Source organism: Prunus avium, chromosome 6, assembly GCF_965620075.1.
Source record: "Prunus avium chromosome 6, drPruAviu1.hap1.1, whole genome shotgun sequence".
NCBI lineage: Eukaryota > Viridiplantae > Streptophyta > Magnoliopsida > Rosales > Rosaceae > Prunus > Prunus avium.
Window position 1 is genome coordinate 22,746,718 of NC_142289.1, and position 72,089 is coordinate 22,818,806.

Genomic DNA, 72,089 nt, shown 5'->3' on the forward strand with positions numbered 1-72,089 from the left:
AAAAGGTGAATAATGAAGTATTTATATGGAGGGTAACTTGGTACTTTCAGGTTAGAAAGTGAGTATTTGTGGTTAAGTTTTATAAAGTGATTATTTTGTATTAAGGTTTATCTTTAGTGACTATGTAAGTCAATTTCCCAAAGATTGATGCAGACAAAGGTATTGAAAAATGGTTAAACCGTTGTTGCACACAGAGGTATTCGAAACCCTTCCATTCCCCATTGTCTTGCCCGACCTTATCCAACACGCTACTCATGCATTTGAGACTAGAAACTACAATGTTACTATTTATATTTTCTCTTAAACTTTCTACATGCTTTTGACAAAAGCAAGGAAACTACAGTGAACTGATAAATAGTGATAAAATAGTAGGTAATTGACTAAATAAACATCCTCTAAAGTTTCAATAAAAATTTCCAAGTTTTTCTCACAATTTCCATGATTTTTATTAAGGGTGGATGCAGTTCGGTAACCGCGACCTTTCGGGAAAACCGTAAACCGCCCGGGTATTTGTGGTATGGCCTATTTTGAGACCGCAAACTGGCCAAGTTTTCACAATTAACCCTGTATATGGAAACTGCAACTCGGTTGGTGTCCGGGAAAAATGCGGTTGTCTCCGATTTGGCTGTTTTGGGCCTAAATTTCAACATTTTAGGTCTTTTAAATTGGGTCTTTTTGGGTAAAAAAAAAGCTAATATTTTCCATAATTTTGTAGACCTAGTTTTGAAGCATTTTAAGTCCAAATATTTTAACTTTACAAATTTAAGCAAATAAAGTTAAAATTTAGTTACAACCCAAAAGAAAAATGCAATGCAAATTTAATTAAAGTTACAAAACATAGAGAACTCAAGTGTTGGTTGTGAGTGGATTTGAAGGACTCGATTGTGTATGGCCACCATCTACAAATAAGACAACCCAAGTTTAGTGAAAAAAAACATTATAAGAAGCATAAAGAACATGAAAATAATAAACTAATTACTCACAAGTTGTAACATGTTCCATTTCCTTGTAGAATTCAATCTCATCATCCTTGGGTTCCTTGTAAAATGAAAATTTGTCCGCCCTAAGACACTCACAAGGTCACACTAATGCCTCTACCATTTTAGTATGCAATGAGCTTCTAAAAGGATCCACAATCCTCTTGCCTAGGCTAAAAGCATTTTCACCATGAATCGTAGAACTTGGAATTGCAAAGATATCCTTGGCAACTTGTGAAAGTATTGGATATCTTGTTTGGTTCCCTTTCCACCAATTCAAGAGATTGAATTGTTTGCTCAAAGGGCTCTCAAAAGGATCTGCCAAGTACTTATCCAATTCATTGGATATCTCAACGGATTGGTCATCCTTCCTTTTTTGCACAAGTTGTTGCATTTGTTGAAATGTAGCATCCACATCCTCACCAATTTGTGTAGCCTCATCCTCGACCTCATCCTCATCAATTTGGCTAACAACATCACCTCCAACCCCTTTATATTCATTATACAAATCATTCAAACACTTTACAACATCATTAACAATCTTATCTTACTTTTTAGCATCCACCCCAAGATTGCCAGAGCTTATTTAGAGCATTTGAAGCTTCATCCTTAGGTCTAGCACATTGCCCAAAAACATAAACTTATTCACAACCTCAAAGCTCCTCCAATATTTGTCAAATTTCAACTTCATTGAATATGCTACCCGTTGCATATTAGGATTTCTAGGATCCTTCATTTTCGTTTCTATTAGAACTTGTAACTCAACCAATTCTAGGACAATTATTGTGGATGTACAAGTTTTGGTTGCACTAAGATTCAATGTAACATCATAAAACGTTTTGAGAAAATACAAAAAAGCTAATGTCTTCTCCCAATCGTCATCATTTAGAGGTCCCACTCTCTTAACCATCACTTTCTTAACCTTCTCTTCCTCTATAAAGTAAGCTTGAAACACTTCACAACCATAAGACATCCTCTTAAAGACTTGCATTTACCATCTTGTCCATCTTACATGCAATGGCAAACTCTCTAAACTTGTCCAACCTCGTCAGAGAACGGTGAATAAACTTCACACAATTTCTTATACCCTCAATTGAGGCACTAAGCTTCTTTAACCCATCCTTAACAATTAAGTTAAGAATATGACAAGCACACCTCAAGTGCAAGTACTTCCTATCCAACATTAAGGTATTCATTGCATTTAGGCTTTGTGCCATGTACTCAACCACCCCATCATTGGCAAAAGCATTATCAACAGAAATTGTGAACACCTTGTGTATACCCCAATTTGTCAAACATTCATCTAGGGTTTTCCCTATGTCAATACTCTTGTGACTAGTGATTTTTGTGAAGCTAATTATTCTTTTGTGCAAGTTTCAATCACTATCCATAAAGTGAACTGTCACAACCATGTAATTTATGTTTTGGATTGATGTCCAAGTATCAGTTGTAATACTAACTCTTGGCTCACTAATCACACTTATTATCTTTGCCTTTTCAAGCATGTATAACTCTCACACCCCCTCGGCAACTTTCTTCCCACTTGGTACCTTCAATCGAGGTTGCACCTCATGCATCATTTCCTTAAAACCCGAGTCCTCAACAACTCTAAAAGGATGCTCATCCTTAATGAATGAACCTCACAATCTTTAACTCACTCTTTTTTTGATTAAATGTGTGAGGGACCAATCCACTACGCATTGTATCCAAAGGCAAGGTAGGTTGATTTGCATCACCTTGTTGATTGAGAGGAGAGAGAGTTTGCATCTCCTCTCTATGTGAGTTTTTAAACTCGTTGTCCCATTTTTTCTAAGGTCCGTCGACATCTCCAATTTGCAATAATTGCAAACCTCCTATCTCCCACAATAATCCCCTCGTGTGTGGGATGTTGTGTTTGAGTTGGAGGTTGTGTTTCGGGTGTTTCGGTTTGTGTTTGGGGATTAGAGGCATTAGGTGTATTAGAGTGACTAGACTCCATCTATTAAACACAACACAACAGGAAGAACAACATAGAAGCATATTAATATATTAAAACACGAAACTAAAAACCAGAAACCAAATTAATTGAAAATCATAATTCCCAATTCCCAATTCTACTCCCAATTCGAAGCCCTAATTGAAACCCTCAAAATCCGTCTAAACAATGTAAACACAATCAAATTAAAGGTCCAAAACAAAATCAATTCAATTGAACTATTTAATTACCCTAAACAGCCTAAACTCCGTCAAATTAAACTCAAAAATAGCCCAACATAATCAAATTATACTTTAAATTCAGAATCTATTCAATTCACATTTTAAAACATATCCAATCAATTCACAGTAACCCTAGACCCTCAACACCAATCAATTCACAATTTAAATAACCCTAAAACATATCCTAAACATAATTAACAAATTATTTATAAACATAATTAACAAATTATTTATAAACATAATGAACAAAACATAATTGCTAAATTAAACCCCAATTCAAAGTTCAAAGTTTCAAAGTTCAATTTTAGAAATTGGGTAAAAAATTTACCTGAAAAGTAGGAAATAACAATGCAAAGAGGATGATGAGCGACTGAGAGAGGCGGTGAGGTTGATGAGTGTCTCGCCAGAAGGAAGAGACGACACAGAGAGAGACTGAGATGAGAGACCAGAGAGAGAGACAATGAGGTCTGTGGTGTTTTCATGAAGGGTTTGAGAAAGAGAAGTGAGATCGATGAGTTGAGAGAGAGAGAGAGAGAGAGAGAGAGAGAGAGAGATGAAATGCGTGAATGATTGATTTGATGACTAGGATTGATCGAAACTAAGAAATCCTAGCCCTTAGATTCATCTAATGGCTGTTAGTGAATATAAAATATTTAATTAAATTATTAATTGAATTATTTGCGGTATTGCGGTATACCACAAAATTGAGATTTTCATAACCGCAACCGCACAATGCGGTGGGTTCAAAAAACCACAAATTGTGGTTGGTTTTGTGGCGATGACGGTTTGGTTGAGGTGAATAGTCGGTCAGTAACTGTGGTTTTGGGGTATATCGGTCCAAAATGCCAGCCCTAGTTTTTATTCAATTTGTACTGATATGGATATTTTCTCGATATTTCCATCGATACATCCATGTTTTTGGACCACCGATATTTTCAAAACCCTTGATATTTTATACCTTGCCCTACACAAAAGAAAATAAAGGAAAAATCAGAGAAGTAAAGACATGCCAAGCCAAAACTAAAAAAATAAGTAAAAACACAGACATGTGGGCTAAGCTAGCCCAACACTAAATTAACCCAAACAAACTTCAAAAGCCACCCTAGCAAACAAACTTCAAAAGCCACCCTAACATAGGAAGAACACCCAAAAAAAAAAAAAAACAAACAATAACTGCTACAAAATTTAACTTATCTCTTATTTGAAAAATTAAACCAATTGTTGGACCAATGGGGTAAGATGAATTTCACAAACTGCTCTAACTGCTTCCATGAATCTTGAAAATGAAAACAACCACTAGAACTACTAATAACTGCTTGTGAGAGAGAGAGAGAGAGAGAGAGAGAGAGAGAGAGAGAGAGAGAGAGAGACCAACAAAGAACACAGCCGGTGAAACGGCAACCCAAAGAGCAGAAACAACATAAAAATGAATATTGGTTTAGTTTTTTAGTCTTATTTTTGTTCTATTGTTAAGATAAAAAGACTTCGTGGTCCCCTGCTATCCTTTTTAATTCCATTGGTGTGTTAAATGTGGTTCTTTTATTTGAATATTGATTGTTGTAGATCATGAAACTTTGTTCACATGGATGGTTTGTCATGGGGGTAAGTTGGTCGAAGTAAAGACTGGTTGGTGTTACATGGGTGGAACAATTAGTTGGGATGACTGGTGCCAAGGTGACTTGACTGGTGCCTTTATATCATAAGCAGACAGTAAGACCAAGAGAGAGTAGGAAGAAAGTAGCCGATGAACCAAAGAAAAACCACAATCCTCACAAGCTTCCTAGATACCACACAACCCTTCACTGCAGTAACTGTGATGCAGAAGGTCATAACATATTGAAATGCAAGGGAGCTTAATTTTTTTTTTTTTTTTGGTGAGTTTGATCCATATATATATTTGTGTTGTACTTAATGTACTTTTTCTTCATATTATAGGAGCCTCTAAGAACTACCTCAACTGCAAAAACCAAAAAGAAGCAAAGACCACCTAAACTTTATTTGAGTTTTCCAAAATCTTATCTGTTTTTAGTTCTAAGAACATATGTATTCCCATATTGAACTGCATGTCATTTTGAAAAAGTGAGGAAACTAAGACCCAGAGGTGGACCAAATCGAGTGCAGTTAGAAGCTGGAACAAGTCAAGTGCACTTACAACCTGTTCCAAGTCAAGTGCACTAAAAACCAATTCCAAGTGAAGTGCATTCACAAGCTGGCTCAAGTGAAGTGCACTCACAACCTACTTCACAAGTTTTTCAATCTCAACCATCTCCACCTATTAAAAGGGAGATTCAAGTATACAGACAAAAATAAGCCCATAATTATTGGTATTTTGTGTTTGGATGGTATTTTGTGTTTGGATGGTATTTTGTGCTTGGATGGTATTTTGTGCTTTGATGGTATTTTGTAGCTAGTTTGGATGAAAACTGATTTGGAGTAACTAGTTTGGATGGTATTTTGTTGCAAACAACTGTTATTTTGTTACAAACAGTTGGTAACTAGTTTGGAATGTAATTTTGGAGACTATTGCATAAAGTTTGTGCTTGGAATGTAAGTTGCTGAAAGAAAATTTGCCAAACTGCTTGTAATTTGGAGATTTATCAATGCAAGGTTGTAATTTCCTTTCACTGCTTGTTATGTGTTAAGTTTAGTGCTTGTTATGTATTAAGTTGCTTAAAGAAAAAAAGCCCAAACTGCTAATCTTACAACTCATTTAAAAAAAACACACAAAACAAGAAATCAAATTCAAACCCATAACAAATTCAAGCCTTAAAAAACATAAAGATCATAAAATCATTCCAAAACACTAGTTGCACCCATCCAAAACTTGCATCAAAACAAAGAAACCAAACCATTATTAGCAAATCATTATTAAAATACGATACAAGTAGATAAATAAAAAACCTACCAACATATCCTCATCATACTAGGGTGGGAAAGTCTTATTCAAACTTGCATTGGACATTTTACTCCCCACCATTTCTACAAAAAAGAAAAAAAGAAAAATCATATTCAAATATACTTATAAAAATGAAAATATTACCCGTTTGAATAGATTCATAGAACTCCATCTCCTCAATGTTTGGCACATATTGTAATGAAGATATATCATCCGACCTTATCAATTTTGAGAGTAAATCAAAGCCTCAACCATCTTAAGAGACAATGAGCTTTGAAACGAGTCAATTACTCTCCCACCGGTGCTAAAACATGACTCCAAAGCTACTGTGGATGTAGGGATTTCAAGTACATCCCTTGCAATTAATGCCAAACCTGGATACTTGAGCCCATTTATGCTCCACTTCCCTATTATATCAAACACACCATCAATTATTTCAAGTGGATCCAACAAGTACCTATCCATTTCATGTGTTAGGACCACATTATCACTCTTTTGTTGAATTTTTTTCCACTTTTCCATCATTTTTTTCCGTTTATGACCTCCAAAGATCAAAGAAGACTCGGTTTCATTGTTAGTACTAGTACTATCACTCTCATTGGTAGTACTACTAGCACCCACGTTGTTACTACTAGGCTTATACACTTCATACATATTCAAAAGAATTTGTTTCACCTCATTTGTATTTTGAGCCACCAATCTTTCACAAATAGTATCATGTTAAAATATTTCCTCAAAGATGTGCTTCAATTTCTGAAGCTTGAAACGAGGGTCAATCACAACTCCTATCATCAAGAATGGGTTTACTTTATGAAGTTCACCCCAATATTTATCATATTTCTTTTTCATTGATGTTGCCATATCATTTAAAAGTATGTCCATGATTGTTAGTGCTTCAATAGGAGTTGTACCATCATATCTATACGAGTCCCGAATCTCCCCATCTATGGCAATCAAGTCATGAAAGGTTGTGTGTGACGTTGGATGCAAAGAAGATGAAATTTTCAAGGTAACATCATAGAAGGTCTTCAAAAACATCACAAATGTCACAGCATTGTCCCAATCTTCATCACTACGTGGCCCCACCCTTTTATTAGTCTTAAACTTTCCCTTCTTTTTTCCACTTCCTTCAACACCTTCATTTCCCTCTTCATCTGCTTCCTCTTCCTTGGAATACATTAAGTATAAAGAATCGAGATCATCTCCCATCCTCTCAAAAGCTTTTCGAACTTTCAATGCCGCATCAAGCATTAAATAAGTTGAGTTCCACCTAGTTGGAACATCCATCACCACCAACCCCTCACACTCTATTTTGTCCATCTCCACACACATTTTGAAATGACTCAACCGAGAAGGGGAGGACTGACAGGACTTGCCCTGGATTCTTCCTCGAAATCTATGACAAACCCTGCTTTCCGTCTGACAACTCACCTATGACGAATCCACTTACTAAAATAGTCCCCTTCTCCGAAACTAAGGAAAAAGGGGGCTGAGACTCCTACCGAAACTTCGGCAGAGTCTCCCCTGAAAAAATGGACTTTACCAAAATTTCCACCTGTAAAAACCAACAAAATAACAACCAACTGCCAACGCACATAATGCAGTAGCACACAAATTACAAAATGGGCCTCTAGCCTCACAAACAATCCTTTAATACAGAGTACTAGAACAAATCAAACAAAACTCAAACAGATTAATTTGCGGTTGCACCTAGGTTAACCCAAGTTGCTTACATACCCTTAAAGAGGGATCAAGCCACACGTAGTTCTTCCGACTAAAAAGGATCACAATTCAGAAAATATATAGATATTGTCCATACATCATAACAATGATCACACCTATGCAGAGCCCTCACCATGCCCATTCTCAAGAAACCCCAACCAGGAAACAAATCCACATATTTTCCCACATATATAAATATATATAAATACCCCACACCATCATCATGTACCAGGGGAAAACAATCCAACTAGGGGATTGTTTGACTAGACCACATGGAAGAATCCTCAATTGACCATGTGGCTAGGGAACAAGTCATCCAACCAGGGGACTACCGCTCTACAGCACACACGCCGAAAAATCCAACTCCACATGTGGCCAATCTAAGTCATATGCACATAGATTGCCCGTCAAGGCCTACGGCCCACCCGACCAAAGGTGTCCATATCTTTACCACACACCGGAAAATCCAACGCCACGTGTGGCCAATCTAAGTCCTATGCGCATAGACTGCCCGTCAAGGCCTACGGCACACCCCACCAAAGGTGCCCGAATCTTTATCACACGCTAGAAAATCCAACCCCACGTGTGGATATAGTAACCAGGAAAGGTACATATGATGGTGAGATATATATATATAAGATAAAAATAATATACCCTCCAATGTACCAAATATTTATTCAAAGTATAGAAAATAAACTCTCAAAAGCATAAATTCCATAAAGACCCAAAATATTCATAGTCTCAATAATCAAAATAATCAAAATTATATAAATATGCAAGACAATCCATAAAACACTTTCATAATCAAACCCCATATCACCCAATCCATATATTTTAATAATAACCATAATAACAATCATGACTCGTTTATAAGTTCATTCTAGTACTTTTCAAAGGGTAAAACTACCTTGGAAGACTGACGGTCAACCGAGGGGTCAAACTTCCCATATTGGTCAATTGGGCCCATGGGGCCCACGATCTCCGATTTCCGATCCAAGATAATTTTTATGCATTCAATGACGTCCACTAAATAAGTCCTGTAAGTTTGGTCTCGATCGAGCAGTCGGATGTGAGCCAATCGCATGATCGAACGGTGATCGCTTTGCCTAATCCTTGCATCCTTGGTTCAAAGTATCCGAGACTCCGATTCTCGATTCGTGAGTTCCAACAGGATCCTAGAGGTACAAAGAACAATACAATTGAAATTGAGATTGATCGAATGGTCTGAACCTACCGAACCCGGATATCGCATAATAGGCGTAGTATTTGTTTGATAGTCAAACAACAACCAATTCCAAATCCGAGCATACCGTCATGCTCGGGATGACTTGGGGAATATTTTGGAACCTTAAGAGCCTCCACAAAGGGTCCCAATGTGCCGCTGGTGCATCCGGCAGCGCGTGGGTGTCTTCGGTAATTTTCAGCGATCAGAAAACTCCAAATCGCTAGCCAATACCTATACCTATAGAAACACCACAACTAGGGGAGTCACTTTTGGTCTTGGACCCCAGCCAAAAAGTGGCCGGAGTGGCCAAAAAATCAACCCAATCGTCGGAGATTTTCTACATTTTAGGTTGAGTTTCAAAACCCCAAAATCGATCTTAATAACCTACATAAACAGCAAGAACACGAGGAGAGGATGAGATTTCAAACATGGATCAACAAAAATTGTCGCTGGAGCCACCGAAAATGGCGTCGAAAAAACTAGGAACCGTCAGGCCTTTTAGAGCTCTCACCGGTGCTGAGGGGTCTGGGTTCGTCGGATCAGGTGGGGGATGGGAAGAGGAGGTTGGCCCTATTATTTTGGGTCCGGTCTCATAGCCTGAGCTGGTCGGAGCAAGCAAATGCTAGCCAAACATGGCCGGCTGTTACACAAGGGGAGAGAGCGTTGAGGGAGGAGAGGGAAAGGTTGGGTGTAACGCTCGACCCAAATTAATTGCCTATTCAATTTTACCCTTGGGGTAAGGTCACTTTAGTCACTTTTCGATCCATAAGGATTTTTAGAACTTGAGTGGCATAATTGCATAGAGCTCGTCGATACGAGATCATAAACATGTAATGGGCCCAAATCGGAGTTTTAACGAAGAAGTTGTAGTGAATGGAAGTGCAGTGGCACAATTGTAATTTTATCGAAGTTGACTTTTAAAAACCGATCTGTTCTCTCTCCCCCATGCATTTCTCTCTCTCCTTTCTCTCTCCTCCTCCGATCTCTCTCTCCATCGCCCCAGTGGGAATTTCAGGCGTGGTTTTTGGCACTGTCTAGCCACTGTTCCAGAGGAAACAACTTCCAAAATTATCCTCTACATGACCCATCGAATTCCTCCGGTAAAAAACCAGCTTATTGCCGTCAATTTTGAGGAGAAAATCCGGCCAAAACTGCCTTTGACACCGGTGACTTTTCTAGCCACCTCAGGTCAAACCAACACTTGGTTCAGGTACTCAAGCCCCGTGAGCTCAACAGGTGGGACCCTCTCAGGGTCAAGCAGCTTGGGATTATCTGTGAGTGGACTTTGTTTTAAATGAGCATTATTTTCAAGGATTAGATTACCATGCATATAAATTGGATTATTTTGACTATGGAGTTTATATATTGTTTTAATTATGGAATTAGCGGTTATTTTTTATATTGAAGTTTATGATTATTTTGGGTATGGTCTATAAGTCTTTGAGAAGTTATTTACATTATGAATAAGTAACTGGACAAGTGGTTTATGAGAGTTCGGTACCATGTCGTTTGTTATGTGAGTTTCGTATTTGCACCATGATATGTACCCTTCCCTAGTTACTTTACCCACACGTGACGTTAGATTTTCCGGCGTGTGGTAAAGATCTGGACACCTTTGGTCGGGTGTGCCGTAAGCCCTGACGAGCAGTCTATGCACGTAGGACATGGTTTAGTTTGGCCGCATGTGGCGTTGAATTTTTCAGGCCTATGTGCTGTAGAGTGCTAGTCCCCCTGTTGGACAGCTCATCCCTAAACGCAGGATAGAAAGTTGAAACCCTGCGGGCTAGTCAAACGATCCCCATGTTGGATTGTTTTTCCCCGATACTTGTGATGTTGTGAGATTGTCGTATATATATACATATATATATATATATATATATTATATTTATACTTATGAACAGCATACTACAGCATCGGTTTGTTTTTGGAAAGGGTTTAGGGTTCGTCACGGATTCCGAGGAATTTGAGGTGGGTCCTGTCAACTTGGTATTAGAGGATTAGGTTCAATTTCCTTTAGACTTCACGCTTCTTGTGTATTCTTGAGACTAATGACTTTTCTGTTTCTCTTCTAAATAGCATCATGCCTCCTAGGCGTGGCAGGTTGAGGACTTATTTTCCTGAGGCTGGGGAACCTATTCCACCTCCACCACCACCACTACCACCACCACCACCTCCATCGGTTGGTGAGGAAGCGGATGAAATTGAGCTGGATCTACGCCATGTGCTTGACCAATTCACCCAAACAGTTACTACAACCCTCCTGGGAAGACGTAATATTGAAGCTTCAGAGATTAAGAGAGTCAAAGAATTGGGGGCTTATGAATATTTTGGCAGTGCGGACCCAACATAAGTTGAAAGCTGGCTCACAGATTTGGAAAGAGTGTTTGTTGTTATGTGGTGCCTTGATGAAGATCGAGTTCGTTTGGTTGCTTTCCTCCTGAAAGGGAATGCATACCATTGGTGGAAGATCATTCGTACGGGTTATGATGATCCTACTACCATCTCTTGGGCAGAGTTTCAGCATATCTTCTATGAGCAGTTATACCTTGGCACTTACCGAGATTCAAAGAGAGGTGACTTCCTAAGGTTGAGACAAGGGACAATGTCTGTGTTGGAGTATGAGCACAACTTTAATGAGTTGTCCAGGTTTGCGTCGGAATTGATTCCTAATGAAGAAGAGAAGTGGGCCAAGTCAAGGCCCATCTAAGAGGGGAGGATCAAGTTATGGTTTTGCAGTTAGTGGTTGGTCAGGGGGACATGGATCAAGTTCCGGAAATGGAAGATCTGGACCCAGACCAAACTTGGGTCAAAATTCTGGTCAACAGTCAGTTGCCAGTAGTGCAAGGGATTCTTGACAACGAATTTGCTCATCTTGTCACAACTGTGGACAAATTGGACACTTTATGAGGGACTGTCCTCACTTCAACAAGAGTGGCGGGCAGGGTCAAGGAAACAACCTAACTTGTTATGCTTGTGGGCAAGTTGGACACACTAAGACGAATTGTCCTAACCCTTATCAGAGTGGCCGAACAGTAAAAAAAACAGTGGCCCGACAGGGACAAGGTAATCGTGGTCAGGGCCAAAGTTAGAGTGGTGCCTCATCTTCAGTTGCAGGTTCTTCTTCCAGTAGTGGATTTCAGTCTACCTTCCGTGGAAGAGTTGGTAGACATCAGAGGGGTCAGCAAAGGCGTCCAGTGACTCAGGCCCGTGTGTTTTCTATGACTCACAGGAAGCACAGGCCACACCCGATGTCTTCACTGGTATGTTATCTGTCATTGGTTATCTTGCACGTTTTCTAATAGATCCAGAAGCCACACACTCGTTTATTGCACACAGTTTCGCATCTTATGCAAGTGTTAGACCTATACTCATTGCCAATAGTTTTAGCATTTCTTTACCTATAGGGGATGTCCTTTTTGCGGACATGGTGTTTAGAGGTAGTGTTTTTCAAGTGGGTGATGCAGTACTAGAAGCCGATTTGATTCCTTTGGATATTGTCGACCTTGACGTTATCTTGGGACTGGATTGGTTAAAGAAGCACCATGCGTCTGTGGATTGTTTCCGAAAAGAAGCTGTGCTTCAAAGTCCAGGACAACTCGAAGTTACTTTCTATGGAGAGCATAAAGTTCTGTCATCATGTCTAATCTCAACCTTGACAGCTAGATGATTACTGAAGAAAGGATGTGTGGGATACATAGCCCATATCATCGATACCCGAGATGTTACCGTGAATTTAGAAGATGTTCTTGTTGTTCAAGAATTCCCGGATGTTTTCCCGAATGATCTTCTTGGTTTACCTCCCCAGAGAGAAACTGAGTTTACTATTGAACTTCTCCCAGGCACAAATCTTGTCTATCAAGCACCCTATAGAATGGCACCAGCTGAGTTACAGAAGTTGAAGACTCAATTGCAAGAATTAGTTGATCTTGGGTTCATTCCACCTAGTGTTTCCCAATGGGGCTCACCATTGTTGTTTGTGAAGAAGAAGGATGACACTATGAGTTCGTCACAGATTCCGATGAATTTGGAGTGGGTCCTGTCATCAGGGGAGAGAGAGAACGTGCAAAGAGAAGGAGACTCGGGTATTTAGTGTTTTTAACAATTTTCAAAATTACCATTACATATCCTCTCGGTTTTCTGACCTTTATGAATTCGATACAACTCGGAATTGGGTGTGCCGCGCGTCTACGAACTTGTATCGACGAGCTCTATACAACGATGCCACTCAATTCCCCAAAATCCTTCCAAACTAAAAAGTGACCAAAACGACCCTACCCTTCAAGGGCAAAATTGTTATTTCACAAATTAATTAATTTGGGTCAGGATGTTACAAGGACTTCACATATTTCACCGCATTACTGATTGCCTCAATGGAGCTTTCCAATCTCTTCAAACCCCTTTTAACTATCAAGTTGATTATATGAGCACTACACTTCATATGCATGTGTACTCCTCTTAACACACTATTCGAATCTTTCCACCTACTGATTTTCTTCCTCACAGAGTCAATTGACTTCACATATTTCACCGCATTACTGATTGCCTCAATGGAGCTTTCCAATCTCTTCAAACCCCTTTTAACTATCAAGTTGATTATATGAGCACTACACTTCATATGCATGTGTACTCCTCTTAACACACTATTCGAATCTTTCCACCTATTGATTTTCTTCCTCATAGAGTCAATTGCCTTAGTATTGGCATCTGCATTATCCGCGGTAATTATAAGGATCTTCTCATATCTCCAATCAATCAAACAATTTTTAAGCAATTTTCCAATGCTCTCCTACTTTTGACTATCAATTACACAAAAGTTTTGGATTCTTTTGTGCATTTTATAGTCGGAATCAACAGAGTGGGCGGGCAACACCATGTAATTCACATTTTGAACTGATGTCCAAGTATCAGTTGTAAAGTATCCTATGTGAACGAAGATCGGCTTTCAAATTTTCCTTCATTTTCATGTACATTGTTAGAAATCTTCTTCGAAGAGTTCTACGAGAACGTGCATGAAATTGTGGGCAAGCAACACTACAAAATTCCTTAAACCATTCACTCTCCACAAAGCTAAAAGGTAGCTCATCTCGAACAATCATCCTAATACAAGCATCTAGGCAATCATCCTTGTTTAAATTCCTAGAAACAAGAGCATTTCCCTTAGATGGATCAAATGTGAGCTTTTGTATGTTATTATCCTTGTGTCTATAAGGGTAATGCAAGCATTGTGTGTTTATATTCTTTCACATATTGCTAGTCCCATTTTTGACTAGGTTGTATTAATGGTGGTGGATTTGGTGATGTTGTTGTAGGAGGTGCAATAGCATCACTACAAGGTACAGAAGCATCAATGACAGGCATTTGAGCCTCATTTGAAGCAAGTTCCTATCCATTTTAACAAAGTAAAGACACTTATTAACTTAAAATAGATCATAGTACCTCCATAAATAGAATTAAAACATATTGAAAACAGAGAAACATATTAAAAATAAAGAACAACTAAAAATGCAATTCCATTGAAGTATAAATAGTAGCATCAACAGAGATTCTAAGCAACTGAAAAATAAAAATGCAATTGCATTGAATCAAACCTCCATTGAAGCCAAATAATCGAAACCCTTCAATCAAAGCACCGCATCAAAGTTTCTAACATTGACTATCTTTTTTTAGTCCAAAAAAATCAGTTTTGCGGTTTGGTTCAAGTTAGTTCGGTCGGTTCAATTGGTTTATCGATTTTGTTGCCCACCCCAACTTTTGTACCTTAGTAACAAGGAAACGAACAATCGTCACGTAGAGGCAGAAGGAGGTGCTTGTTTTTGGGCTGAAAATTCTAATATACATTTGACGTATTGGTACATCAAATGTTTGAACGGCTTGATTTAAAAATTTTGATCTGATGACTCAAAATAAATTGAGGAGACAAATCACTAAAATCGTCTAAAAAAATTGGATAGCCAACCATGGGTGAATTTGGGGTTCGTCGGTGAGAATTTGTAACTGGTTTGATGGATTGAAGGAGGCCAAGACAAAAGATATAGGGGCCATCTTTCTGATTTGAGTAGGGGGAGAGGAATGAGATTTAGCTAGCAGGGCTGTCGAGGTCTGGTGGGTGGGGACTTTGGGTGGCTATTAAGCTTTGTTTTTTGGCTTATTTACTATTTCACCCCCTGGAACTGGAGCTCGGTCCCACTCATCCCCCTTGAACTCAAATTTCCTCACTTAACGACCCATTCTCCCATTCCGTCTAAAAATTATCCCCTTCGCTCAACATCGTCCCATTAACCCATTAAATTATGTTGCGTGGCAAGAAAAGTGGGCCAATTCACACACGTATTCACATACGTTACGCAAAGCGTGACCCATTGGGGGGGCTGATGTGGCGAAGGGCAAGATTGAATATGAAAAGTCTCAATGTTGACTTTAGGGGGCTAAGTTTGAAATTTGGGTTCGAACAGTTGGGGATTTGGGAACCGTCATTGGAAGATTTGGGCGTTTTGGGTAATCTTGACAAAATGAAGAGGGAATCTTGGGGTGTTTGAGCTTTTGTCGTGTAAATGGAAGGAATCTTGTGGTGTTTGAGCTTTTGTCATGGAAAGGGAGGTAATCTTGGTGTATTTGAGCTTTTGTTGGGGAAAAAGCTGGAGGGAATCTTGACAAAAAGAAGTTAGAGATGAGTATTATCAGGCTTCCAACACACCACACAACCCTTCACTCCACCAACTGTGGTGCAGATGGTCATAACAGATTGAAATGCAAGGTAGCTTATTGTTTTTTTTTGTGAGTTTGATCGATATTTATTTGTGATGCACTTAATGTTCTTTTCTTCATATTATAGGAGCCTTTAAGAACTACCTCAACTGCAAAAACCAAAAAGAAGCAAAGACCACTTAAACTTGATGTGAGTTTTTGGTTCTAAGAACATATGTATCCCTATTGAACTGCATGTCATTTTGAAAAGGTGAGGAAATTAAGACCTAGATGTGGACCAAATCGAGTGCAATAAGAAGCTGGACCAAGTCAAGTGCACTCACAACCTGCTCCACAAGTTCTTTAATCAAAACCATTTCCACCTATTAAAAGTAGATTCAAGTATCTAGCAAACAGACTGAAATAGGCACATAATCATTGGTATTTTGTGTTTGGATGGTATTTTATAGCTAGTTTGGATGGAATCTGATTTGGAATGTAACTAGTTTGAATGGTATTTTGTTGCAAACAATTGTTATTTTGTTGCAAACAGTTGGTAACTAGTTTGGAATGCAAATTTTGGAGACTAGTGCACAAAGTTTATGCTTGGAAGTGTATATTTTGTGCTTGGAATGTAAGTTGCTTAGGGAAAATTTGCCAAATTGCTTGGAGATTTATCAATGCAAGGTTGTAATTTCCTTTCACTACTTGTTATGTGTTAAGTTTAGTGCATGTCATGTATTAAATTGTTTATGCTATGCAAGGTTGTAATTTAGCAAAGTGCTTCCACTGTCTCATTTCCATTTCTTTAACAACTAACATTGAAAATGAGACCTACCACAAAACACATATGCTTCCAATGTTTCATTTCCGTTCCTTTAACTGAAACACATGAGATCTACCACAAAACCCATGCAAAAACCAGAAACCAACTAACAATCAAAACTGCCCACAATTTCTTTTGCTTTGCTCAAAGAACAACGACTTCTTCCAGTCTTGTATGATTCTAGATAAACCTCGGTATGATGGCCTTAGAATAGGGGCACATCTTAGGATCGTAAATCTCAAAATGCCCACGTCCATTGTTCCTCCCTTATATCAATCAACCCATATATCAACATCAGAAAAACACACATATTCAAACTGACAAACTAACAAAAATCAACCCGACAAACTAACAAAAATCAACAAATATGTCAATTCCTTACCCTTTGACAAAATTGAAACCTCTTTCCTAGGTTAGCTTCAATCCACGATGTCTCCAACGGACATGGATTCCCATACTGGCAAATATAAGGTATGATCCCTTGTCGTCACGCCATTTTCCTCTGCCAAAATCCCTAGCTATTTTGAACCCTAATCAACAAATAACCCCTTTTAGTTCCCCTCTTTGAGACAACACACACCCCTCACTACATAAGCACCACCACGTGTGTGAATTGGCCCACTTTTTGTGCCACACAAGCTCATTTAACAGGTCAATGCGAAGGCATTGAGCGAAAGGGGGTAATTTTTAGACGGAATAGGAGAACGAGTGGTTAAGTGAGGAAATTTGAGTTCAAGGGGGTTAAGTGAGACCGACCTCAAGATTCAGGGGTGAAATAGTAAATAAGCCTTTTTTTGTCAAAGCCTTTTCAATTTTTTTTAGTGGGGTTTTATTTTTCCAACAGTTAGGACTTAAAAAAATGAGTTCAACTGTTCAAATGTAATAGAAAATATTGTCTTAATAGCTAAGAAATATAGCTCATGTTTTGTACAAGAACATCTCTTATGTTATTTTTATTACAAAATATAACTTGTATTAGTTAAAATATAATCCTTGTTAACCAAAGAAATTCAATTTTCAATTTTGTAAATAATATATAACAATATTTAAGTTTCATAACTTACACCATATTGATTTTCATGCCATTTTTGAAACTATTCAAAGTTTTCATGTTTAGTTTTTGCCTTTTTTTCCTATTCTTTTGTACCGACATCAATATATTAATTATTACATTTGACATGGATATGGCGCAAAGCCAATTTCTTTTTACATTCTTTTTAGGGTATCAAGTTATTTTATGTAGCACCGACACGTACCTTGAAAGTATGAGAATCGCCATAGCACACACATTAGCACGTACTTTTGATACAAATATGAATGCATAGAAGGATGATTCTGTGGACCTCTAACCTGCAAAGGTTGTTTCCTCTGCCATAGTTAATAAGGAGCATGGTCTCCACTCGAACCAGCATTCACACTCAGTTTAGCTCCACCAGGGCAAACTGACCATAGGCCATCTCCAAGTGCAGGTTAGGCCATCTCCAAGTGAGGGCCAATTCCTAAATTACAGCCCTAAATTCCCAAAACCCATCTCCGAGTGCAGGTTAGGCCATCTCCAAGTGAGGGCCAATTCCTAAATTATAGCCCTAAATTCCCAAAACCCATCTCCAGGAGTGGGCTACACAAAGGGCTACAAAAAATGGCATGGCTATACAAAGGGCCAATTCCTAAATTGAGAGCCAATTCCTAAATTGAGAGCCAATTCCTAATCACGTGCCAACATGTGGAAGTCAAAAATCCTATCCCAAAATATTTTTCTCTTCTAAAATGTATTTTAAATAGGATATAAATATTAGTTTAATTAAATTAAACAGTAAATTTACATCATATACTAAAAACTATTAAAATATTAAATTTAGCCCTTTGTTGTTGGAGACTGTTAAAATGTAGTCTGACACTATTCTCTATAAAATTATTTTTTAGAGGGGCTAAATGTTGCCCTCCCCACCTGGAGATGCTCCATCTCCAGTCATATGGCTAAATGTAGCCATGCAAGGCTATGTTTTAGGGCCCTTCATATTTTATTATTTTGAGAAAAACTATGGTACAGCACTCATACATTCCACAACTATGTATTGTTTAATTTAATTAAACTACTATTTAGAGACAATATTCCATATATGACAAGTGTACGTTGATAAGCATTTAACAAGATTTTTGATAAGATTTTGTGTCCACGTGGCACGTCTTATTCTGAATGAATCTTAATAATTTTTCGGATATGATTTTCGAGTGACACGTGTCGGTCCGGGAGCAACTATCCAGATTTTTTATTAGATTTTTGTCGACGTGGCACCTCTTATCTTCATCTTCAAATGTCAATAAATGGAGTGTTTTCGATTCAATATCTCACAACTTTATCTCATTCCTTTGTAATTCCTCTATTCTTCTACACTTTTTCAACCAATTCTGCAATGGATTCCAACTAGGGTTCAAGTTCCAACTTGGATTCCGTATGGGAGGAGTGCAGACGCCAAATGATGGAAAAAGATGAAGAAGATTATGCTCGAATCTGCACAAATACACAACTTGCGGCTACTGCAGCAACATTATGGACTCAGGAACAAATACAACAACAAGGCCTGGGGGGTGGCCCTGTTGTTGATCGCAGTAACAAACACAGGGGGATGAGCTCTTAGGCATAAAAACTCGATGATGGACTACATCCCAAATCCTATCTACACGCCTGAGGACTTTAGATGTCGATTCCGAATGTGGAGTCATGTTTTCCTTCGTTTGGTAAATGATATCCCAAATGTCAACCCCTACTTTAGAGATACAAGTTATGCTTGTTTTTATTTAGAGTTGTGTGGCTTGTTTTCATTTACGTGGTGTGTTGTAATAAATTGAATTCATTATGACTTCTCTGTGTGGCTTGGGATTTGTTTGAACAGTACGGACCACAGGCAAAGCCATTAAAGCAAGGCGTAAAATATCTTTGTAGCCATTGAGCTAGAAATTGCCACAACCCCCTCATCGCAGAAAACAAGTAGAGTACTACAGCCATAAGCACTTCAGCTACCACATGAATAATTTAGAAATCGCAAATTAACAATATGCGGGCCAGCCGTAGTGTACATCTATGGAAGCTTTAATTTCTTACCCTACATCTCTCACATTTATGAAAATATGCAACTTTCAGTATCGATACACTTTTATTTGTTTTATTTGTTTGGAAACAACTCACATACAAGGATGAGTACAACTCACAACAACTTCAAATTTAAGACTACAACAACTTTCGAATACTGGATGATATAAGACCAAAACAACTTCAAATTTAAGACTACATCAACTTAAATATTAAAGACACCAACTACTTTAATATAAAAACACAGTCTACTAATATTAAATAGTAAAATCATCTTCACTTTGGAATACTAGACAATAGTCATCTGATGATGAACTAGCATTTGGAAACAACTCACGCAAGGCATAAACAATTTTATCCCTAAAGGCCTTGGCATCCCTTTTCTTGGCCCTTTGCTTCTCTTTTCTTGCCTTGTTTCATCCTAACATCCTAGGGATGGGTGGTTGACTTGGAGACAAATTTTCTATAGTGTGTGGAGATTGTTCATCATCCTCCTCCAAATTAAAGCTCACATTTCTTTGGCTAGATGGAGTACCCACTACTACAAAATTGTAAAACCACGACACCAAATAGACGACAGTGAAGTTTAAAACCGTCGTTGTTTTTTTAAAAGACGACGGTTTTATAAAACTGCTGTAGTATACCATCTTACACACCACTTAAATCGATTTTGGTTGTTTCGATTTTTAAAACACGACGTTTGTAAATTTACAAACGTCGTGTTTTAAAACACGCTAGCCTCCTTAAGTGAGTTTCTCAACCTAAAATTTTTAGATTTCCGCCAAGCTCGAAAACATTCCCTCCCTGAACTCTCGCGGCCCCCTCTCAAATCTTCCTCATCTCTCTACCTCCCTCAACTATTGCCCTCGACCAAACCTCCAAGAGAGACTCCTCCATCGAAATCGAAAACCTAACTTCGTCGTCATAGATCTCTCTTCATATCTGTCTTTCTCTATCCGCTATTCATCTCTCTCGGGACCCGGAAAGCCCAAGCGGGTTATGACTGTGGGTGAGCTGATGAGGATCCAAATGGGGATCTCTGACGCTATGGACTCTAGAGTCAGGAGAGCTCTGCTTAGGATTTTTGCTTCTCAGGTGAGCTCAATTTCCGTGCATTCTCATTTGTGATCTTTGTTGATCTGGTTTGATGGGTTTGATTTTGTTTGGTGGGTAATGCTTGATTTTTATCATTATAATAGTTGTGATGATGGAATGGATATGGAGCTCAATTTTGCTACTAGTTTGGTCAATTTTGGATTTTGGTTTTCTTACTTCAAAACAAAAATTGTTTCTTCACTAAGTGTAGTTCAATCTGATAAAACTGACAATGCAAAATGTTTCACAAATGTTTAATTTCATAATGGGTAATTTCAAACTTTTGTTAATGGTCATCTGCATTGGAATTATAATTAATGAAGCCTTCTGTTTGATGTACTCATTACAGGTAGGAAGGCAAATTGAGTCAGTGGTAGTCCCACTGGAGCAGCTCAAGTCCTCTGATTTTACCGATCAACAAGAATACGATACCTGCAAAATGAAATAAAAGAGCTTTTCAGGTAATGAACTTCACTTTTGGACAGACACACACGCACGCACAAACAATTTATAACTGCATTCATCTTGTATATTGTGGAAATAGAAGAACCTGACCCTTATATATTTTTGATCATATCGAACCTTTGTATCTTTTTGATCATATCGATCTTTATACCTTTTTTATCTTTTTGGTGCGGTTAGACCTTTATATTTCATTTGTTGACTCCTTTAGTATCTTTTAGTCTACTTCCTCTAGTCACCCCTCAAGAGAGTAATGCAAACTGAAAACCATATGCTTATATTTCATAGTTTAAGATTCTTCCAGTTGGTGTTGAATCAAAAAATGCCATTGACTTTCGGAACACTCTATGTAGCATATTCGTGAAGAGCTTATGTGCTGTTGAAAGTCCTGCTACTGCTAGTAGCGAGGCTCGCAACAGCACGCAGTGAACTTCCAAAGGCAAGTAGTATGTAAACTAGTAATCTGAAACTAATCTCAGTCTTATTGACAACCAGTCAAGGACATGGTTTCATAATGTGTCAGCAATTGAATGGCTTTCTTTCAGACTAAATCTGCTATCCAACTTTGTTTTTGTGTTCTCATTAGTTTTGTTGGTAATGAATCTGTAGGTATGTTACCTGCATATTTTTTAAACAAATTGTCCCAAATTGTCCCAACTTTTGTATGAGACACAGGTATGACATTGATTATGGTTATGTGAAACAATGGCAGTACAACTCGTCAACTGGCATGTATTCCCTCGTTGTTGTTCAAATTAGCAAGTAAGGAGTTGGTAGTTCCATTTTCATCATTAGCTTGTTAATAATTTTGTCTTATTCTTGATGTCTTGGGGCTTTGAAATATATATGTTCTGTTTGTAAATGAAAGAGCCTACGTAATTTTTCTTGTGGTAGTATTAGTTTTCAATATAGCTGTGAGATTAGCTAATTATAATTACATATCTTAATTTGGTTTTAATGGAATTTCTAATGCAGGTTGCTCAAGTGCTTCTCACACAGCCATATTCGTTTTCCGAACTGGGTTTGCTATATGTTGAGCACTAGAAAGAAAAGAGAAAATGTTGATATTAGGAACCATGTAATTCAGGTATCATCTTTCGATGTGGTAGAATTTGTGAGCAATCATATGTAGCTCCATTCTTTCTAATTCTATGTAATATTGAATCTTCAAGTTTTATGAAGGAAACAAAGCAATTTTTTGAGTGTATATATTCATTCAGAAAGCGTTATTGTTGGTTTCCTAGTTAAAATTATTGTACATAATTATTGGAAACAAAAAATCTAAAATGTAATAGCCTAGGAACAAATTAGATGACATATTTACAATACAATCGTCGCCAGAGCTAATCAACGACGATTTTTAGGCATTAATTCACATGCCCACAACATGGAAACTTATTCTAGGACGGTTTTTACATTAAAACCATTGTCTTTACAGAAAATCAACGGCTGTTTTAAATAATAACGTCGTCTATTTAATAAACAACGATGGTTTTTATATAAAAACCGTCATCTTATAAGATAAACAACAACTATTTTTTTAAAAAAAACTGTCTTCTTTATAGATAAAGAACGACGGTTTTTATATAAAAATCATCATCTTATAAGATAAACAACGACGATTTTTAAAAAAAAACTGTATTCTTTACAGATAAACAACGACGGTTTTTATATAAAAACCGTCGTCTATATTGATAAACAACGACGGTTTACCGTCGTCTATACTGATAACAAACTGTCGTCTATACTGATAAACAACGACGGTTGTAAATAAAACCGTTGTCTTAACAAATAAACGACGACGGTTTTTTACCGTCGTAATTTGACATTCAAAAAAATGTCGGTCGATTTAACGACGGTTTCCAAAACATTACAACGACAATGGATCCCCGTCGTCTATTTTGTTTTTTGTAGTAGTGACCGTATATTTCCTCCGGTGGATCTTGAAAACCCACCCAATGTTGAACAATATCCCAACAATGATCAAATTTAAATAGTGTCATACCATAAATTTCCTCCATTTGGCGTCGCTAAAAAATGAAAAATACCAAAACTTATAAACACATTTATTTCTAAAATACCAATATAAATAATTAAAACAAACATAAAAAATAATAACTCACTAAATCAGAGATATTGGTTCCACTAGTACCAGTTTTTTCGGCAGTTTTGATGGCTCAATGCCATAGGTTGCAGCTCGGATAGATGTGCTTCTTCCATCTGCTAGCACAACTCTCATGGTTTCTGAAAATGGAAGGATTGATGATGCCTCCCATATACTCTATGTATTTTTGTGAGATGTGTTTACAAAGCCCAATGCTTTTTTGGTTACTACCCACAACGCTATCTTCAGAGCCTTTTATGAAAGCCTTGCAAAGATGTTCATTTTCCACTCATGACCAATTTCTTCCCTTTAAAGTCCGGGACATTTTTCAAACAACGTGAATAACAAAATAAGTAAAGAAAATAAATGTGTAGGAAATGTTTGGATGAAATGAGTGTGTTAAATATTTGACAAAAAGAAAGAGTGTGGAAAGTTGTGAATAAGTAGAGAATGTAATAGAATTTGTAAGAAATGTGGAATGAAATGAGTGGGAAAATTTTTGAAGAAATTTTCAAGTATTTATAAACATATTTTAGGTTTTTAAATTTAAAATAATAATAATAATTAAGCCAACAAAGGCAATTTTTTTTTATATAAAAAAGGATGCGTTTCAATGGGTCTGACCATTTTATATATATATATACAGTTATTCTCTTATCCGGATGTCCGCACGTCATTATCGTGCGGATCCTATTGTAAACAGGCAGGAAAACAGAGAGGGGTAGTACAAAATACACTGCGTCCGCACGATAATAACGTCCGGATGTCCGCATAAGAGAATTTATGTATATATATATATATATTTTAAACAAAACAAATTTAAAACATTTTAAAAGGTTTTAAATTAAGAAAGTAACTTTTCAATAAATGGTTCTAACCTCCGGTCAGAAACCATTATATATATATATATATATATATATAACAGAACGAATTTGAAAACATTTTAAAAGGTTATTTAAAAAAAAATATATTTGGGCAATGGCTGGAGATGGGTTTTGCATTATTTTAAGGCTATATTTGGCCTATGGCCCTAAAGATGGCCTTATTGTAACATCCTCGACCTAATTTTTAATTATTTAATTCAATTTAATCTCTTTTGTGTAATTACAATTTTGCCCTTGGAAATAGGTTCTTTTTGGTCACTTTTTAATATGGAATGATTTTGGGGATTTATAACAAACAAGTTGTGGTCAACGAAAGTGCAGTGGCACAATCGTAAATTTTTCGAAGTTGGGTTTTAAAACAGATCAGCTCTCTCTCTCTCTCTCTCTCTCTCTCTCTCTCTCTCTCTCTCTTTCTCTCTCCTTGACACTCGCTCTCTCCGTTTCGAAGACAAAATTTCAGACAACGACTGCATCGTCATCGAGCCACTAAATCTGACGCCACGACTTGCAAAACGCTCCTCTCCACCTTGATTTCGAGCCACGAAGCCATAGGAACGAGGAGAAAAGTTGCACTTTTTCCATCGTCGTTTCCTACGATTCTAGCAACAAAATCCATCGAGTAAGGTGTGCTTTTTCATCTTCTCAATGTGTTCTTAATGTTTTGGTAGTTGATTTGGATCGATTTGGAGTTTTGGAAGTTCGATTTTAAACCTAGAAAATTTCAGTATTTGAAGTGGTTTTCCTGCCACTTCCCGACCAAATTGGAGGTTGACCCAGTTGTATAAGTTGCTCCCCTAGTTGCCCTGATCACGCAGGTGTAGGTATTGTTGGGTGATTTGAGAAATTTCCGTCGCTGGAAATTTCTCAAGCCACCCACGCGCTACCAGCCCGTGTGGCGGTGCGTAGGCAATGGTGTGGTGCCCCATTGTGTTCTGATTTGATCCCCATGTCGACCCGAGTGCGATAGTATGCGAAGAATCGAATTTGGTTATCGTATGACAATTGAACAGATGTACGCCTATTAGGTGATGTCCGGGTTCGATATGTTCAGACAGTTGGAACGGCTCCAATTCCAAGTATGTTTTTTCCCGTACCTCTAGGATCGTGTAGGAATTCACAGATTGAGAATTGGAGTCCCAGATACTCCGAATCAATGAGTTGAGGGTTAAGAAAACTGATGATCGTCCGATCATGCGATCGAGGACGATCCGACCACTCGATCGAGACCAAACTCTCAGGACGTGTTTAGTAAACTCTGTTGGACTTATAGGAACTTTCGGATTGGAAATCAAAAGTCATGGGCCTAGCAGGCCCGTTGACCAGAATGACTAGTTTGACCGTATAGTTGACCAAGGGTCTTTTGAGACCGTCTCGTCTCTTGTTAAGTACTAAAATAGCCTTAGGGATTTTCTTAAAGGACATGCACCCACTGAGAGTCCCGAGAGCAAGGGTATTGATTTAAAGTTTAGTGTTGGGTTTGATTATTCAGTTAATTTTGGTATTCTCTCAAATAGGTTCTTTGGCGCAACGAAGCACTCTGGACGAAACTGCAGAGGGTTGAGTGTGTGAGTGGACATTTATTTTATAAATAGTTTTTATGAAATGATGCTTGCATGAAATGTTTTAAGAACTGATTGTTTCCTGTGTATACTTTCCGAACATTTGGTTTTGGGCGGAAGTAATTTAATTATGTTTTAATTATGGTTTTGACTAGGGGTGAGCATCGGTTCGAAACCAATGGTTTTTTACCAATCCAATCCAATCCAATCTTCTATTGGATTATAAATTTTACAATCCAATCCAATGTGTTTGGATGTCAGGATCCAATCCAATCCGATCCAATGTACATTGGATTGGATTGGATTGGATGATCGGTTTGCATGAAAAAATAATTATGATAAAAAAAACTTCATAATCTTTCATAACATTTAATTCAAAATTCAATTCAAAATTCAATATGATGAAAGATATGACATTAATATATTAATTTTTAATATAAATTAATATAATATTATATTTAATATGTTAACGTTTTGATTTTTTCGAAAGTAAGATTAATATATTAGTGAGAAACAAGATGAAATGTAAATATTATACAATATGAAAGTATATTAATGTGTATATTGGATTGGTTCGGTTTAGGTTGGATTTTCAATTCTTGATCCGCCATCCGATCCAATCCAATTGGATTTCTATTTTTCTAATCCAATCCAATCCATTAATGTTGTCGAAACCAATGAAAATTGGATTGGATTGGATTGGATTGGTCGGTTTTAGTGGATTGGTTTGGATCCTGCACAGCCCTAGTTTTGACAATTTCCTTCGTGCTATGATGGTTTTTACAACTAAAGAGTTATTAAATGTTTATGGATGATGTAAGTTGGGTTTTCATTTTTCCAAGCGTTCAGTTTGGTTCTAAATGACTGTTGTGTAGATACAGCTGCACCAAAATGGATTCAGTTGCATCCTCAACTTGTGATACTCGCAAGTGCACGAGCCGTTCGGTAGTATAGCGTATGTAAGTGCGAGGTCGATCCCACGAGGATTGGTGATTGAATGATTCAATTCATTTTCCCTACACAAAACAGAAATGAAAAAGAAAGGAAATAAATAAAACAAGGAAGAAAGAAAATAACTAACTCAAGCAGATAAGTTCCCAAGTTCAATTAGATTAATGGATTGATTCTAGCTAAAGTATGATTAAGCCATGGTGTGTGGTCATAACCTTGTGTTCCTAATTCCCTAATTTGATCATTTGTTGTCTAACCTAAAATTAAGCATTAGGAACCCATTAAGCATAGAAGAACAATTTAAACAACCAAGCATGTATCTAATCCCTGTTGTCGAATGTCCATACATACTCTTCCTATTCATAGTTCAATTCGAATTAAAGCATGGTGTCTACTCTTAATTCAAACCAAGATAGCTAACATGCAAGCCTAAATGGTGATCAATCATTCAAACTAGCATATTAACTTATAAGCATAATGAATAAGAACAAAAACCATAATTGAAACTTGGAAACTAATTCAACTTGAAAACTTAATAAAAGAATTTACATAACAATGAAAATTAAAGTAGAACTTGGAAAGACTTAAAGGAAAATTTCAGCACAAAGATCTCATTATAACAATTGAAAACTAGAAAGAGAAACTAAGAGAATTTGAGGGAGAGAAGGGAAGGGAGCTCTAGAGAAGTGTTTGAGAGCTCCCCCCCTTGGGGTGTGTTTACAAGCTTAGAGAACTTCCCTATTTATAGGCCTAGGGGAAGTGAAAATCTGAATTCAATATGGCTAATGCATACAACACTTGTTTTATAAAATCTGAAATGGTTGATGCACTTGTATTAGAAAATCTAAATTGGGTGATGCACTTGTATTAGAAAATCTTGAATTGGTTGATGCACTTCACCAATAGATCCCACCAGCAGCCCTAGCTCATCTTCATGTCACCATGACCAAGCTTCCAACCAGAAATGATAGCTCATACCTAGCTCACCATGACCAAGCATCCAACCAGCACATGCTGAGGTCAGCATGACCAGCAACTTCAAGGGCTTACAACTTGGGCTTCTCTTAATCAAATTAGGACTTTAAGCACTCGAAATTGAAGTTCAGAATGTCTTCTTTCCAGCCATATGTTATTTGGGCCAATCCAAGGTCGGAGGAAGAAGTTAAGGCCGAAACAAATTGCTAACTCATTTTCCGCGCTGATAAGATCCATCCTGAGCATGGTTCTGTGTTTGCTAGGTAACGGACTCCAGATTTATCCAATGGGGCTGAATTTCGGATATGTTATAGTATACACCCATTGGAACAACTTTCATGAAGAATGTGGCCTCATTCGAGCTATGTAGGTTGCTGAAACAAAGCTTGCAATATGACCTACGGAACTGGACTGGCAGGGGGCTGTAGCCAAAATGAGTTTGTCTTTAAGCTCTTCATCCATTCATCCAAATTAGGCCTTAACATGCTTGAATTGCATGAATTATGCTCTCTAAAGCCATCATTATTACCTAAAGCTCAATGAACTGAAAGATAAACACAAAAAGGATTAAAAGCACAAGTTTAACTCAAAAACATAACCAAATCATAAGCTAGAAGGGTACAAAATGATATACAATTATGAACCGATCAATGACTTTAAACAATTATGCATGTTGATAAACGTGATTTGCTTGGGAAGTTTGGGAAAATGTTTGTGAATGGTTATATATGTTTAACGGTGGTAAATATGTGAGATTGTTAATTAAATATTTAGTAAGGATTTTAATTGTGGGTTATTGTTCGGATTTACTTTGAGAATGTTTTAATAAGATTTTTATTGGTTGGAAGTCAAATAGTGAAATGGGTTTTAATCTCGGGTTAAAAAAGGGGTTTCATTTGTTTAATTATTTATCGATGTATACTTGGAATTTTGAATGGTTTTGAAAGGATTTCGTATTGTTTTGAGAAAACTAATAAAGAATTTGAGAAAGAGTGGAAAAAAAGGGATTTGCTAAAAAGGGAATTTCTATGAAAAAGTGTTGAGAATGGATTTGAAATCCACCCTAGGTACCCATTCCCGGTTGCCTACAGAAAAAATATAACGGTTGACTTTGATAGAGTATTTACACATGACTAGGATATTGCATGTACCTACAGTGGTAGGTGTTCGGTCAGAGTAATGCATGTACCTACGTGGTAGGTGTCCGACCAATGGAAATTGCTTGTACCTACGTGGGTAGGTGTCTGGCCAGTGTGTTGCATGTACCTACGGTGGTAGGTGTTCGGCTAGAGTGTATTGCCTGTACCTATGTGGTAGGTGTCCGACTAGTGGTTTCTGCCTATACCTACGTCGGTAGGTGTCCGGCCAGTGGATATTGCATGTACCTGCATAGAGATTACTCTGTAGGTGTCCGGCCAGTGTGTGTATTGCCTATACTTGTACTACAAACACGAGTGGCTGGTCAGTGATGATTGTTCCCAGGATGTTCCCCTGCCACACTGCCGGTTGTCTGCACAAGGTTGGTCAGTTTCCCCATAGGTATACTTGGATGGAGAGTTTTTGTATGAATTGGATTGAAACTAGAATCCGGTTGAATTGTATTTTGGGCTTTCAGGTTTGATTGAATTCAAAGAAATGGTTTGAAACTTGATTTCTGTTGAACGATTGTTCGATGTGTTGGATTTAAATTGATGTTTTGAAATAAAGATTGTGTTAATTGTCTTTCTACTTACCAGTTAATTCCAAGTATGTTTTACACATATTTGTAAATTTCATATCTCATTCCTGTATGTGTATTTACAAATGTATAAGTGAGTTTCAAAGGTTTGTGAAAACAGAGAGGTTAGTATGTTCTGTATATTTATTTTCGAAAAAACTTTCTTTTTTGTCCACTCACATCTTTACTGTTTTGCGCCCCCAGGAAGTAGATAGCTCAGAGTTCGGACAACCACGTAAGCTACTCCGTCGTTAGTGAATTCCTAGCTTGTTCACGTAGTAGGACTTGATTTTTGTTTCATTGTTTGGAATCTAACTTTGTAAACTAAACTTCAGTAGTTGCTATGATATTTCCCACTTAGGATTGAATTTGAGGCTAATTTGTGTGTGCTATACATTGTGTGTGCAACCAGTTGGGATGGTTAAATTGTTGTTGTTTGTAGGTTTAATTAGTTGGGTAAATGTTAGTTTTTCAAGGGAGATTCTGCCGAAATTTCGACAGAAGTCTCGACCTCTTTTTCTTAAGAGTTCCGAGGGGGAATTCGGGTGGGGTCCTATCACTTATATCCTCAAAAATAGCCCAAAATGCCCAAAACTTATCTCTAAGAGTGGGCTACACAAAGGCTACACAAAAAGGGAGGGCTACACGAAGGCCCAATTCCTAAAAATTAGGCCACATGTGGCCCTTTGCCCAGTCCGAGCTAAATAATTGGATGGGGCCTAGCTGACGTCACCTAGCTTTTTTATTTTTTAATCTGAAAAAAAAAATTCTAAAAAATTTAGAAACACCTACCTTATGTTTACATAATTTCTTACAACATCTTCATCATTTTACATATTATTCTTCCTCAGTTTCATCCTTTTACATAATTTATCACATTCTCTTCATTCTTTTACAAACTATCCTTCATCTTTTTCCATTTGCATTAATTTTTAAGTTGTTTTTAAAACAAGACAAAGACTTGAACATGACAATGCATTGTCAATTATTATTAGTTACAAACACCAAAGTTGTTTTGAAAACAAGACGAAGACTAGAACATAACAATGTATTGTCAATTATTATTAATTGTAAACACAAAAGACTAGCTAATGTCACAAGACTGCTCATCATTCTAGTGCTCGTCTGGCTCAAAAAATGTGCAACAAGAACCTCTTGTAGGTTGTTGTTTGCAGTACTAGAGCGTATCGACCTATCACAACGCATGTATTCCTCTATAGGGCTAATCACGTCCCAACACGTGGATGTCAAAAATCCTATCCTAAAATATTTTTCTCTTCTAAAATGTATTTTAAATAGGATATAAATAGTAGTTTAATTAAATTAACTAATAAATTTACATAATATACTAAAACTATTCAAATATTAAAGGGATTTTTGTAGAAATGTCACTTGAACTTATACATCAGTTTCAATTTGTCACCTTAAAGAAAAATTTAAGCAGAATGTCACCTTAAGTTTTCAAAATCCATGATTTGTCACCTGCCTTTAACATCATCCAATTTTCCACCCATTTTGAAGGGTATTTTAGTCTTTCCAATATTTAAGCCATCTTTTTTATATAATTTAAATATAAAGCTATGTAAACTCTCTTGCTTGGAAAGACTAAAATACCCTTTAAAATGGATGAAAAATTGGATGATGTTAAAGTCAGGTGACAAATCATGAATTTTGAAAACTTAAGGTGACATTTTTGCTTAAATTTTTCTTTAAGGTGACAAATTGAAACTGATGTATAAGTTCATGTGACATTTCCTGGGATGTTGGGGAGTATTGACTGCATGCATTGGAGATGGAAAAATTGTCCATCTACATGGCAAGGTATGTGTTCTGGTCACTTCCATGAACCAAAAATTATTTTGGAAGTTGTGGGTTCATATGATCTTTGGATATGGCATGCCCTTTTTAGGTTATCAGGATCCCATAATGATATCAACGTCTTAGATTGTTCTTCCATTTTCAATGAACTAGCTGAAGGTCTCGCTCCTTGAGTCAACTATTCAATTAATGGTGCAGCTCAAGAGTGAGTTAGAAAAGACGTCGAACGTGCATTCGGGGTGCTTCAACCACGTTTTTCTGTCATCGAGGAGCAGCTCTTTTATGGGATCAAAACACACTGAAAGATATTATGACTACATGCATAATAATGCATAATATGGTTATTGAGGAGGAGCAACATGATGAGAGATATTGTCGCCAAACCCATAACTTTGATAGAAGGGGGGAAATTTCAAATATAGAACCTACACGTGAGTATTCACTGGGACTAATAGAATTTATTCAAAACCATATTTGCATCAGAGACAAACAAACTCATTGTAGAATCCAAGAAGATCTTGTCGAGCACTTGTGGCAACTACATGGAGGAGAATAAGTAATTGAATCACTTGGGAAATATAGCTCAATATGAAAGGAACAGAGTTTTAACATCTTATAGAAATAGACTTTTAACTATTGCCAGATCTTTTTGCCAAGATTTCCTTTTGAAAGCCTATAATGTATTCTGGTTGCATTGGTAGCATGTTAGTAGTATTCATTGCCATTATTCTAGAATCCTCACTTCAACATTGAATTTGAACTTCTTTATGCCTAATAGCAAGTTGCTCTTGCTCTGCAGCATACATCAATTGGAATTGCACATCTTGTCTGTGCACATGTTCTAGTTTTTGTTTTCTTAATTCTTGGATTTCCATTTGAACATATATTGCAGACTCTGCATTGCCATCCATGGGATTTTTACCCTTTCCCAGTCTTGTCAATTTCTTTACAGCCTTTTTACCTTCTAACCTTTCTATACATGTAGATTCTTGATTATCTTCCCCTAAATTGACTACTTATGGAATGCAAGGAGAAGAAGATACATGGATTGCCTCCTTACTAGTCTTGGGTTTTTTCTTGCAAGTTTCAGTAATCCATCTAGGTTGATCCTTCAATAGATACTAATAAAGCTCATACGCAATGCAGATCCCATGAGTTGTTGATACATTTCTTTAGCTTACAAGATCTGAATAGTATTTTAATAATCGATTAGCCAGTTTGCAAAAACACATATCATCAAATAGTTTGTAAATTAGTAATTTTGGCAAAAATATTACCCTATCTTATTAATTGACACCACTTTGAGACCTCCCTTCAATCTTAGCCATGTATCCACAGAATTGGAAGTGCGTTCAGAAGTAAACTTCTTCTCTTCCATCCAGTACTCTTGAATTCTATTCCAATAAGTAGAACTCTTTTGCTCGTTGCCATGCACTCTATCTAAGCTAACATTGAACCATGTAGACACAAGAAGCATATCTTCTTCAACAACAAAATTCTTAGCTCTTTGTTGTTTCTTGGTGGTTGATCTAGTTAGAACAGTCACTTGAGGCACTTCATTGTCACCTTCATTTTGAGTAGTAGGCGTGTAACCGAAATGTTGAAAATGGATCATTAGGGTCTACCTGTCCATTGAGGATGTTGGCATAATATGCGTTATCTATATAATCCATCCACATATATAGCCACATGGCATTAAACCTATCAGATTACGCAGTGGAGTGGGGAGAAATGCAACCACAGTTAAGTTCATAAAAAATATTTTTTTTAAATTGCAGAGAAGCATCAGATCTTAACAAAAACTAATGAGAAACTCTGTGAAGCCACCAATATAACAGTTTGCAGGCATAACAAACCCTAAAAATGCATTAATCTGAACCTTGCCCAACTTGAATTATTTGTAGATATTCAATTACTTTGTAAATCATATGAATTTCAAACACTTCCAGGCACAAACCCAAAAACCCATATACAAATTTCAAACAAATTCATAAATAAAGAGGGAATTTTCAAATCTCACCTGGAAACACCACTCAGAGTTCAAAGAGAGGGAGAGAAACAGAGAAACATGGTGAGAGAGAGTTGACATAGAGAAGATGATGGAGACTTTGAAGTTTTCAATTTGAATTTTTTTATTGTTGCAAAATGATGGCGAGCCTTGAATTCTCTCTCCTCCTTGCTAGATGCATCGAGCCAAAATTGTGTTTTCCGAAATGGGGAGTGACGTAATGACCCTGCTGGAGTTGCACTTTTCCTTCTTTTTCGCCAAAATATATAGGGGATAAAAGGATAGCAACTCTGTTAGAGATGCTCTTAGAGCACGTCTAGCATTCGCCCCCAGCCTAGGCAATAGGGGGCCCAAGCCCCCATTTGACGTTCCAGTGGGCTTCTATAGCCCTGGCAGCTTGTGGGTCCCAGCAAACCGGGGTAGCCCAAAAGCAAAAATAGTCTGGGTTTATGACGTCAGCAATGAAAAAAATAAAAAAAATAAAAAAAATCTAAAAAAAAATACTGAAATTTTAAGAATTTTTTTTTAATAAATACTTAGTCATATTCTTCACTTCCTACACCAAAACTCTATATAAATTTCTCTCCTCACATCACATGTGAATACTGGTTGCCATGGCAATGAGTAGAAACACCACAAGCTTTTTGCACGGGCTGTCATTATTCATGTGAATAGTAACCGCCCTTGCCTCCCCTTTCCCTTTGCCATAGCAAATAGATGGAAGTGCTCTTATAGGCCTCGCCAAGCAAAAAAACCCAAGCATGGGTAAAGGAGCAAATAGGCATGGGATCAGTCCTCCCAATACTCTACCTGACATTGTCCTTTCAAGCTAAACCCACGTCAAAAATGGAGGCAAAAACATTTTTCCGATTTGGACCGACTTCCACGTGGCCACCTTTCGACTTTCTATTGGGTATTTAACTTCGTACGGCCCAATTATTTTCTTTTGAACGCAAAGCTCCAGGCCCAACTTGCCAATTAATTTTTTGTTTTTTAAAGCTATAAAATTTGCCCAAACAAATTTCATCCACTTAATAATATTTGCAACACCTCTCATAATATGAAGAAAAACAAACCGTTTCTCTGTTTCTATAAACTTCACTTAGTCAATTGGATAGGATGGACTCTTAGTATAAAAATATGGATATGTTTGCTCTTAATGTATGGCCAACACGATGTAATTATAAGAACACCACCACATATCTGCTGGCCGCCTTGAAACTAGACAGCTTTGCTCAGATTCTGGCTTTCTTTAGATTTGAACAAAATGGGAGATGTGGCTCCCTCTTGCCTTCCTCCCACTTGGTTTTTCTTTTTCTTTTTTGCGTACGTTTTTAATTAAATAAAAGAAGCAATGGTTGACGAAAGATTCATTTCTTGCTCATTTGTTATTAAAATTGAAACAGAAAAGGGACCATAAAAAGCAAACAACACTCAATGTGGTAATCGAATATGGATAACTTTTAGGATTTTTTTTTGGAATCTGATTTATGTTTCCCAGATATAAAACTCAATATGATGGGATATTCTTTTAGAGATCGGTGATTTAATAATTTTATTTGTTTGGTTCTTTAGACATAGGTAGTTATAATCCTTGTTTTATCTCATATTATAATCCTTATTTTTATTTGTTTGGCAAAGAACCCACAAATGTAGTGGTTTGGAGTAATTGCTCTTCCAGGTAAGATCCTGAGTTTGAGTCCTAGCATCCGTGTAGTGCGTTTGAGTTTAGTATAATAAATTGTAACCTTTCTTTTGTATCAGTGGGTATGTTATGATTGTAAGAGGCAAAGGCTCTTGTTCTTTCCTTTATATATAGGAGATAAGATAATCCAATTGCAGTATAATATTAAATTGCTTGTACATATTAAAAAGAAATATATATTAGTTGTCACATAAAGAAGATTCCTCTGTTCTTGTGTATTTGATCTTCCAAGGGGTTACCACATATTTATGAGTTGTTATCATGTAATTAAACTTCTTTAACATTAAACAAATGCTCTTAATCGTCCACCACTTTGTTAATAGTGGGCAAATTAGGGTAATGGTCTATTCTGATTCTTATGCTGCCAGACAAATGTATATATTGCTAGATCGTGAATTTCGACCACCCATTTTGACATGAGATAAAATGATTTGACAAGAAAATATTTTCAGGGCGAACCGATACTCTTGTTTTTCTATAACATATATAACAAACAAGAAAGGGTAGTACACTTATATATCGATCGGGATATAAAAGCCATGTAACATCAGATGATCAATTCAATCGCATTAGCCACAATTTGAATTAGCTAGGGTTTTAATGAATTTATACATTTGGTACCACAGAAGACCAGGGGGGATCCACTTGCATGGACAAACAGGAACATTGAAGCATAATTAATTAATAATTATTATTGTACGTTTCAATATATATATATGAGATGCCAACCTGGGATGAGCATCATGGGAAGGACTCGCCATAAAACAGCCAACTCAGAAGCTTCCACATGCACTCTGCCTCTCTGTAAATAATAACATATGCAAAAGGCCAATAGCTCAACCTTTCCCTCTCAAAACCGGCCCCTTCGACTTCCAATTCACCACTAATTAATCCACCAGTCACCCCAAAGTTATGTTAACATTTTACAAAGCCTGCAGTGACCCTCCTACATAATAATATATAACTTTAAAATATAAAATAAACAATACATTAATTTACAGAATAGTTGTTTTTTTTTTATAAATAAAATAAAATTTGCCTTGTTACAAATGTTGGAACAACATAGGGTCTAAGCTTTCCCTATAAACAATAGCTCTCTCCCTAGTTCTTTCTTGTTCTTCCATTCTTGCTGCAAGCCTTGTTCTCCCTTTGTTTGATTTTTGACGCACCAAGCAAGAGAGAGAGATGGGAGGGTGTGCAACAAAGCCGAAGGTGTTGAAGGCCGAGGGCGCAAGCGAGGCGCCAGAGCCTGCACCAGAGGCGGCAGCCAAGGAAGAAGTAGTGGCGGCGGTACTGGTTGATGATCAGGCAAAGGAGAAGGATGTGGTAGTAGTTGCTGCTGATGATGATGAAGATGAGAAGAAGAAGAAGAAGAAGATAGAGTTGGCCCCTGAGGAAGAGGGTGGCGGTGATGATAAAGTCAAGGAGATCGTTGATGATGATGAACAAGGAAGTAAACACCGCTCTCTCAGTCTTTTGTTCAAGGTGCGTTTCAAAACTTTAAAAAAAAAAAAAAAAATTTCTTTTCACTTTCTCACTATTCTATTTTTTAACTTTTATTTTGCTAAACTAATTAAGTGAAAGGGAAAAATATCAATCTATTTTTAAAATATGCTCATCATTAAACACACAAAGTTTTGCTTTGAATGATCGAGATCTGGTCTGATGCCTTATGGCTTCATCATCTTTGTGACTGAAATTTTTCTGGTAGGTTAAATGTTGCTATGACGTTCTTTTCTTGCGAAAGCTATTGTCCTTATGATCAAAATTATTTAAAGTTACACTAGCCTTCCGGTACACGCTCATGCGGGCTAATTTGCTCTATTTCTCTCTCTCTATTGTGTCTCTTTATTTTTTCCCCCAGCTTTACATTAATACATTTCGTTGTCTGTCAGCTATCAATGAATTTTTATTTTATTTTAATGGTAGTTATGATATATTGAATTTTGGTGAAGGGTCTAATATATAGTAGTGATTCCTATATAAACCAGTTGATGATGTTCTAAATTCAAATTTTATATTCAATATTCTTTGAAAAAAAATTAAGAATATTTATGTAAAAAAACTTGTTTTTCTCCATTTCTTTCGAATTTGGAGAACTCTACATAAAATATTATGACAGGCCAACTTCCCATATATTTTCTTTCTTTTATATGTTATTACTTTGCATTTTGCTGGGAATTTGGAAGCAGGGCCACAATGTGGGAATGCATTAACCAAAGGACCTTTTTTTTTGTTTTTGTTTTTCCTTTTCTTTTTAGGGAAAACTCACTCTTACTTTTGACTTGGAGTCTTGTTCTACAAAAACATATGCACCACTTTTGCCTCTTTGGTTCATTTCTTTATTTTTTTCATTAATCAAGGAATATTTTTGGTATTTTGAATGTTTGACCGCTAGTCATTTCGAATCTAACTTAAACACATTGTATCTAATATTTTTATGGTTCTTCCAACCAATTAATATCACTTCCTTTCACTATCCAAATCCATGCTTTTATATCATTCCATTATGCTAAGACACAAGTTTAATTTGTAGGTAGCGTTTTGTTTTTTGGGCATGTGGACCCTGTCTTAAGATTCTTAGTACAAGTAAACACAATATATTGACTATGATAACCTTTAGCTAACTATCCTCAATTATATTTGAATTTAGAACTTCTTCCAACATAGTGAAAATTGGATGTGACTAGACCAAATGGTTGTTGGCCAGAGTTATATTCATCAATTTGATTTCCTTAGTTTTATTTTTCCATTTTCAGTTTGAAATTTCTCTCCAATTTTTGAATTTGCGGAAATTTTGAAACTCACGTATTTTTATTATTATCTTCTTTCTAAAATAGCTTAGAATTTTGAATCGGCTCAACGATTTGAAATCTAAAATTAGGCTCAAAATTGAAAACTCATACCTAAAGCCTAAAATAAATATAGTGTTCACACGATGTTCTTATTAGATTTTATTTAGGGGTTTTACCATATTAGGACAAATAGGAGGGCACCAAGACAAAATGGTCTAGTCCCTTAAAAATTGGAAAAACCGGTCCAATGACATAAAATAACTCGTATGTCACTGTCAGTGACATTGAACAACTCTCGGGTCACTGTCCGACAGTGACTTAAGAGTTATTTCATGTCACCGTAAGACATTGACTAGGCCGGTTTGTCTAATTTTGGAGAGGCTGGACCATTTTATCATTTTGTCTTGTGTGAAGCACCTTTTTTTTATAATCATTTTATGTTCTATTTATTTGAAGATGAAGTTAGTCATGGAGGATATATTGCAAGTCCAATCCAAACATTTTCAGGATTTTCGGATGTCGAAATTGATTTGGGTGTGCCAAATGTTAAAAAAATTCAGATCAAAATCGGTTGAAAGTGAAATTTCTTGTCCTAACTTACATCTCTAATACGAAAACAAGGATAAAAATGCTTATTTATATAACTTTTCTTATTAAAACTGTTTTTGGGGAAACACATCAAAGAGATAAATATTGCAAATTCTCTGGTGGAATGCATTATTGTTGTGGTGGTCGATTCATATTCCCAAGGTGAAAAATATTGCAAATTCTTTGGTCAAAATATTTATAAATTCTTAGCTTTTTTTTTAAAAGCTGGCCCATGTCTTTATGCTTGTCGAATGTCCCGTCGGCATTACGGATTTTCCATTAGATTCTCAGATATTTTGCACTGAAAGGTGACTATCTGTATGTACGATGTGTTGCTGAATTTATTATTGTTTGGTTTGAATAAACCAAAAACAAACAAAAAAAACGTAACTCTTTCATTACTTCGGGTTGAAAGCTACGTAGTCCGAATCCTACATAATCAGTATATATGGTATCTTGGACATTCCATGACAACTTTATTTCAGGACAAACAAAAGAGTCCCTGTTTTGGACATTGCATGTTTCTTTTTTTCATTTTTTCATTTTTTCATTTTCTTTTTCTTTTTCTATTTGAAACTGGTCTTTGTGTAGTTATACGGTAGGCTTCTGCAAGGCATGCAGAACAAAGGATTGCCTGGGTTGGATTCTTAAAAGCTTCATCTGTCTTCTTGTCCACTCTCTCTTTCTCTCTCTCTCTCTCTCTCTCTCTCTCTCTCTCTCTCTCTTATTGCAAGTTAAAATGTGCCATAACATTGAGAAATGCATGTGAACAGAACCTGCCAAGTTTATTATCTAGCTATAGAAGACTAGCTATGATCTCGCTGGTAAGATTTTATCAAGATTCCGATGTGGGGTTTTATCACAAAAGACCGTAGTGTTATTAGTAATGGAAGTACTCATTATATATTGTCAAGGTTCCGATGTGACTTTTTACTGCTGGTTGGGAGCATTTTGATTACCTGATTGAAAATGCTTTGATTTTGGGTTGCAATTGTGGACAATCCGTAGACTCAACTGTAAAACTAGGCAACTATATATGAGATTAAGAACATGTGGTATATTTATTGGGTTATGTATAGTTTATTATTTTCTAACTATTTTACCCTGCCATCACTGCTGGCTGGACTCTGGAACTTAGCAGAATGAAGAAGGAAAGGAGGAGGCAACAGAAACAGAGAAGCAGCCAGAACCATCGGAGACTGAAAAGCCTCTGGAGGAACAGAAGGCTGAGCCTGCAGAGATAGCCATTGAAGATGCACCGGAACCAGAGACCAAAACCAAACAACCATCTGAAGAAAAAGTTACAGAAGAAGTGAAGGAAGTTGCTGAAGCAGCAACGGAGGAAGTGAAAGGAACCGTCGCAGAAAATAGTGCAGAAGAAGGTAAAGATGTTGAAGTGAAGGGAGGCGCTGCTGAAGGGCATGCCAAAGTATGATGAAGAGAGTGTCAGCCGTTTGACCGTTTAAGAGGACTTTGTTTTAATGCCGTTTCGTTAATTAATTAATTTTCTCTATCTCTGTTTTTGTTTCTTCATTTGAATTCCCATATTTTTCAACTTTCTCAGTGTCGGGACATACGTCGGACATTTTAGATTGAATATACGAGTATAGATTGTTCCTTTTAGTGCAGAAGGAGGAAATGTTTTGCCAAAAAATGTTATGTTTGTTAGAAAATAAATCTTGATTCTTGAGTTAAAAAATTTAATTTCAAGGCCTAAACTAGCCCCAATTAATAAAAATACTTTATCTAAGTAATCCAATGGCAAATTGTGCACTAAAAGTAGAAAAATTATGTTTGTCCCATAACACAACCACATGATGTTTGTTATTTAGCTTGAGTAGGGCCTTTTTATGATGATAGTAGGAATTCCTATCTTCCTATCAATCACAGTTTGACATGTGTGTAAAAATTTGTCTTTTTATATTTTTGTTATGAATCATTTTTGCTTATTTTTAAAATTGATATGTGCACGAATGAGAAATGTGAACTTCTTGGGAATTAGGCAAGTGATAGATTCATATTTTGTATATATAATCTATCTCTATTTGCATTATTTTCGTGTAAAAATTGGTTAGTTTAATATGTTTAGTGAGGATTTTGTAGGAAACCGTCTCTAACAAGGCTTTAAAACTATGATTTTATAAGTTTAAGGGACCGAAATGGGTGGAATTATCAACTCAACGAAATCTCAAGGACTCATTATGTCATTTCATCGAACACCTAGAGTGCATATGTGCAATGTCAATTTATACCCACAACTGGTCTCAATGACTAACGCCAGAAAGATAAGAGTTAGAAAAGTTACCATCGAGTTGGACCCGAAATCGTGTGAAGACCAGTAGAGGTGCTAATTGATGTCGTTTTGCAGTTGCCTATCTCTTGAAGAAGCTGATGTTGTCATTTGTTAAAGTTGGAAAAGACCCATTTCGCACTTGATGAGGGTTTGTGCAAAGAATTGCTGAGGTTTCACATTATCACATGGGCTGAAATTGAAAATCTCTTGGGCATATTTAATCTTGTTGAGATCAACATAAACCTGGGTCCAATTTTTTTTCTATCTAAATTGGACATGGTCTCCTCAATAATCTAAAGCGCCTACACCCAATGATCTACTAGTCAGCATTCCAACTCTTGTTGAAAATGACAACGATGATTTGGATGGTGTGGTGCCAACACTGCCAAGTAGGGGTGGGCTCGGTTTGGGTTGGTTCAGTTTTGGGTTCAACCCGAACACCGAACCATAGGCCTCAATTTGGTTATTTTGAAAACCGAAATCAAACCATGATTGATGAAAATCAATCACTTCGGTTAACCGGACTTGTTGGGTTTGTTTGGTTTGGTTTGAGTTTTTTGGCTTTCTTAGAGAGAGAGAGAGAGAGAGAGAGAGAGAGAGAGAGAGAGAGAGAGAGAGAGAGAGAGAGAGAGAGAGAGAGAGAGAGAGGAAATAAAAGCGATGGAGAGAGGGAGAGATGAAGAGGAGAAGAAGAAAAAGAGGGAGAGATGGAGAAGAAGAAGAAGAAGAAGAAGAGAGAGAGAAGAAGAAGGAGGAGAAAAAAAGAAGAGGGAAACTATGTATTATATATATTTCTTTTAATAATATTATATATAATATTTTTTTAATACCATCGGTTTGGTTTGGTTAAACCGTGATTTTGAATATTGTAAGCCATACACCGAACCATATATTTCGGTTTGGTTTTGGTTCAAACTGATGACCAAAAAAATATTGAAAAAAAACCAAACCAACCCAAACCATCGGTTTGGTTTGGGCGATTTGACCAGGTTACTAGTTTGAATGCCCAGCCCTGCCAAGGAGATGTCGTAAGACGTGTGTACTAGTGGGCTGAGTTGGCGTGGTTTCTCCTTCTTTGACTTGGAGATTTTGGGCCCGTCTGGTAACGTTTTCAGAGAATGTTTTATGAGAATATTTTCAGAGAATGAAAATAAGAAAACGAATTTGCATTTTCAGGAAATGAAAATGCGTCTGGTAGATTAATTAGAAAATATCTTCATAAAACAAAAACAATGAAAACGTGTTTGGTAGTACAATTTGAAATAATAATATGTGAGTTATTTTTATGAAAACGTTTTCCATGAGAATGAAAACAACTTTTTTCTGTTTTCTACAAGTACACATGAACTTGTTTTCATTTTATGAAAACCTTCTCAGTGTTTTCTGTTATGGGCCACCGAACATGTTTTTGCCTCATTTTTGTTCTCTAAAAATGAAGACAACCTCTTAAAACGTTACCGAACGGGTTTCCAAGTAGAGCTGCATATTTTTCTCTTTTTGAGCTTGGGTTTTATTATTAGCCTTCCCATTATTCCTGACTTTTTATCTTCTCTACCCTAAAACCCAATTTCCTTTTTACACCCATCAGTGCACCTTGTCTCCTTTTTGGAATCGGTATTCCATTATTTTCCCAATTATTCTCTTAAAAATCTGTTTTCCTTATTTTTGGAGGATTCCCTTGGCTTATAAATACAAAGCTTTAACCTAAGAGCCAATATCATCTTCTTACCACGTACAACTTTCATACACCCACAAATATATCAAAGAGAGAGCCAAGAGATTGCTGATGTGGTGCTTTTGGAGCTTACGAAGGTGTTGTTGTTGAGAATCCAAAGATCAAGTCCATTGATCGGTTCATAATTGTATATCATTTTGTACCCTTCTAGCTTATGATTTGGTTATGTTTTTGAGTTAAACTTGTGCTTTTAATCATTTTTGTGTTTATCTTTCAGTTCATTGAGCTTTAGGTAACAATGATGGCTTTGGATAGGAAATGATGCAATCCATGCATGTTAAGGCCTGATTTGGGTGAATAGAAGAAGAGCTTAAAGATAAACTAATTTTGGCTACAAACCCTTTCCAGCCCAGTTTCGTAGGTCAACTTCTTGGCCTTGGATCAGCATGCTCTGGGGCTTGGATGAGGTGAAGATTTTCATGAAAGTTGTTCCAATGGGTGTGTACTATAACATATCCAAATTTCAGCCCAATTGAACATATCTGGAGTCCTTAGGCCGTCCAACACTGAACCCTGCTCAGGAGGATTTGAAGCTGCCAGCTTTTAGCCATGTGCCTCCTTTTAGCCATGTGCCTCACCCCAGCTATAACTGACTTTGTACCCAACATAATGAGTGAAGTAGGGAGGCATTCCAGCTATGAAAGTCTAAAGGAGCAAGTTGGTACATGCTGGAGCTATTAAAGAGAAGCATGTGCATGCATGTGAAGCAAAAAGAAAGAAATGAAAACAAATGAAGTCAATTCCAGTCTCAGTTCGACAGCCAACTTGCAAGGCCCAAAACGCACACTTCTACTGCTCCGATGGGAATACTTTCTTCATAGAAGTTGTTCCAATGGGTGTCTAGTATAATATATCCAAATTGGAGTCCCATTGGATACGTTTTGAAACCTCTGGCCTTTCTACACCAAGTCTGGTTCAGAAGAATCATTTCTTTTCAGCAACCAAAAGAAAACCACATGGGTTGGCAGCAAAAGGCAGCCACAATTGAACATCTTTGAAAACCCATGTGAAGAAAGCTTCAAGAGCAGCAAAAGAAGTATGGGATGGAATTGATTCCAACCACACTAACATAGACAAGATGAAGTGAGAGTTATGGGTTGTATTAAAAGAGGAATGGTGGTGTTGGAATTCATCATGATGTTCCTCCCTCTTAGCCCTATAAATAGAGAAGTCTTCAAGCTTCAAAACACACCCCAAGGGGGGGAGCTCTCAAACACTTCTCTAGAGCTCCCTTCCCTTCTCTCCCTCACATTCTCTTAGTTTCCTTTCAAGTTGTCAATTGTTGTAACAAATTGATTTTACTAAATTTTCCTTCAAGTTTTCAAGTTCTACTTTAATTTTATTTGTAATGTACATTCTTTCTTAAGTATTCAAGTTTAATTAGTTTCCAAGTTTCAATTATGGTTTTTGTTCTTATTCATTATGCTTATAAGTTAATATGCTAGTTTGAATGATTGATTACCATTTAGGCTTGCATGTTAGCTATCTTGGTTTGAATTAAGAGTAGACACCATGCTTTAATTCGAATTGAACTATGAATAGGAAGAGTATGTATGGACATTCGACAACAGGGATTAGATACATACTTGGTTGTTTAAAATGTTCTTCTATGCTTAATGGGTTCCTAATGCTTAATTTTAGGTTAGACAACAAATGATCAAATTAGGGAATTAGGAACACAAGGTTATGACCAAACACCTGGCTTAATCATACTTTAGCTAGAATCTGTTGAGGCCCAAAAAATCCATGGTTGGGCCCGAATAAATTCCTAGCCCAAAACGATATATTATCGAGAAAAGACTCGATTTGGAGCACGCAAAAATCTGCCATGCACGAGTTATACTTCGCATGCCATGCCAAATAAAAATCCATCATGCTAGAAAATAAGATTAAAAGCATAAAATGCATTTAGCTCTGCAAATCCATGCTAATTATCTTATCAAGCGTCGTAATTAAAAGCATGCCAAGCAACATGCCATGCCAAGCGGGAAATCGTGATTTCACACCCAATTACACTGCAAGCTTAAGTGGGCCCAAGCCACTCAAATGCCCGGGGCTTGCTTGAGTGGGTTGTGGTATGGATTGTAACAAGTTATCATGGGGCCCATCAATGGGTTAAGAAATGGAAGTCTCGGGTCGCTTGGGGGCCTCGGGACTCAGGCCCATTTTCTTAAGCCCAAACATGGGTAAGCACAAGGAAGGAGATGAACCATTGCCTCAACCAAAATAGCCCATTAACCCAATTAGAATAAACTAGCCAAAATAAGCCCATTGGTCCAATTAGAGTAAACTAACCAAAAAGCCCAACATTTGACAAAGCCACCCCATCCATTGGATAGATCATGTGGATAAAAAGCCAACATAATTAGGATAGAAACTAGCTCAGCATCTGGCACTCAGTTTGGAACCAAAACCACAAAACCAACGTTGGAAATCTGCACATGGGAGGCTGCTGGGAACTAGTCCCAAGTATAGGAATTCAAGAAACCAAGGAATTTTAGCACGCAAGAAGGATGCCACCCCTTAAACCAATGGATACAGCCACTTTCTTTCCTTCATCAGACTTGACCATGGAAAGAGGAAGAAAGAGGAGGAAGAAGATGAGTGAAAAGGGGAAGCTCCCTTCTGAGGCAGCCGTTGGAAGAAACTTGGAGCACCCAAAATCTCTGATTTTGTGGGATAGGGCAGAGCTGGCTTTGCCACCATGAGATAAGTCAAGAAGGAAGAGAAGAAAGGAAGAGAAAAACTTAGCTAAGTTGGGAAGAAACCATTAGGGTTTCTTGGAGAAGAGCAAACCCCAGCAACTATAAATAGGGCCTCTTCTACCCAGCCAAAACAACAATCCACAGCCTTCAGAGAGCAAGCTTTCTCTCTTTAAAACCCACCACCTTCAGAGAGCAAGCTTTCTCTCTTGCAAACCCAGCAAATTTTCGTGCTTTGCTAGCCCTTTTCCCCCATCTCCCCTGCTTTGGCAAAATTGCTACAGCTCTGACAGAGTCACTGTCGAGCTGCCGGAAGCTACGAAAACCACCTAAAACTCTCTTCCTTAGAACCTCTCCTCTCTTCCATTAGAACCTCTGACCTCCATAGGAACCCACAAGCTTTCTCTTTCCAAAAGTGCTAAACCCATGATAACTTTGCTCTCATGCCACATGCCCCTCATGCTAAGCCCAAAAGTTCATCTGTGAATGTGAAGAAATTATCTGTAACTTTCTGTTGTTTTTGTTGGAGAAGATAACCAAAATACTTCCTAAGGCTTTGCTGCCCTTTCGAAGCATTTTGGGGCTTAATTTTCGAACTCAAACAAAGGGGACAACTCCATCAGTCCAGCCCATTTGCTGCCGGAAGAAAAAAGCCCCTACAGAATCAATCCGTTAATCTAATTGAACTTGGGAACTTATCTACTTGAGTTATTTTCTTTTATTTCTTTCTTGTTTTATTTATTTTCTTTCTTTTTCATTTCTGTTTTGTGTAGGAAAACTGAATTGGATTATTCAATCACCAATCCCTGTGGAATCGACCTCGCACTTACATATGCTATACTACCGAACGGCTCGTGCACTTGCGAGTATCACAAGTTGAGGATGCAGCTGAATCCATTTTGGTGCAGCTGAATCGACGCAACATCCATCGGCCAAATCGATTTTATGACAACAATTATTTTATTTTTCTTCTCTTTTGTCATGAACTAATTTCCCTTACTAGAGCTACGATGTAGCCTAACCATGAATACTTAATTTATATACTTATATTAATTTCTGATTACCATTCCATGTTGAGTATTTGTTACTGTTCTTAATGTCTTAAATATCTAGCTAATATTTAATTGATGATCCAAATGGAGACCGAGAAAAGATGTTTACCTTAAATATCTATTCTCTCTACCTGGATATCCTAAATCTTCAATAGTTCTGTATTCTATATGTTCGTCATATTTTGTGAGAAGCTAATATGGTTCACTACTAGAAAATCTTCTTATTTGGTTTTTTATAAAAAGGTCCATTTCAATTATCCATCAAGTTTCGACCAAAAATAAAAATCCCCGTCAAGTAAGCCCATACTAATTACTCATCAACTAAGCCCATACCAATTACCCATCAAATAAGTCCTATATACATCACTAAAACTCATACAAAACCCCTACCATTTACCCAAAGAAAACACTAGCAAGCCCATTGTGAGCCCCAAAAGTTTTCTGATACTGTTGTTAGATATTCACACACAGCTATAAAAAGTAGATGGCCAAGATACCCAATATTGTTATGAAGGAAACATGCATCTAATGCTTAGGAAATAAACTTTAGCTACAACTTATACAACAAAAACATTCTAAATGGTGGATTCATTTTGTTTATACTAGTTGAGCTAAACCTTTTTCATTTTAAACGAAGTATCTTAGCCTAGTCTCTTTGAACACAAATAGAAAAAGGAAAAAGGGAATAGATCTTTACCCTTGATGACCTTTTCTTGATTTCTCAAGAATGAACACCTTTGTTGGAAATGCCTTTTCTTTCTCTTGATTTTGACTCATTCACCTTAAGGCTCCAAGATTGGAGTCCTCTACCTCACCACACCAAATGCTCCTAGAGATGAAGAGATGGCAATCAAGAAGTATGGATGCTAGTCTACTTCTTTATTGGACCAATTTTTGGTTTATGGAAGATGAGATACAAACATTCCTTCAGCTGCTGCAAACATTCCAGCAACTATCACAATTATGCCTCAACCATCAACCTCCATCCGTTGGCTACTACAAGCATCCCAGCAACCATCAACCCATTCTCTTGGCTGCAAGCATCCCAGCGACCATCGACCCATTCTCTTGGCTGCTGTAAGCATCCCAGCAGCCATCACAGCCATTTCTCCTACTTTCTTAGCCTTGAAATCCTTCATCTTTCCTATAAAGCCTCACCAATCATAACTCCAAGCTTTTCCTTCATCCTTATATTCTTCTAAGCTATAAACACCATAGCCTTCAAGCACCAAGCTTTTCCTTCTATTCTCATTCTCTTGAAACTCTTCAATCACCACAGCCATAACTTCAAACAACAAATTCTCAACACCCAAACTCAAGCATATCAAACACCAAGCCAAGCACAGGCATTCTTATTTGCTAAACTTGTGGGTCTTTAGCTCCCACACTTCAAGCTCTCATGCCAAGCTCATATAATCTCAGTTCAACATCAGCAAATCATCTTCACCCATTTTCAGAGCCAGAAACGTCAACACAAAACACGCAGCCGCTGGAAGAACAACAGAGTATTACCCTAGGACTTGCTTCTCCTTTGGGATGTTTTGGGCCTAGTTCTCACTAACTCAAAAAAGGGGGCAACAAAGGCTTGATTCATCACTCTAGGGTGGTCCAAGAATCGTCAAGCCTGGACAAGCCTTCTGACGGAAAAAGACCCCAACATAAATGGTGACTTCACTAGGGACAACGCCATTATTCTTACATCGACTCTTCCATTGCAAACTTCGGGATCCTTTAGTCCCCTAACAACAATAAATCATAGGAAAGAAAAAGATAAGAATGTTTTATCTTTCTTTTTATTTTTTTGGCTACCTACTTTGCAGAACAAACATAATATAGATTACGCACATGTTCCCCTTGTCTATGTCGTAGATCTCTGTTCTCAAGCTAAATGAAATTTTGTGAGAGGACCCTTGGAGTTGAGGCAAATTGAGCATTTGTGCCACTAAGGTGCCGGAGACACCAAAAGCAAACTCCACAACCCACTGCAATCCCAAATGACTTGGGGGCTTCATGCCAAGAAAATCAAAAGAAAAATTAGAGAAAAGGGAAAATATTCAAGCCAAGCATTTTAAAACAAAAAAACAAAGGAGGAAAAACTTTCTTATCTCTGTTATGCCATAAAATGAGATGAAATTTTTTTTAAACCACCATCCGAAAGTCTGACCAAACATTCGTCAAGCTGCTGGAAGATCTACTTAAGCCACCATCCCTTTATCTCCATATCTCCTTCTCTTCCCTCATCAAAATCTCTCCAAATTTCTCTCTCCCCTTGATCTGAACCTCTATTTCCCATAAAAAAATTCAATCTTTCTTTCTCTATTTCTAAACTCATGGAAGCTTAGCTCCCATGCCACATGCTTCTTAGGCCAAGCTATAATACTAATCTGTCACAGTTGACTGCCTTGTTGGTGAAAGGAACCGAAGTGCTTCCTAAGGCTCCACAAACCTTTCGAAGCACTCTTGGGGCCTGGTTCTTAAACTCTGGCACAGGGCAACTTCATCCATTCACTATTTACGGCATCCCATGCCCATTTGCAACTGCTGGAAAAAAAGCCCCTACATAAATTGGCGACTCTTCTTTTTTGAGTATATGAAATCAATTTCGTGCTGCCCTGATGCTGGAAGATTGTGTAGGGATTCATGCTAGTCAAGCTTTGATGAGAATCATGTGCTGGAAGAGACTAAAGCACAAGACCTACAGGGCTCTTGGTTTGGTTGTCTCCTACTTGGATCATGAATCTGAGCTGCTGGACAAGATATTCATATCAACCAGCATGTATAAAGACATGGGGGCTAATGCTTTTAGGCTCTCATGTAGAGGAGGTGGTCACAAGAGAAATCATGTCATGCCAAGAAGAAACAATCCATCTCCGAAACCATGAGGCTTAAGCATTTCACTTGATGCAATCATTTCAAGCAAACCAGACATTAGAATATCAAGCTTTTCAAGCAATACAGTCATCATAAAAATGACAATGTCAGAACTTGGCAGTTCTAGCTGCCAGAAGCACAGAGAAGAAGCTATGCTATCACCGTATCATGCCAAATTGTCACGCTTAAAAATCACCACCACTAGCAGTTCCAAAACCCCAAACGTGCTTAAAAATCCATTATTACCAAAACGACTATCCCAAGACCAAAAATCTCCTTGAAATTCCAATTATGTCACTATGACCTCTAATTTTGCCATCACTTGCAAGAACTCAAGCTGTTGTAACCCAACACATTTGTTGTAGTGACCACATGTAAAACTCAAGCTTCAATAGCCAAGCCCAAGCTTTTGGTTCCTAAAACATGCTCACAATAGCTACAACAAACAATACCTAAGTCGCCATAACTGATACGCTGCAGCGCCTCAAGCACTTTCTAAGCCCTGACCATTCCAATGACCGAGTTTAAGAGCCAAACCAAAAGGCCATTGGGATGTCTCAAGTCACCACAATTCCATAATCAAGCATCATCAAGACTCAAGCCTTATTCAAGAAATACAAACACTATGCTTTACTCAGGAAGGAAAACATCTCAATTCATGGCAAATAGAAGGAAAACACTAAGAAGATAGTGCTAGGTTACTATCGGAAGAACCTAAACGCTATCAAGATGAAGTTTCTTGTACCAAGCAATCAATTTTTGAAGTGATGCCAAGCTTTCAAGAAAAAGAGTAAAATCACTATGCAACGCAACAACCAAAATATGCTTGCAGTAACTGAGATCCAAATCAAGCAAAACATGGAAGATGATGACATATGTTGTTGGAAGACAATGATGTGCTTTGTTGTACCAGACGCTGGAAGATAACATAGCCTCTATAGTCATGCCACCAAATCTGAAAGTGGAACTCCGAATCCTGGTGTTGGAAGGCAGCATAGTTGATCCCAAAACCAACATCGAGTCCAAGTGACTTTGGGGCTTCATGCTAGCAAATGAAAATAACAGGAACGACTGTAAATATGCACCCGCTTTATAGCCGTGACAAAACCATGACTGCCTTGTTTATGGCAAGCCAAGTGACATATTCCTTGGATAAATCAGCCAATCATTCCTTGAACGAGCAAATCTCAAGCCATAAAAAAAAAATCAATCAACCTAACCTTCTTAGCACTGGCCCTATTTCAAACATCTTGCCAGTGTCTATGCTCCTCAATCTCCAGAACTCAATCCATCATTACAACAATTCAACAAACTCATTGCATCTTTGAAAGAAAACTCAAAGCAACTTTAACAACTAGCTCGTTCTCTGTCTCACCCAAAGTCTCCCTAGTCAAGCAATTCAAACCTTAAATAAGCCTTCACATTGCAAGTCAAGGTGCAAGCAACCAAAATTCACCTTCATGCTGTCAAGTTCCTAGCAAATTAGTAAGAAGATGACACTTCTCATGCTTTAGAGCCTCTCAATCAAATCTAAAAAAGATACCTTAGCCAAGAATCAGATACCAAAGAGGTACTCATAGAGAAAAAGGAGCCGTCGGAAGCATAATTTTCCTACATCATCCATTCTCAACCTGCAACATCCAATAACTATCACCTCCTCATGCAATTTCTCATATCTTCTCATCCTTGGAATATATCATTTCCCTTATAAATCATAACCTCCTCATCACCATCATTCTTCTCAAGCAAACTTGAAATGCTCATTTTATGAAGATGAGTGTCCCAACACTTGAACTTGCATCTGTGCTCTCATTTTATTTAAAGAAACTCCTGCAAAGTAGAAGATGATGCATAAGAAGATGCATAAGAAAACAAGCACACAAGCAAGCAAGCAAACAAGAAAATATATAAATAAATCCTTTACCATACAATACAAAATCTCCCTTTTGCTCACCTCAGGCCAAGGAAGATTCAGTGGTAAGCAATTATCCTTTTCTTTTCATGAAAAACCAACCCAACAAGCCATCTACAGGAGAACAATTACCAAGAATCCTATTGCAACTCTAAGATTAAATCTCCACCATCTGCCAACACATATAGCTCTTGTAAAAAAAAAAAAAAAAAGAACCAAAAGGCTAGACTATGCCAATATACATGTTGAAACCTTTTGCATAGCATCCAACCCCACTGCTCACAAGTTTTATGAAGATGAGTGCCCCAACACCTAACCTTGCATCTGTGCTATCATTTTCTTTAAAGAAACTCCTACAAAGTAGAAGATGATGCATAAGAAGATGCATAAGCAAACAAGCAAACAAGCAAGCAAGCAAATAAGCAAACATGCAAATTCATAAATAAATCATTTACCAGACAATACAAAATCTCTCTTTTGCTTACCTCAGGCCTAGGAAGATTCAGTGGCAAGCAATTATCCTTTTCTTTTTGTCTATCGCGCAGATCTCACGGCCTGGGTTTCCGGGCCGAAGGGATATGCGTTGACACGCGGCTTCCTGCTTTTGGGTGCGGTGCGGTTGTGCGCGGGCGTGCCAGCACGGTCTACCGTGCGTCGAGATGGTTGATATGGATAGGATGGTTAAGTGGTGCGCCTGTTTGGACTCGTCTTCTAATCAAACGATTGTAGCCGAGAGAGGAACTAATCTAGGCTGTTAGGTTCACGGCCTAAGCTACAAGGCCGTTTAGTGATGGTGTTGGTGGGTTTTGGGCGGTGCTCCGGTGCGCTGCTCAGGGAGCGACGATCGTATGATATATGGGGTGAATGAGCGAATAACAAGGATGATATATTGATGAATGAATTTTCCTTACAGTCTAACACTACTCCTAGGAAAACAAGTAAAGATATTGAAAGTGCATTACAGGAAAATATAAGTTGCTCCGTGGGAGGCTTGGGTTTGGTGTTTGAACCCTTTGAATGTATTTTGAGCCCTGTATTTATAGGAGTTTCTTGGAGGAGTAATCGAGGCTGAAATCCTGCATAGTGGAGCCTGATTAAAGCAAGTGGGTAGTCCAATCGACATTTGGGATCGTGAAGTATGGTGTTGCGACCCCGTAAATCCTGGTGAATCTCGGCCGCCGCCCTGATCGTGGGTTCTGCGCTTCTGGCCGTGGAGACGCATTTATTATTCTGATAGCTGGTGACCTAATCTCTCAAGCTGCAAGAATTCTTGTGAGAATGTCCACGTCTAATCACTCTGTTTCCTGTCGCCAAACCCTGACTTCAGTCACTTCCCACCTTCCCTCATGCATTAAATGCTTATTCGTGGCCAGTGGGTTTGCTGCAATAAACAGAGGCATTACTTCATTAAATGAAGCATGAGACCCTGCTATCACGTGATGATTTGATTCTGATATCTCTGGCCGTGATTTTGCTCGGCCTCGGCCTCGACTTACAATCGAGGCCAAGATGATCATGCCTTGGCAACTTTTCTTTTGTTTTCAGGAAGGCAAAACACCTTGGCGAAACGCTACGCTTTAGCTTCTCGAGGAAGTGCTTGGGGCGAGAAAAAGGGCTCCTTCGGACAGTTCATGGCCGTGATTTATTAGGCACAAACATTGCCCCCACATCCCTGGATCTTTCGGTCTCGGCGTAGGTAGGGGCCGAATGGATTCCAAGGGATGGACCCTTAGCATTCCTCCTGAAGTGATTGACAACTGGGTCATTAAATGCGCAGGTCAGTCGGCGCATTTAATGCTTCAAGCACGTCGTGCTGGTCATCATTGCCCAGGGTGTCGCTTCGTTTTGTTAGAGGAACTGACGGCCTCTGGGCTTTTGACACGTCATCGCGCCTGTTGAGCATGCTGATAGAACGTTACGTCTCTCGAGAGAGACATACCCTTTCGTTTTGAATTCTAGCGCCAATATAAAAACCCAAACTTCTTTGTTTCTTCTTTACGCTTTCAGAATCCTCAAACGCCCAAGTCTTGCCAAAAACCCTTCTCTCAAGCCTTCAAGCCTACCAAGCTCTCAAACCTTCAGGTTTACCAGAGAATCTTGCCTGAACTCGCGACTCCCTTTCACTCTTGAGTCTTGCCCTTTCCAGAACCTACAAACCCTCACCCTTTTTCAGGATTTTCTTCCAGTGTCCTTTATGTTCATCGCCTTTTTCTGCATTTCCCCCTTAAACACTTATCTTAAATCTGCTTTAATGGCCTCCAGTACCCCCACATCTGTTGAAGCTCGGTCCCAAGCCTTCCAGACTGAGTTCGAGGATATTTGCCGAGAAATCCAGGGCTCGGTCCTCCTCGACATCATCGCACCCTGGATTGATGACGAAGGTGCCCCTACTGATTCCTGCATTCTCGGCCCTTCTATAGATGGCAGAATGCCAGAGAGGTTAGTGGCGCACTTGAAGAACAATTTGGTGGACCTCTCGGCTTTTGACGGGGGGGACTTCCAAGATTGGAATGTTGTCAGGCCGCAGCAGCAGTGGCCAACCGTGACCCCGGACTGGGAAAAGTGGCTACCGAGGATGGAGCACTTCTTCGGCCAGCAATGGAAAGATCAAGGCATCTACCACTTGATCAAGCTGTTCGATCGGCCGCTCGTCATGGATTGGTCGCTCTTGGCCGCGGCCTTGTACTTTTGGTCATCGACCACCAACACCATGAACTTTCGGTTCGGCATGATGACGCCGACCGTTCTAGACATGGCGGCATGTTCGGCCTGTCTCCTCTCGGCGTGGAAGTAAACGCCGCGCTTGTTGCTCCCGAGGTGGAAGGGAGCTTTAAAGCCGCATGGCCCACTCTTACGAGAGTCGCCGGGAGCAAGGCGAAAAACATGCTCAACTATTCCAGCTTCTACAACAACTTCGGCGTAGAGGACAACGTCGAAGACGACGTCATCGCCCCCCTTGGCGAAGTTGAGCACGCCACATTCTTGCTGTACTGGCTGTGCAAGTTCGTGTTCTGCACCCAGGCGAACAAGGTCACCGTGGAGTTCGCCCACTTAGCTGATTATCTTGCGTAGGGCGGAAGGCTAGCGCTCGGCCCATTCCTGCTCGGCCACATCTACCGCACGCTTCATGACATCGTTACCGATGGGATGAAGCCGAAGCACGGCGGTCCACTATGGGCCTTTCAGTTCTGGCTGCAAGCTTACTTCCCAGAGCTGAGGGGGGTGGCCAATCACAACGACGCTGAGCCGCTGGCCAACGCATTTGCCCGAGACCCCAAGAAGCATAATGCCACAGCCTTCTGCTACAAATTCTTCTACGGCTTGACCGAGAGGACTGGTACGCAGTTCCGAGTCTGCCTTGCTCGGCCGTTCCTGGTTTCGTGCGATCTTCACTGTGGCGCGGCAATTCGACCTGATTCAGACGCCCCCACTCCCCCCTCTGTCAACCAACCGGCTCTCGTCCTGGAGGGCCGAGGTCTCCCAGTAGCATGGCGTAGCTGGTATAACCTTCCAGCTCCAAAGGGGGATGGCCTTCCTTACTCTGATGCCCTGGTTGCGCCGTAATGCTTATGACGAGGATGGAAGGGTCTGGTACGAGGAGTGCTTCTCGGCCAGATTTATCCGGCCTGTTGAAGAGGCCGCGAGGGTGGCACTGAAGAATGCTGACTGGGATCCTCTTATCCCCAAGGACAGCAAAGTGAAGAAGGTATCAGCCGGGCCTCCTCGCCTGAGTACCCCGGTCGTGGCCGTACCTAAGGTGACATCCCCTCCCTTGGATGGAACGATGGCCGCGGCTTCGACCACGGCCCCCTCCTCGACTGCGGCCCCAGCTCCCTGGGTGACGCCTGTGGTGGGGGCGCGAAAGACGCTGGCGCACCGGACCGTGCCATCCTCTTCTCCCGCTCGGCCGAGTACCGCTGCTGGTAAGTACTTTTACTTTCGTTATTTATTGTTTTCTTCGTCCTCCTTGAGCCACCTTTGTCCTTGTTTATCTTACTCCTTACTTCTTTTCCGCCTCTTTCTCTTCATATACGCAGCCTTGGGTCGCAAAAGAAATCGAGAGGCTTCGAGCACCGAGGCCACCCCGGTCGAGGCAACGCCAGCCAGAAGCGCCGTGGTCGAGACGGCGACGGTGGAGCGACCGAGGAAAAGGACCCTCTTTGCTTTCTCGGAGGGCGGGGAGGAGGAGGAAGTCCCTCCTGTGATTATGAGCGAAGCCCCTCATGTGGCCGTGAGTATTCCTTGATTTCTTACTTCTTCTTTATTCTCCAGGTCACCCCCTCCCCTTTTTATACACTTTGATAATCTGATTCCTTCCTTAGGGTGAAGTGGTGGTCGAGGAGGAAGTTACAGCCAAGGAAGCAGCTGCTACCGAGATGGTGGCTGAAGAGGAAGCCGCGGCCGAAACAGTGATCGAGGAGGCGGTCGTTGATGAGGTGGTAGTTGAGGGGGCGACCGCTGCCGAGACAGCATCCGCAGAGGTGCCAGCTGCTGAGGAGGCCGCAGAGGAGAGACCGCAGAGGAGACTGCCGACGAAGGCGCCGAGGAGGCTACCGAAGAGGCCGCTGAAGAGGCTGCCGAAGATGCTACTGCGGACATGCCTGTTGAGCCGTTGCCGTCCGCTCCTCGTAGTCCAAGCGGCATTTCCTTCCGCTCGATAAGAGTTCGCTTTCCCTATACTTAGCTTTATTGTTCTCTTTTTAAAATTGCACTATACTCCTAACCGAATTTTTGTCTCCAGCCTCCCCAATCGTCGCTGCCGCTGTCCACGGTTGCTGTAACCATGCCCCTTGCGCCGTTGTCCCAGGACTCGACGGTCGTGACCGAGCCGGCGGTAACTGGGGCCACGGTCGTGAGTGTGCCGAGTCTCCTGAGGACTACTTCGGCGGTCAGAACCGAGCTTTCGCTCGCCGTGAGTATTCAACCCTTTCTTTTTGTTATTCGCTTATGTCCTAGCTAATTGTTTCTCACCCAAACTCTTTCTCATGTTCAGGAGGCCACCTCCTCCGATGATCTCGAGGAGCTATACGCCAGCCTCCATGAGGAAGGGGGTAGCTCGGCCTCGGCTCCCTTGGACGAGGATTCCAAGACCGTCGTTGAACGGCTCCGAGAGTTACTCCTCCTTGGAGTTCATCAAATGACCGCCGCCGGGGCGCTTATGGAGTTTAGATCCTGCTTGGATACGGCTATGGCGATCGGTCTGCTAAACTCGGCTCAGCTGGATGAATTGCAAGCCCGCCTGGCCGAAGGCGAGGAAATGATCGGCCGGTATGCTGAAGCTGTTACGCGGATGGCCGAGGGGAGCTCGCTCGAGCAGGATCTGGTGGCGATAAAGGAACAAGTCCAACCTGCGATGGCCCGATTGAAAGAGAATGATCTCGTCGTCTAGCGAGAGAATGAAGAACTTGCGCAGGTTAAGGCTCAGATTACCGAGCTCCAGGCTCGTCGAGATCTCATACTCCAACGCCGAGATGGCGCAGTTGCGGTCGGAGTCGAACTAAAATCTTCGGCCAAGCAAATCCTCAAAGTGGCGACTGAGATGAAGAAAGCATTGGCCGAGAGGAAGCTGATTCGGGTGAGGTGGCAGGCGGACATAGACGGCGGGGACATCGCCTGGAGGAGGATCACGTGCTTGATCTGGGGCATGTTCAGCGAAGGGGTCTAGGCAACGAGCGGCCAGTTTTAAATACATGTTTCTTTTTGGGATGTAATAATTAACTATATACACACATTTTATTTCTATATTTACACATATATTTTCTTTTTTGTTCATGACCACAAACAGATATATGTATACGCTATTTCGGCCGTGACTGGCCGTTCTCTCTTTTTGTAAGAAATGACCCTTTTTCTCTAAATGTAAGGCGAGGGCCTTCTTTTCTTTACTTTCCTTCTCTATATGTTGGCCGTGCCTTTTGTTTAGTTCGTCTGCCTACTTTCCTGTTTTCTTTTTCTTGACTTTTTTGTCGTAGGTCCTCGGCGCCATTTTCTTTTGAACTTGCGCCAAGTTGTAGGCGCCGAGTTTCGACTGTTGTAAATTTTCTGAACTTCTGGGCACCATCTGTGAGTAATCCTTCCTCCTTCGGCTATGTTGCCCGATAACTTGAAGAACTTGAACCCTCGGCTTTAATAGCTTATTAGTGTCATGGCCGTTCGCCGAGACATAAGGAGATGTGCCCACGGCCGGTTTTTTTGAAGCGCGGCGTGCCCAGAAAGTTTTAGGAAGTAAATTTCGCCAAACTCCAGGTTTCCTTGATGAACATGGCTTAGCGTAGACTGGCGTCCCCGGCCATCGCTGAATGAAGCCGTCCTCGGTCATGTACCGGGTACGTTTGACCTTAAACCCTCGAGGGGGCCTCTCCTGTTGGTCATCATTTCGCGGCCTTACATGCTGGGTTGTTTGAGCAAAGGGCTCGGCCGCTGCGACCGAGCAGGGTGTGTTGTGAATTAGAACCAACTCACTCCCCTCTAGACCTTGTTGTTGATGGACTTTGGACAAGACTCAATGATGGATGAATCTTACACACACACACAGAAAATAATCAAGCACAAAAGACACAAGTGTTTATAGAGGTTCAGCAATTTGCCTACATCCTCTTTGGTGATCCCCTTGAGAAATTTCACTAGTGAAGATAGGTTACAACTTTGGTTTACAAATGGAAACCCCCTTAGAACACTACCCTCTCAATCTGTTTCTCTCACACCCTTGCTCAACACCTTGATACACTTGAGAATTCTCTCCTCTTCTTGACTCACTAGTTTCCAGCTACTTTTCTTCCAACTCTCTCTAACTCTCTTAACATTTCAGACTTGCACACTCTTTCCTTTAATACATGAGCCTCTAGACTTGAGAGAAGACCTTTGCTTTGTCTCCTACGTTCTGCCCTTGAATACCTGACATAGACCACAGGTTAGGCCAGCCACAAGCTATGTATTGATGGTTACTTGTGTAGCCACCCTATATAGAACCATAGGGTGGCTACACCTTGAAAACAAGTCTTCCAATGTCCTTCAATGCTACCTCCAACCTCCTAACTGATTGCCAACGTTCTTCTGACTTAGAAGTGACCCCTAGAGTCCTTGCAAGTAGGTAGGAGGCGATAGCCCTCGAAAATGGAGTCCAAAACTCGAGGAATCAGAAACAGCACGTGCTGGGCGACCGGTCGCTGGTAGCTTGCGACCGGTCACAAGAAGGTTTCGCTCCAGACTTCGACTCTGCTTCGAAACGACCGGTCGCAAATAGCAGGCGACCGGTCGCGAATCGATATTGCTCCAGACTTCGACTCTGCTTCGAAACGACCGGTCGCAAATAGTAGGCGACCGGTCGCTAATCGATATTGCTCCAGACTTCGACTCTGCTTCGAAACGACCGGTCGCAAATAGCAGGCGACCGGTCGCTAGTCCGAAACTTTGTATCCTTTATGCGAGCCAATTTTCCAACAGGGTGGTATTAGAGGAAAACCGCCGACTTGACCGAGGTTCGTTTGGCCCGCTGGCCATCGAGGTATGGCCACCTGGTTCCGTTGGATTGCATCCTCATGGGAACCTAGGTGTGTCTGTGTTGTCGTCGGAATGGCCGAATCGTGTATTTGTAATGGCAGTGCAGCAGTCAAGCCTTTCTGATCGCATTGTTGTGGTGATGCTTTGGTCACGTTGCTCTGGCCGGACTGTGCCTGGTCGGCCAAAGTCTGGGTCGGGCCGAGACGTTGGACCGTAGACGATGCAGGGCTACCCCCCCTAATGCTTTGGCTAAAGCGTGGAGGGGGCTGCGCGCTGTCTCTGCCGAGTAGGTTGGCCCAAAATTCACCCATGTGGGCTGGGACTGGCCCCAGCTGTTTGTCGGCGGCAAAGAATGCTGCCCGTAGCCTGATGCTTGGGTGTGGGACGGGACACCGAGGCTGCTGCTTTCGCCGTAAGGCTCGATTCTCTCGCGCTCTTGGCTCCTCGGTCCGGCTCTGGGAGGTGTCGCGGGCGAGGCTACCGGCATCATCTACTGAAAAAGCGTTCACAGCTCTGAGGAGAATCTGTCCATTGCAGCCATGAAGGATGTTTCTATCCTGTAGGCCTGCTTGGACATTAGCTAGTCCACTACTGCCTGTTCCTGCATGGACTTGGCCGTACGATCCGTCGTTACTGGAACGCTAGTCAAGATCCCGACCATATGCTCGGTCTCGGTGATAGTGATTGGTGAGGTGGACTCAGGAGTCTCAGAAGTCATTTCGATTGCTTTGTTTTTGAGCTTTGCCTGTGCCCTAGTTTCCACCATAAGTTTTGACAAGTGTCCCACCGGGCGTGCCAAAAGTGTCTACCACGCAGATCTCACAGCCTGGGTTTCCGGGGCGAGGGGATATGCGTTGACACGCGGCTTCCAGCTTTTGGGTGCGGTGCGGTTTGGCGCGGGCGTTCCATCACGGTCTACCGTGCGTCGAGATGGTTGATGTGGATAGGATGGTTAAGTAGTGCGCCTTTTTGGACTCGTCTTCTAATCAAACGATTGTAGTCGAGAGAGGAACTAATCTCGGCTGTTAGGTTCACGGCCTGAGCTACAAGGCCGTTTAGTGATGGTGTTGGTGGGTTTTGGGCGGTGCTCCGGCGCGCTGCTCAGGGAGCGACGGTCGTATGATATATGGGGTGAATGAGTGAATAACAAGGATGATGCTCCGGCGCCTTGAAAATCAAGGGTCGTATGATATATTGATGAATGAATTTTCCTTACAGTCTAACACTACTCCTAGGAAAACAAGTAAAGATATTGAAAGTGCATTACAGGAAAATATAAGTTGCTCCGTGGGAGGCTTTGGTTTGGTGTTTGAACCCTTTGAATGTATTTTGAGCCTTGTATTTATAGGAGTTTCTTGGAGGAGTAATCGAGGCTGAAATCCTGCATAGTGGAGCCTGATTAAAGCAAGTGGGTAGTCCAATCGACATTTGGGATCGTGAAGCACTCCCTATTACCTATTGGAAACAAGCCAATTCTTACACTTTCTTTTATCCATAGGAAATAGTCATTTTCCAATGCCTAGATTTACCTACAGGAAATAATAATGTCTCAATGCTCCCTTTTACCTATTGGAAATAGGTTGGTTCCAACACTTCCTTTTACCTATTGGAAACCAAAGAGAGCCTTCACCTTCTATAAATTGGGAGGCATTGCCTAAGAAAAACCAACTTCTCTTTCTGGCTGGAAACCTCTCAACAACCATGAGAACCCCTCTATATCCTTTAAGTGCTGCAAGCATCCTAGTAGCCATCACCCTCCTCTTAGCTGCTGCAAGCATCCCAGCGACCATCGACCCATTCTCTTGGCTGCTGTGAGCATCCCAACAGCCATCATAGCCATTTCTCCTACTTTCTTAGCCTTGAAATCCTTCATCTTTCCTATAAAGCATCACCAATCATAACTCCAAGCTTTTCCTTCTATTATCATATTCTTCTAAGCTATAAACATCATAGCCTTTAAGCACCAAGCTTTTCCTTCTATTATCATTCTCTTGAAACTCTTAAATCACCATAGCCATAGCTTCAAACAACAAATTCTCAACACCCAAACCCAAGCATATCAAACACCAAGCTAAGCACAAGCATTCTCATTTGCTAAACTTGTGGATCTTTAGCTCCCACACTCCAAGCTCTCATGCCAGGCTCATATAATCTCAATTCAACATTAGTAAATCATCTTCATCCATTTTCAGAGCCGCCGAAAACGTCAGCACAAAACATGCAGCAGCTGGAAGAACAACAGAGTACTGCCCTAGGACTTGCTTCTCCTTTGAGATGCCCTGGGTGTAGTTCTCGGTAACTTAGAAAAAGGGGCAACGAAGGCTTGATTCACCACTCTATAGCGGTCCAAGAATCGACAAGGCAAGACAAGCCAGGACAAGCCTTCCAATGGAAAAAGACCCCAACAACTGTCGTATGCGATATAATTTTAGGCTTTTTTACTAAATGAAATCCTCAGAGAAATGCAAATGAGATCCCAAGAGATATGAAATCTTACCAGTGGGAGCTATATTCACAATCGAACCACCAATATGAGAAAGACAGTGTTTTGGAAGTTGATGATGTATGTGTCATCAATATTTTGGACCTTCAGAGAGGTGAGAGGGAGACACACATATCAACATCCAAATTTTTGCCTCCCACCTAAATCCGGACCTTCAGAGAGGTAGAGAGAGCCAAGTGTGTATGCGACTGGAGTTAGAGTTGGAACCCTAATAGAAATGTAAAAGTGAAGAAAAGCCCCAATTTATCTTTATATCCAGGGGTTTATTCATAAAGAGCATCGGGGTTGTTCCAACTAACCACAACGGTTTATTCATAAATAGCGCCGTATAACTTGATATACCATGTCGGCCAAAAGACTCTTTTTTTGTAAAATTGTAAATAACCATGGTGGTTTATTCAAAACTAGTGACATATTAACTTAACATACCACTTCAGCAAAAATACACTTATGTTGTGTAAAATTGTAAATAACCACGGCGGTTTCAGAATACTAAAAGTCGTTTGACTTTATTATCAACCACGTTGGTTTCTACAAGTATTGTGTTGTATTAACATACATATTAGGGCCGTCGTGTTATGAAACTTTGCGATTCTATATAAACTTTTGCCTCACCTGACCTAAAATTTTACGTTCTCTCAAACCGATAAAATATTTCACTCTCCTCTCAACTTTCCTTCCCAAGTAGCGTGTCTAAATCTTGTCATCTTCCTCTCCTCCTCATCTTCGTCTCCAATTCTCCAAAGGTTACGTCTGGAGCAAACTTTCTTTGCAGAAGGTTTTTTCTCACTCTCTTCTTTTTTGGTCAAAATCATTTTACTTTTTTTTTTTGGTCAAAATCATTTTAAGTTTTTTTTTGGTCAAAATCATTTCTAAGTTCGATACCATGAAAGAAAGTGTCTGGAAACAAGACTCCGTTTTCAAAATAATGTTGTCTTTCATTGTCTCTCACTCTCACGACGTGTTAAGAACGAGGGTTGTGTCTTGTTTACGTCGTTTTAATTATCACACCACGACGGTAATTAACTCCAAATAGCACAAAGTTAATTACCGTTGTGGTATGATGATTAAAATGATGTAAACAAGACAAAATCGTCGTCTTATTAAGAGTAAAATACAAAAACAATCGTGGGAGAGAGAGATCTGACGGTTTTTTTAATATGTATTTACTCTTAATAAGATGACTGTTTTTTCTTGTTTACGTCATTTTATTTATCACACCACGACAGTGGTTAACTACCATCGTGCTAAAGGAAATAGCACGATGGTTGTTATTATCCAGCGACGTGTGAAATATAATATTACGTCGTGTTTTTCAAATAACCGTCTTTTTTTCACTTGCAGGTTATATTTCTCTCTAAACATGGTTTCTAAATCTAAAAGTAAGGAGGCTCAAGTTTCAAAAGCTCAAAGTAAGGAGCTTGCAATTTCAAAAGCTCAAATGAATGAAGACAAAGTAGTTCAAAGCAAAACCTTGAAGAAGATGAGATTTACTTCAACTACTGAGAAAGACCCTAATAGCTCAACGACATTTGATGAGGAGCCAAAGTTAACTCGTGGTATCAACACAATGAGCCGTGTTGTTAAGAGGAAAATCCAAAAGATTAAACCCATAGTTGAGTACAATAAAAGAGAATACCACATGGAAAGGCTGTTGTTGAGATGCAATCGTATATTGGTGTCTTGGCACGCACCAGAGTCCCTCTTGTGGACAAAAAATGGACTAAATTGCCCAAGGATATAAAGGAGCAGATTTGGAAAGATGTTTAGATGGCTTATGTTGTTGGGCAAGGGGGCAAGAAGATGGTGTTACCGTATGCCGCAAAAAATGGAAGGATTTCAAGTCTACCTTAACGAGGCAGTTTATTCTTCCATTCATAAATGACAAGGACAAAGAACCCCCTCAGCTATATAAATTCATAGAGAAATCCGATTTGGATGCCTTTGTAGCTTCAAGGTTATCCCCATAATTTGAGGCTGTGCATATTGAATAGTCACAGAGAAGGGAAAAATGCGAGTACAACCATAGGTTGTCTCGAAAAGGGTATGTTGGTTTGGAGGACCAGTTGGAAGAAACCATGCCCAGTGAAGAAATTGATCGTTCTCTATTATGGAGGAAGGCTAGCGAAGATAAACAAGGAAACATCCTCAATCCAAAGGTTGTAGAGAAAGCAAAATTAATTGTAAGGCTCACTCACTCTGTTTTAAATTTGAAAAACTGAGTATTTTGAATTTATATTAGATGTCATTTTTTTTTTTTTCTAAATGTCGTTAGAAATATCACACAACAACGGTTTTTATTTACTGTCGTTTGAAACTCCATAGTACATTGGGTTTTTCAAGAAATTGATGTCTGCACTGAATTACCACGACAGTTTATATTTTTTAGTTAGTCATTTTATTTTAAATGTTTTACAAGCTATCTTCATTTACTCACACACACACACACACACACAAACTCTCTCTCTCTCTCTCTCTCTCTCTCTCTCTCTCTCTCTCTCTCTCTCTCTCTCTCTCTCTCTCTTGTAATTGGTTTTAACTCTATTTCTAGTAAAGAATGCTGATTTTCTATTAACTTTTTTAATCTCTGAATTTGAATTATACGGTGGTTTTTTCGCCTGCCGACATTAGAATTTCTACACAACAACAGTATTAATTTACCGCCATTTGAAATTTCATACTACATCAGTTTTGTCAAGAAACCGTCGTCTTCAGTGAAATACCACGACATTTTATATTTTTGAGTTAGTGTCGTTTTTATTTTATTTGTTTTACAAGCTATCTCACTCACTCACACACACACACACACACTCTCTCTCTCTCTCTCTCTCTCTCTCTCTCTCTCTCTCTCTCTCTCTCTCTCTCTCTCTCTCTCTCTCTCTCTCTCTCTCTGTGTTTTAGGATGAATTAAAAAAAACAAGTCTCTGATGGTACTCAGACGGTTTTTGGGAGTAATGATGTATTGACTTTGGCTTTGGGAACCCCCGAGAATGGTGGGAGAGTCAGAGGTCCCAATCAATACTTCAATTTACCCAAACAACACTGAATAAAGTTTGCCGATAAACTGAAAGAAAGTGTTCTAGAGGCCATAAGAGAAGAGAGTTTGAGGATGGAGGCTAGAACCAAGGAATTGCTACAAGATGAGGGGGAATATATGTTGAAACAATTCAGCCAACTAATTCCCAATTTTGATCCCAGCATGCTCAAACATCCAATACCCCAATTCCAATACTGTCTCAAGAGCAAAGTCCCAAAAATCCAATGTCTGACAAAGCAAGCTGCTCAGGTGCCACGAATGTGAGACCCCTTGTTTTGGGGAATGAAAATCCCAAGCTTGATCCTGCTGAAGAACATCAAGATGAAATGGTAAATTCTCTGAAATTTTCGTTTTTCTGCTTTTTTAAATTTTAATTAGATGTCGTTATTTTTTGTCTCCGACATTAGAAATGTCAAACAACGTATGTACATATTTACCGTCGTTTGAAATTTTGGAGTACGTCGATATTGGCATGAAACTGTCGTTGTGAATGAAATACCATGAAAATTTAGATGATTGAGTTAGACGACGGTTTTGTTTTACTTGATTTACAAGGTATCTTCACTACATTTTTTATTTTATTTAGACGATGGTTTTTTTGCTTTGCGACATTAGTGTTGACGTGAGTCTCCTAAATCAAGGAGATTTATTTCCTTGATTAATTAAGGGATTTACTTTCTTATTTTATATAGTTGACAAATCATTGTATAATTAGGAGATACTATCCTAATTCATTACTGTATCTATTTCCTTGTAAAGCACGTATGGAAACTCCTATATATACCTCCATATGGAGAAGAATAAGACTTAACCTAAAGTATTCAAACCTTATTCATATTTTTGCATGGTATTAGAGCAATCAATCCTAGGTTGTCTCTAAACCTTCATATCAATGTCTCATATTCAAATCCAAAACCCTAAATCAAATTCCTTATATTTAAAATCCTCTTATCAAAATCCCTAAACACATACCCTCAAATCTTATATACATACCTCTCAAATCAAATCCTCTTATCAAATTCCTACATCAAATTCATACATAATATTCCTCAAATCACATTCCATCAATCACATTCCTCACATTCTCATATCACATCTTACTTCCGCTGCGATGTCAGGACCCCCTACGATTCTCTCCCTTATTGCAGACTCAGAGAAGCATGCGGTCAATCCTGCTGACCCGGTTACCTGGACTCGTGCTTCTATTGCCACCACCAAAGATTCTGCTTTTCATACGTCCTCTCAAAAATCCGCATGAATTATTGACTCGGGTGCTACGAATCACATGACATTTGATCCTGGCCAACTTATTAGTCTCAAATCATCCACTCTGTTAGTGGTGTCTAATGCTAATGGTACCCCCTCCCCTGTGGTTGGGGAGGGCTCTCTATCTCTCTCTACTTCCCTACATCAGGATTCTGTATTGCTTGTTCCATCTTTGGACTGTAACTTGTTGTTTGTTGCACAACTTACTACTACTCTGGGGTGTACTGTAACATTTTGGCCGAATCACTGTGTTTTTTAGGACATCCTCACGGGAAAGACTATTGGTTATGATACTCGGCAGGGCAAACTCTACTACTTGGACTAGGCACCAGATAGTGAGACCAAGATTGGTCAAGCTTTCACAACGAGTGGAACTCGTTCTGAGGGGGAGAGAGACAAAGTTTGTTTCCATCATTATTTTCCAGTCTTGATGTTTCCAGCTTCTAGTGTGATATGTGTGAATTGGCTAAGAGCCATCGCGTCCCGTTCCAGTTAAGTTCAAATAAGAGTTTGGTTCCGTTTACTCTTATTCATTATGATGTTTGGGGACTTGCTAAAATTGCCACTCCGATAGGAGCTCGATGGTTTGTCACGTTTGGAGATAATCTGCACACGCATGACTTGGGTTTCCCTTCTCAAAACTAAAGGGGAAGTCAGTTTCAGGTTTCAACAGTTCCATCAAATGGTGGAGACTTAGTTTTATGCCAGAATTCAGGTTCTTCTTTCTGACAATGGCAGAGAATTTCTCAACTATCATCTTAACTAGTTCTTACAAGATCATGGCATCATACATCAACTCTCATGCCCCTACAGTCCCCAACAGAATGGAGTGAAAGAACAGACATTTATTGGAAGTAGTTCATGCCTCTCTCTTTGGTGCCAATATGCCTCGATCTTTTTGGGGAGAAGCCGTCGTCTCTGTAGCATACCTCATCAATCGGATTCCCTCTAGTATCCTAAATTTCCAAACACCACTTCGAACACTTCATCACCATATCCAAACATCTCCCACTCCCAACCTGGAACTCCAGATTTTCTGTTATGTTGTATTTGTCCACTTACATGATCACCAACGAAGCAAATTGGATCATTGAGCCGAAAAGTGTGTTTTCATTGGCTATGCACCTCATCAAAAAGGATACCAGTGTTATCATCCTCCTAGTCAGAAGGTCTATACCTCCATGGATGTTGTGCTCTAGGAACACGACTTATATTTTTTAGCAGCACAGGAGGTGAATCAAGAATCAACCACCCCTCAAATTCTCAATTTTTTTCCTCAGGACATCACTCTGCTTCAAAATGAACGGTCGCCCCCATTAGTTCTTCGAACACAAAGAACCTGCTTCAAAACGACCGGTTGCCAAAAGATAGCAACTAGTTGCTTGAGGAAAATGATCAGTTGTCTCCATGCTGTCAAACTCAAGAGGAAATTGAACCGTTTTATGAGATTTTGTCCACTTCGGAGAATTCTTCAGCTCCAGTACCACACCAATCATCTGCTGAGGAAGTCAATCAGGTACCATCTTTACCTGAAAAAAATAACACTAATGAAATATCCCATGATAATTTGATTTCAGAAGGCACAAAGCCTACATATCAGCTTCCAAAAAAGAAGAATCGTGGCAAACCTCAAGTACAATATGAAGCAGATCTTAAAGCCAAAGGGAAATACCCTATCAATAATTATATATCTCTCAGCAGATTATCAGAGGCACGTATGCACTTTGTGAAACAGTTGGCTGAAACAGTAGCCAAGATTAACACTATCAGAGTCCTTTTGTCTCTAGCGGCAAATCTCGATTGGCCATTACATTAGTTTAATGTAAAAAATGCATTCTTACATGGAGACTTGGAAGAAGAAGTATATATGGACCTACCACTAGGATGTAATTTAGCTCGTGACAAGAAGAATCACATTTGCAAGCTCAGAAAGTCATTATATGGATTAAGCCAATCCCAAAGCATGGTTTGGCAGATTTACTAAATCTATGAAGAATTTTGGATATACACAGAGTAATTCAGATCACACCCTGTTCGTGAAGCGTGATGGAAGAAGACTTACTGCATTGATTGTTTATGAAGATGATATAGTCGTAACTGGAAACGACATCGAAGAGCAACTAAAGTTGCAAAAGTATTTGTCTTGAAATTTGAGGTGAAGGATTTAGGTGATTTGAAATACTTTCTCGAAATTGAGGTAGCAAGGTCAAAAACTGGTATATTTTTGTCCCAAAGGAAGTATGTAATGGATCTACTCACTGAAGCAAGAATGCTTGGGTGTAAGTCAGCTGACACACCCATTGAGATGAATCACAAGCTATGTGAAGACATGGAAAAAAGAACCAACTAATAAGGAATAGTACGACCCTTGATTTTCAAGGCGCCGGAGCACCATCTTTGTTACTCTTTCATTCATCCCATATATCATACGATCGTCGCTCCCTGAGCAACGCGCCAGAGCAACGCCCAAAATCCACCATCAACACCACCAATAAACGGCCTTGTAGCTCAGGCCGTGAACCTGACGGCCTAGATCAGTTCCTCTCTCGGCCACAATCGTTTGATTAGAAGTCGAACCCAAACAGGTGCACCACTTAACCATTTCATCTACATCACCATCTCGACGCACGGTAGACTGTGCTGGCACGCCCGGGCACAACCGCACCGCATCCAAAAGAAGGAAGCCACGTGTTAAACGCATATCCCCTCAGCCCGGAGCTCCAGGCCGTGAGATTTGCGCAGCCAACACTTGGTATCGATTTTGAGAGTAGGGGAGGCGAAGTGAGGTAGGTCTTCAAGCTCTGAAAGGCTACTTTGCACTCTTCGTCCCACTTGTCTGTTTGCCCTTTCTTCAAGGCTTTGAAGAATGGCATGCATTTATCGGTAGATTTCGAGAGGAATCGGTTGAGAGATGCTACTCTACTTGTTAGACTTTGTATCTCCTTGGTTGTGGCAGGCGACTTCATGTTGAGTATGGCCTTGATTTGATTTGGATGTGCCTCAATCCCTCTTTGGGTGACTAAATATCCCAGGAATCGGCCGGATGAGACTCCAAATGTGCATTTGCTCAGGTTCAACTTTATGTTATATTTTTGGAGTAAGTTGAATGCTTCGGCAAGGTTTTCGATGTGGTTTGCTCGCTGGGGAGCTTTGAACAGCATGTCATCCATGTAGACCTTCATAGTCTTGCCGATTTACTCTTTGAAAATTTTGTTCACTAGCCTTTGGTAAGTTACCCCCGGCGTTCTTCAATCCAAATGGCATGACTTTGTAGTAGTATGTACCCCTTTCGATGATGAAGGAGGTCTTTGCTTTGTCATCTTCTTGCATCGGGATTTGATTATAATCGGAGTATGCATCCATGAAGCTGAGTAGCTGATTGCTGGAAGTTGAATCGACGTGTTGATCAATTCTTGGCAGTGGAAAGTTGTTTTTAGGGCATGCCTTGTTGAGATTGGTGTAGTCGACGCAAACTCTCCGCAGGCCTTGATCTTTCTTTGCTACTAGAACAACATTTACCAGCCATTATGTGTAAGAGACTTCTTCAATGAAACCAGCAACTAGGAGCTTATCGATCTCGACCTCAATGATTGCAACTCGCTCGAGAGCAAAGTTGCGTCTCTTCTGCGCTACTTGCTTGATAGCTAGGTTGACGTGAAGGCAATGATAGATCATCTGGGGATCGATGCCTAACATATCGGATGACGACCATGTGAATACGTTTTTGTTGTTCTGGAAGAAGGCTGCAAGCTCTACATTCTCTTCCTGGCTTAGGCACAAGCCGATCAATGTTTTTCTCTCTAGCTTGTCAAGATCAAGTGGTACTAGCTCGAAGTCCTCTTCGGGCTTCCATCCTTCTTCAGGAAAGACCTTTGGACGGATTCCCTTGACTTGGTCCTGATGCTTTGATTGTTATTGGGGAGTAGCTATTCCCTTTCCTTTCTAGCCTGCTCGGCCGGCAAGAGTGAGATCCGCTTGTTCTACTCCCTTCAAATATGCCTGATTCATAGGGAGGAACTGTGTTTGCTTGCTTTTCTTCAACCCTTAAGCGGAGCATTTCCTCACCATTGCCTAATCGCTATTGATCTGACCGACACCACCCCAGGGATTAGGTAGCAGATTTTCTTATGCGTGGTGGAGATGACATCATTGATCTTGCCAATCCATGGTCTGTTTAAAATGCTTTTGTAGGGGGAGACTTCATCATTGACCATGAAGGTTTGTGAGATGATCAATGGTGGAGAGTAGACGTCGAGGTCTATCGTGCCCACGGTAACAGTAGTTGCGCCATTGAAGCCAGTTAGCGACCTGGCTGATTTGTTGATCTTCGTCTCCAAGCCCATCTATTGGATGACTGCCAGTTGCAGGATATTGGTTGTGTTGCCCTCGTCTGCATGGATTCGGTCGACCATGGTCTGAGCAATTTGAATGCTGATGACAAGGGCATTGTTGTGTGGCAGATCGAGGCCAATTAGATCTTTCTTTTGGAAGCCGATCATGGGATTGTCTTCTGCTGTTGGAGGCTGGTCGAGATTTGGGAGATCACAATGGCTTGTTTGATCTTCCAAATCTTTTCTTTACTGGTCAGCTCGGACTCCTATGAGTCGGCCAGGATCAGGTTAATCCTTATGACCTTTTGAGGTGGCTCCTTAGTGGTGTCGCAATCCTCAATCTGCAGGATGGCCTGCTTCGCAATGAATTCTGTGCAGTGGCCTTCTCTCACCAGCTTTTCGAGGTTCTTTTTCCAGGCAAAGCAACCATTCGTGTAGTGACCGAATCCTCCATGGAAGGCACAGTATTTATGGGCATTCTTCTTATCCGGGTCCCCTCTTAGAGGCGGTGGTCTCCTCACCCAAGGTTTGTCTTTCACTTGGGCTAGGATCTGATGTATAGGGATGGAAAACTTAGTGAAGTTCTCATCTGCCCGAGGGTCTCCATGGGACTTGCGCTTGGCACTGTTCTTGTGGCTGAATTTGTCGCCTCTCTAACCTGCCTGTTTGGCTAGTTGGTCAGCTTGCCTGGTAGACTTCTTTGCAGCAATTCAGTCATCATCCCAGAGTGCATAGCGTTCGGCGGTCGCAAAGACCTTTGCCAGAGTCTAGCTGAGAGTGATAGTCAGCTCGCAGTATAAGTCGTGCTCAGCTGGAAGACTTTTCTTGAAAGCAGAGGACGCAATTTAGTCATTGCACTCAATAATGTTTGCCTTTTCTTCTTTGAATCTCTTGATGTAATCTCATAGGGATTCATTGGACTTCTTGTGCAAGTTGAACAGGTGGCTATGATTCTTCTCGATCGTCCAGTAAGAAGTGTATTCCTTGGTGAAGACATAAGCTAGCTCATTGAAGCTGCTAATCGACTTGGATGGCAGAGTGTGGAACCAATCTTGGGTTGCTCCTCGTAAGGTCATTGCAAACACCTTGCACATTAGCGCGTCTTCGGCCTTGTAGAAAATCATAACGCTCTTGAAGTGCTTCAAATGGCTCTCGGGATCGAAATCCCCTTTGAAGTGTGTGAAATAGGGCATTGAGAATCGCTTTGGGGGAGCAACCCACTCGATTTCGACGGTGAATAGTGAGGAGTTTGCTTGATCGACTTCCCTACACAGAGCATCTTCGAAACCTTCTCTGATCTTCAAATCTCAAAGCCGATTATTCACAAGCTTCTCGACATCCTCTGCGTGCACGGCTTGGGGGTCACGTGGATGAGCTTCATGATTTGGGTGATACTAATTGACTTCTTCGTTGTCTTGCAAGGGTCGACCTCCTTGATTGTCCTGCTCACGGGGCAGTTTAGTATATTAAGCTTGCAAGGATTCCTCCATGACTTGTCGTCGTGAGTTGGTTCTCGAGTGGGTTGGTGAGTGTCGATCGTTGTGTTCGCCATGCAATTGTTCACAAACTCGTGCTCTTTGTGGGCCCAGTCTATAATGGATACTTTCTTGTGGGCCCAAGGGAGCATGGACGTTGGACTGTGGGCCCAACCTCTCGTGCACATTGGTCCTTGGACCTATCCTCGAACGGATCGTCGACCGGCTCGGAGTACAGCCTGCAGATGTCTGCGTCTCTTCAGCATGATCTCGTTCTCTCCCCTGCCCGTTTGTCTCTGTCCAACTAGTCTAGGATCTCTCAAAATGCTCGCTGGTACGCTTGCGCGTCCATCTCTCTTCGTCACGAGATCCAAGGTCAGGGCCTTGATTCAAGTTGATCAGCCTGAGTAGCTGGCCAATTAGATTGTTTTTGTCATCAACCCTCTGTGTGAGTTGATTGACTCGTGAGTTAAGGCCCACTTGACTGCATAGGTCGGGAAGAGAGGTGTGGATTGAGCCCAACGGCATATGGGCTAAGGCTCCATTAGATGCGCACACGGGTGCATACGTCAAGTGTGGTTGCAAAGGAGGGAGTGAATGAATTTGTTCCAAGACCGGAGAATGGCCCAACAAGGCATTGAGGTAGCTAGGAATGGCAGTACCGTTATGGGTGGCGGCGCTAGCGCCTAGGACTTGCGTTTGCACGACGGAGGAGGCCATGGGGCAGTGGCTTGGTGTGGCCGCGAGTGGTGTTGCAATTCCAGCCGCTATTTGGTAGTTCACGGAGGTGATTCGCTGCTGCGAGGAGTTGGCCTCATAGTTTGGCGGCTGACCGGCTGCTACAATAGCTGTTTGGAGAGGTTGTGAGGCTTCCGGAGGCGGTTGGACGGCACGGGCAACCACGGGGGGCAGCTGCAACCCTTGGTGTAGCCATGTATTTATAGGAGGTTCGGAGGCTAGGGTTTCGAAAGAATAATTCCACAGATGGAAAGGAATTATTCTTCCCTAATTTGGAGAGATTAATGTAATTAGGGATTTGATTTAAATCAAATCCTTAATTAGGGTAAGAATCGAATTATTGCTAATTAAATCAAATAATTCCCAATTAGGCCAAATAATCCTTAAATTGATTGG

General features: G+C 39.8%; 1 protein-coding gene, 1 long non-coding RNA gene and 1 pseudogene across 5 annotated transcripts; 2 read left to right on the forward strand and 1 right to left on the reverse strand.

Annotated features, from left to right (window-relative positions):
- Nucleotides 1-20,364: 20,364 nt before the first annotated feature.
- On the forward strand, nt 20,365-22,235 carry LOC110747290 (uncharacterized). Its single transcript, XR_015836409.1, has 3 exons — nt 20,365-20,712; nt 21,062-21,173; nt 21,784-22,235. It is a non-coding gene; the product is annotated as an uncharacterized LOC110747290 (long non-coding RNA).
- Nucleotides 22,236-31,811: 9,576 nt separating this feature from the next.
- Nucleotides 31,812-33,501, reverse strand: LOC148293848 (uncharacterized; annotated as a pseudogene). Its single transcript, XR_015836477.1, has 4 exons — nt 33,203-33,501; nt 32,460-32,807; nt 32,364-32,368; nt 31,812-32,194 (listed from the first exon to the last, which is right to left on the reverse strand). The product of XR_015836477.1 is annotated as an uncharacterized LOC148293848 (transcript).
- Nucleotides 33,502-35,925: 2,424 nt separating this feature from the next.
- On the forward strand, nt 35,926-39,925 carry LOC110747689 (uncharacterized). Of its 3 annotated transcripts, none has more exons than XM_088254306.1 (2): nt 35,926-36,380; nt 39,417-39,925. In XM_088254306.1, the coding sequence occupies exons 1-2, from the start codon at nt 36,081-36,083 to the stop codon at nt 39,711-39,713; spliced, it is 597 nt and encodes a 198-aa protein (XP_088110432.1). In that variant the 5' UTR covers nt 35,926-36,080; the 3' UTR covers nt 39,714-39,925. The 3 variants fall into 3 exon arrangements, 2 of the variants coding, with proteins under 2 accessions (XP_088110432.1, XP_088110433.1); XM_088254307.1 differs by having other exon boundaries at nt 35,934-36,380; nt 39,420-39,925; XR_015836405.1 differs by lacking the exon at nt 35,926-36,380 and adding an exon at nt 36,395-39,102 and having other exon boundaries at nt 39,420-39,545.
- Nucleotides 39,926-72,089: the final 32,164 nt, after the last annotated feature.

Coding starts and splice junctions, on each gene's coding strand:
- LOC110747689 (XM_088254306.1), top strand. CDS start 36,081: ATGGGAGGGTGTGCAACAAAGCCGAAGGTGTTGAAGGCCGAGGGCGCA. Junction 36,381..39,416: donor CTCTCAGTCTTTTGTTCAAG/GTGCGTTTCAAA, acceptor TCTGGAACTTAG/CAGAATGAAGAAGGAAAGGA.